The 59,585-nt window shown below is 41.1% G+C and overlaps 2 protein-coding genes across 3 annotated transcripts; one reads left to right on the top strand and one right to left on the bottom strand.

The window, feature by feature from the left end:
• Nucleotides 1-3,694: 3,694 nt before the first annotated feature.
• On the bottom strand, nucleotides 3,695-4,567 carry LOC116882161 (coiled-coil domain-containing protein 169-like). Its single transcript, XM_032882382.1, has one exon. The coding sequence runs from the start codon at nucleotides 4,459-4,461 to the stop codon at nucleotides 3,817-3,819; it is 645 nt and encodes a 214-aa protein (XP_032738273.1). The 5' UTR covers nucleotides 4,462-4,567; the 3' UTR covers nucleotides 3,695-3,816.
• Nucleotides 4,568-25,367: 20,800 nt separating this feature from the next.
• ZDHHC9 (zinc finger DHHC-type palmitoyltransferase 9) lies at nucleotides 25,368-57,920 on the top strand. 2 transcript variants are annotated; one of them, XM_032882364.1, is made up of 11 exons: nucleotides 25,368-25,573; nucleotides 25,922-25,990; nucleotides 27,182-27,483; nucleotides 37,776-37,936; nucleotides 42,392-42,550; nucleotides 47,212-47,349; nucleotides 48,283-48,331; nucleotides 49,085-49,187; nucleotides 50,029-50,132; nucleotides 50,746-50,842; nucleotides 54,728-57,920. In XM_032882364.1, the coding sequence occupies exons 3-11, from the start codon at nucleotides 27,317-27,319 to the stop codon at nucleotides 54,842-54,844; spliced, it is 1,095 nt and encodes a 364-aa protein (XP_032738255.1). In that variant the 5' UTR covers nucleotides 25,368-25,573; nucleotides 25,922-25,990; nucleotides 27,182-27,316; the 3' UTR covers nucleotides 54,845-57,920. The 2 variants fall into 2 exon arrangements, with proteins under 2 accessions (XP_032738255.1, XP_032738256.1); XM_032882365.1 differs by lacking the exon at nucleotides 25,922-25,990.
• The last annotated feature ends 1,665 nt before the right edge of the window (nucleotides 57,921-59,585 follow it).

The raw sequence follows: 59,585 nt of genomic DNA, 5'->3' as shown, positions 1-59,585 counted from the left end.
CCCCCCCGGGAATGTCTTTTTCTGTGGGGCCTTCAATTTTTAAGGATTATTTCGGTGGGTATAAGATTATTTTTTACTAGCAGTGTTATTGAGATATAAATCATATAACATATGATTAACTCACTTAAAGTGATCAATGGTTTTTAGTATATTCACAGAGTTGTACAACCATCACCACCATTAATTTTAGAACATTTTCATCACCCCAAAAGAAACCCTGTACCATTTGCAGTCACTCTCCATCACCTACCCTCCAGGCTCTCGCCCCATCAGCCCCTGGTAACTACTAATCTACTTTCTGTCTCTATGGATTTGCCTGTTCTGGGCATTTCATGTAAATGGAATTATGTCATATGTATTTTATGTATTTATATATGTATTTTATGTATTTATATATGTATTTTATGACTGCCTTCTTTCACTTATTTTTAAGATTCATCCATGTTGTAGCATATATCAGTACTTCATTTCTTTTTATTGCTGCATAATATTCCATTGTTTGGATACACTATGCTTTGTTTATCCATTTATTAGTTGATGGACATTTGGGTTGCTTCCACTTTTTGGCTATTATGAATAATGTTGCTATAATCATTCATGTACAGGATTTTATGTGGACATAGGATTCATTTTTAAAGATTTTATTTATTGGGGGGGAGCACAGAGGGAGAGTGAGAGGGAGAAGCAGACTCCCGGCTGACAGAGAGCCCAACATGGGGCTTGATCCCAGGACCCCGAGATCATGACCTGAGCCAAGGGTGGACGCCCAACTGACGGAACTACCCAGGCTCCCCTGGACATAGGCTTTAAATTCTCTTGGGTATATACATAAGAGTGGAATTTCTGAGTCATATGATAACTCTATGTTTAACCTTATGAGGAACTGCCAAACTGTTTTCCAAAGTGGTTGCATCATTGTACTTCCCCACCAGCAGTGTGTAAGGATTCCTATTTCTCCACATCCCAGCCAATACTTGTTATTATCTGTCTTTTAGATTGTAACAACATCTGTGTTTATAAATAGTATTTCTTGATATTTTGTAATACATTTAGACACTTAAAAATTTGAAATATACTAAATATTGTTTTACTGATTCTCTGCTTTATGAATTCTGAACTTTTTAAAAAAAATTTAGTTATTTACTTATTTGAGAGAGAGTGAGAGAGAGTGAGAAAGCATGAGAGGGGGGAGGGTCAGAGGGAGAAGCAGAGCAGAAACTGAGCTCCCTGTTGAGTATGGCTCAACCAGCTGAGCCACCCAGGTACCCATGAATTCCGAACTTAAAAAATACTGGTATTTATTATTCATATTTCAGTATTAAACAAAGAAGGATCCCAAACTCTCATTTTTGTTTTGATTATTGCAATAAATAATTGCACTTTCTTTTTAAAAAAATTTTATTTATTTATGACAGAGAGAGATAGCGAGAGAGGGAACACAAGCAGGGGGAATGAGAGAGGGAGAAGCCGGCTCCCTGCTGAGCGGGGAGCCCAATATGGGGCTTGATCACAGGACACTGGGACCATGATCCAAGCTGAAGGCAGACGCTTAATGACTGAGCCACCCAGGTGCCCCAATAATTGTACTTTCTTATAAAATCTCGCATGGCAAATTATCTTCAGAACTTAGAACTAGGGAATGAGGGAAAACTTTTTCACTACTTGTGTATTCCATCTACAAAACTAATGAGAGCTATGTAGCTCATTCCTTCTTTGTGCTGGCTGTTAGAAAGCTTAAAGCCAGAGTTTTGCTTAGTCACAAATTCTTGCAAAACTGTTTAACTTTTATTTTCATCTTCTATGTTGTGGATGTTGCTTTTATACCTCTAAATTTAGTGGCAACCTTTCAGAGGGAAATAAGGTATAAAGAAGTAAATAAATAAATGTTCAGTAAGTACCCTTGATCCACACAGCAATCCCAAGGTGGTAGGGTAAATATTCCCAGCTCTATACATAATGAAATGAGGCAATGAAAAGTGATTTGCTTATAGTCAGAAGCTTAGAAGTGGCAAAACTGATATCAGAATACGGATCTTGACAGTCTCTCATTTCAGTCCTTTACACTACCTCATCAACATTCCATCATCGTGTTTAAGAGACACTTTCTGATATCTGGAAAGTATTCAAAAGAAGCACCTACAGAACTAACACTTAAATGTGATAGATCCCCATGCTAAGCTGTTCAATAGACCATCACAATGATTGAGATAATTTTAAATGTTCTTTAACTCAGTCCCTACAATGCCTACCTCTGTATGATAGGAAAAAAAACCACCTTTTTTATTCTTCAGTTATGATCTGTGATTCTATTTACTACTAATATTAAGATTATCAATTTATTTCTAATGATAAGAAAGATGGTATAAAACATAAAAATCTAGTACTTGTTTGATAATATGGGCCATGGTATCCGGTATCTGCAGTTAGCTTAATTAAGAATAGGAGACAATATTTCCAAACAACTCCAATCTAGAGTAATTTATAGGAAGTGACTTTATATTTCACTGCATTATATTTTACAGTCATATAAAAGAATTATTTGGCTATATGGAATTTATGCATTCTCCTTAAAGAAAGTGAATAACTATTGAGATATTTATAGAAACTCATTTGGAATTCATTACTAGTATACTGAATAGAATTTTGGTTTTAGTGCCAGATACAACGTGAGAATGCCATTAGCTAAAAGTTATACTGACCATTGGGTGATTTCTGGGAATTTAAATTCACTTATGAAGTTGAGCAAATAAATTATATGTGTATTGAAGATCTATGTAACAATTACAAAAACAGTCTAAACATAAATAGGAGAATTTAATAAATTTTCTAGAAGAACTGTCTCCTATCCTCATTCTATCTCCACTTCTAGACTTGAGTATTGTGGACACTGGCCAAGTTTGGCCCCCAAAATGAGCTCATTACTATGAATTAATAAGCATCACAAACATGACTTAATTCACTATGTGCTAAGTGGCAGGACCCTGTAGCTGAATACCTATTCGTTTTCTAGAATGGTTAGAAGCATTAGAAGTTGCATAGTTTGCCTCAGTCATTTTATAGGTACAAGAAATAAAGATGAGGTGAAGGGGCTTTCCCCAAATCTCATAAGTTCATGGCAGAGTGGGGACTATAACCAAGCTGATTCCCAATTGAAAGCTATTTCCTCAATACCATGATACTTCGAGCCAAAGTTTAAAATGCAGTTGATTTGCAGCCTTGTTTAAGCTTTGGGCTTAAAAAAATGAACATGATACAGCCTAAAATAGCAAAAAGTTTTGGTGAATTCAGATTTTTTAAAAGAATTTTATTTATTTACTTTTTTAAGTGGGTTTAATGCTGGGCTTTAACTCATGACCCTGAGATCAAGACATGAGCTGAGATCAAGAGTCAGACGCCCAACTGACTGAGCCACCCAGGAGCCCTGAGCTCACATTTTTAGATTACGGCCGACTAGAAACCAAATACAATAGCAATGTTACCTATCAAAGCATATCATGGAGAGGTTATTAAAAAGAAAATATAATGATGATAACCTTCAGGTTCTCTAGGACTTTTTAAGAATCACAAACTGTTAATAGATTTATTAGAGTCACTAAAATTATTTTCTAGAGTAATTTTTGAAACTAAACTAGATTACTAAAAAAATTACTTTCATGAAGATAAAGGAACAAACATCTGGAAGAGGAGCTAAAGAAATTTTAATAGCTTTTTTAAAAAATCTATTTCATTCCCTGAAAAATGCACTGAACTCGAACTTCACAAGTTGAATGTTACATATGAATAAAGGGAAGAAATAGAAATCCATCCAGTTCTGGATCATGGATTGAGTTTTGGAAGATGGTTTGGTCTTGTGATCTTTTTTGCTGGTCCCTTCTTGGCATTTACTATCTTCTGATTAGCTGGATTATGTCTTGCTGCTTTCACATGATTCTCTTTAATTCTATGAAATTGATCCAGCTGTTGCCTTCTAGAAACTTGGTGTGAGCCAGAGATGTGAGACATTTCAGCTAGGTATGCGCGGCGTTCATCATTGGTTTTGTGGTGAGCTCTTGACTCTTGTTCCAGTCTAAGGGCACAGTTTTTCACTTGATTTTCAAGACTCCTTTTTTCTTTTTCTAGCTGTTTAAGTAATGTATTTAAGGATTCCACTGGCATTCTCTCATAGACACGAATAGAAGCTAGTCTATCTGAAGGATTTCCACGGATTTTTTCCATTTTCTCTTTGAGAGTAACAATTTGCTTTTCTAGTTGAACGTTCAGTTCAAGTTGTGCTTCATAACGGGTTTTCCATTCACCACTTTCATTGTTAGTATTGAGTTTGGCTTCCAGTTCTACTATCTTGTGTCTTATTTCAAGTATTGAGAGCTGTACCAAGTCTTTCATATGGATTTCTTCCAATAACTCCAGTTTAAGGCGATCAGTGCTCATACCTTCGAAGTTGTCCCCTCTACCGTCCCCCATGGTGTCAGGTCAGAGACCTCCCACACCCTTCTCCTCAGCACAGCTTACAGCAGAAGGCCTGAAGGGACACCCGGAAGCTGGGGAGGAGAAAGTGTTGTCATGAACTGTTGCCACAGTGACCTGACTCCTAGAATTCTTGGTGGAGTTTTCTCCCCAAACACTTTGAATCTGTCATAATACCACCTTCTTTTCTCCATTGTTTCTGATGAGAAGTCAGCTGTTAATCTCATTGTGGCTCACATGTGATTTTCCTCTTGCTATTTTTAGGTTTTCTCTTTGGCTTTCCCTCTCTAGCTATAGATATCTGTGAATTTGTTCTACTCAGAATTCATTAAACTTGGATGTAAATTGGGTGTAGAGCATTAACTTGGATGCTGTGATTAATGCTTTTCATTAGATTCGTGGTTTTCACTCATTATTTCTTCATGTACTTATGCCCCCCTTTCCTCCTCTTCTCTTCTGGAACTCCCATTATGCATATGTGGTGTGTTTGATGGTATCTCTCAGGCCTTTGACGTTCTTTAGTTTTCTTCTTCTTCTTCTTCTTTTTTTTTTTTTTACATGTTGTTTCTTTAGACTGGATAGTCTCTATTGATCTACTTTTTAGTTCACTGATTCTTTCTTCTACCAGCTCAAATCTGCTTTTGAGTCCCTTGAGTGAATTTTTCAATTCAACTGTACCTTTTAATTCTAGAATTTTTATCCATTTCTTTTTTATAATTCATATCTCTTTGTTAATGTTCCCTATGTGATGATAAGCCATTGTCATCACACATTCCTTTTATTCTTTAAATAAGGTTTATTTTAGTTCATATTTTTAATAGCTTATTTGAAGTACATAGGTACTACATCTATCATGGAGGCCCTCCTGCAGATAATTTGTATAAGCTGCTTTTCCCCCTGTGTATGGGCTACACCTTGTTTCTAGGTATGTATGTATGTATGTCTGTATGTATTTATCTATTTATAGAGAACTTTTTATTACTTCTATGTAAAGAAAATTCGACAGCATGCACTCAGCCCAGTTTGGTGGCCAGTTCTTTAGCCTTTGCCTTTTCTAACTTGGCATCGAGAGACATTAACTTTGGAACCAAGACATTGCCTTCCCAAAGACAATAGATCTCATTGTATCTGTCATTGTAATTGGACCTGATGGCTTCCACTGGCTTAACCAGAGCTCCTTTGTCTTCTGAGTTAACCTGTGTGAAGGCAATACTTTTAATGTCTTATGATGTTTTAAAAAACATGATGAATTAAAATTCATGACAATAATAGCACACAACAGCAGCTCAATTTATAAGGGAATAAAATGAGTTAGAGAATTGAAAGGTCCTTACATTAAGCAGTGGTAAAAGTAGTAATTGCAGGTAGGTTCTAGTCAAAATCCATGTAATTTTTAGGTTCACAACTAAAAGAATAATAAAAGAACATATTACCAGTAAACTAAAGATGGAAAATAGAATAATAAAAAACACGACATACTTAATGGCTCACTTCTAAAGAATGCAGTATGGCTGGGCTCCCTGCTCGATGGAGAGCCTGCTTCTCCCTCTGCCTGTTGCTCCCCCTGCTTTTGCTCTCTCACTCTCACTCTATCTCAAATAAACAAATAAAATCTTTAAAAAATAAATAAAATGTATCTCTTACAAGCAGCATATGGTTGATTTTTTTCTACAGTTGGATTGTGTCTTTTTTTTTTTTAAGTAAGCTTTATGCTAAACGTGGGACCTGAACTCACAACCCAGAGGTCAAGAGTTGCATGCTCTACTGACTGAGACAGCCAAGCACCCCTGGACCATTTCTTTAATTGGGACATTAGTCTAATAATATTTAATGTTAATTATTGACATATTTAGATTTATGTCTGGCATCCTTCTCTTTGTTGCCTATTTATTATACCTGTTCTTTTCTTTTTTTCATGTCTTATGTACTTTTATATTTATGAAGTTTGTTTTAGATAAACTTTTTATTTTGGAATACTTTAAAGTTTACAGAAAAGTTGCAAAGATAGTACAGAAAGTTCCTGTAAACCCCTCACCAAGGTTCAATTTCCCCTAATTTCAATTTTCCCGAATGTTCTCATTTGTTGTAATTAGGAAATGAACATTTCTACACCTTTATTAACTAACCTTCAGATTTTATTTGAATTGTAATACTCTGAATAGTCTGCTTCAGGATCCTGTCTATAATACCACATTGCATTTAGTTGTTATATGCCTTTAGTCTCCCCTGATATGTGATAGTTTCTTAGTCTTTGAATTTCATGACTGTAACAGTTTTGAGCAGAATTTGTCAGGCATTTGGTAGAATGTCCTTCAATTTGGGTTTGTCTCATGATTAGATTAGGTTATTGGGTTTTGAGAGAGTGCACCACAGAGATGAAGTGCATTTCTCATCACATCATATCAGAGGGTGCCTGCTAACAAAATGACTTATCACTGGTCATATTAACCGTGATTAAGATGGTATCTGCCAGGTTACTTCACTGTAAAGTTATTATGTTTTCCCCTTCCCATACTGCATTCTTTAGAAGTGAGCCATTAAGTATGTCATGTTTTTTATTATTCTATTTTCCACTTTAGTTTACTGGTAATACATTCTTTTATTATTCTTTTAGTTGTGAACCTAAAAGTTACATGGATTTTGACTAGAACCTACCTGCAATTACTACTTTTACCACTGCTTAAGGTAAGGACCTTTCAATTCTCTAACTCATTTTATTCCCTTATAAATTGAGCTGCTGTTGTGTGCTATTATTGTCATGAATTTTAATTCATCATGTTTTTTAAAACATCATAAGACATTAAAAGTATTTTGAAACAGGGGCGCCTGTGTGGCTCAGTCGTTAAGTGTCTGCCTTTGGCTCGGGTCATGACCCCAGGATCCTGGGATCAAGCCCCGCATCGGGCTCCCTGCTTCTCCCTCTCCCACTTCCCCTGCTTGTGTTCCCTCTCTCACTGTGTCTCTCTCTGTCAAATGAATAAATAAAATCTTAAAAAAATATTTTGAAACAATCTCAAACCTATGGAAAAGTTTTAGGTACAGTACAAAGAAATTTTTGCCTAAAACTTTTTTTTAAAGGAAAGGTTATATTTATTTATTTGTCGGAGAGAGAACACAAGCAGTGGGAGAGGCAAGTAGAGGGGGAAGCAGCCTCCCTGCTGAGCAAGGAGCCCGATGCAGGACTCAATCCCAGGACCTTGGGATCATGACCTGAGCCAAAGGCAGCCACTTAACCAACTGAGCCACCAGGCATCCCAGTTGCCTGAAACTTTTATGAGTAAGTAACTGACATGATGCTCAATCGTTTCAAAATAGTTCCATGTGTATTTCTTAAAAAACAAAGGTCATTCTCTTAAAAAAAAACTGCAACATAACCATCAAGTCAGAAAATTAACACTGATATATCACTATTATCCAATACTCAGATGCCCATTCAAGTTTTGCCAACTTGCCAATAATGTCCTTTATAGCCAAAAAATCTAATTCAGAATGAAGCATTGCATTTGGTTGTCATGTCTGTTTAGTCTGTAATCTACAATAGTTACTCTTTCCTTGATTTCTATTATCTTGACTACCTATTACCTTGACACTTAAAGATTACAGCCCAGTTATTTTGTAAAATGTCCCACAACTTGTATTTATCTAATGTTTCCTTATGATTATATTTGTTTATAAGTTTTTGGCAGGAATACCACAGAAGTGATGCTTTGTTCTTTCATTGCATTAAGTTGGTGTCTTCCATGCTTCTCCACTATAGGGTGCTTCTTCTTAACTTTTCAAATAATAAGTATTTTGTGTACAGGCACTTTGAAACTGTCTATCTATATATCTGTATATGTATATCTATCCCTAGTTCCTCATCAAACTTTTCATTCATTTATTCATTCATTCATATTAGTATGGACTCATGACTTTCTACTTTATTCAATGGGTTTTAAGTCATTACTATCATTATTTACTATGATGCTCAAATTTAGCCAATGGGGGACGCCTGGGTGGCTCAGTTGGTTGAGCAGCTGCCTTCGGCTCAGGTCATGATCCCAGCATCCTGGGATCGAGTCCCACATCGGGCTCCTTGCTCATCAGGGAGCCTGCTTCTCCCTCTGCCTCTCCCTGCCATTCTGTCAGCCTGTGCTCGCGCTCTCTCCCTCTCTCTCTCTCTGACAAATAAATAAATAAAATTAAAAAAAAAAATTTAGCCAATGGGAGCCCTTTTAGGTTGGCTTCTGTGTCCTTTTGATATTTCCCCCATTATTCTTTGAGCACTTCTTTACTTTTAGGGACAAAAAGAAGGTTAAAACTCCTCTTATACATTCTGTGCCCCGATCATGGGATTAACCTTTTCTACAAGGATCCTTGGTTCCTTTTAATGGAAAATGGTATTTAGAAACCAAGATCTGGGCCCTGGGTATGCTCACTGTCATTAGGGTTGTTATGGACTGAATGTTTGTATCCCCACAAAATTCATATGTTGAAGCCCTAATTGCCAATGTGATGGTATTTGGAGATGAGGCCCTTAGGATATAATTGTGTTTAGACAAGGCCATGAAGATGGAAGATCAGTGCCCTTTCAAGAAAAAGGAGAGACCAGAGCTCTCTCCGGCATATGAGGGTACCATGAGAGGGTGGTTATCTTCAAAACAGGAAGAGGCTTCTCACCAGAACGTGACCACGCTGGCGCTCAGATCACAGATTCCCAGGCTTCAGAACTGTGAAAAATAAATTTCTGTTGTTTAAGCCCTCTGGTCTATGCCATTTTGTTATAGTAATCAGAGCTGACTAAGACAAGTGTGCCCCTGCTCCCAGGACCTCTCCATAGATTAAAAGGGGGGAAACATGGCTCCCAATTTTTCTTAATATAATTCTTCTATAGGCAGTTAGTCTTCTATAGCTGTAATTCTCCATTATGTCATTTAATTTCATGAATATATTAGTTACAATTATTTTAAAGTCTATGTCTGAGAACTGCTAATATCTAGATTTTCTGTGGCTCCATATCTATTGTCTATTTTTCTCCTTCTTTTCTTTTTTTTTTCAGTAGAATCCATGGAGCCCAGTGTGGGGCTTGAACTCCCAACCCTGAGATCAAGAACCTGAGCTGAGATCAAGAGTCAGACACTTAACTGACTGAGCCACCCAGGTGGCCTGTCCCTATTTTCTCTTGATTTTCAGTCAGTTTTTATCTTTTTGTATGCTTTATGATTATTGATTGAATGAACCATATATTGAACCATATAAAAAGTTGAAGAGATAATTTGAGGTTCTGGCTGATGCTATTTTCCTCAGAGGGGATTTATTTTTTACTCTGGCAAGCACTCAGGGTAGGGATAAATCACCTTCATCTGATTAGAGATGGGGACTACGCTTCCGTTTTTATGAGGGCTGATCTTTTCCTCATTCTCTCTTACTCTTGGGCTGTGGCCTTTTGGGGGACTCAGCTGAAAGTCTGTGGTATTTACCAGGGCTTCTCCTTCATGGGCACTCAACTCCATTTTCCCTTTCTCAGTTTCATTAGACTTCTGAAAGCTTTTCTCAGCTTCTCAGACTCTTAGGCACTATTTTCTGCAGTGTGTGTGTGTGTGTGTGTGTGTGTGTGTGTGTGTGTGTGTGTTTGCTAAGGTTCTTAGCTTCTCATTCCACAGATTTCAAATGGCCAAATGGCTTAAAGCAAAAATGCAGCCAGATGTCTGACTCACATCTCTCCTCTCTCCACCTCCCTCTCTCTCCTCCAGAATCTTGGTCTGTCTCAATTTCTTGCTGCCTTGATGGTCCTTCAATGTAACTAAAAATGTTTTTATGTGTTCAGCTTTTACATTTGCTCTCAATGGGATGGTTAGTCTGAAACAAGTTAGTCTGTCACTGACAAAATCAGATATTGATTTAAACTCATAAACGATCACTCTGGCTTTTGTGTGAAGAGTTAAGATGGGCTGAGAAAGGAAGTAGGGAGACCAAGTAGGAGGTTTGATAAGATGATGGCATAGATAAATGTGAAAACAGAGATGTACAGAAACAGACATAAACTGGAAGGTAGGGGTGAGACGAGGGAGAGGGAAATGTAGAACAGTAATGTCTTCATCTTACAAAGTGGGCAGTTAGGAGAAACTACCTATAGTTTATCAAACAGGAAATGTAAGTTTATGCATATTATTTAAAGTGAAAAAGGTGCCTGGGTGGCTCTGTCAGTTGAGCAGCCAACTCTTGATTTCAGCTCAGGTTATGATTTCAGGGTCGTGGGATGGAACCTTGCATTGGGCTTCACGCTCAGCACAGTCTGCTTAAAATTTTCTCTCCCTCTCCCTCTGCCCCTCCACCTGCTCCCTCTCCCCCCACCAAATGAAAACATAAATAAAATCTTCTTAAAAAGGCAAAAAAGACAGCCATTTGAGGAAATAAAAATAATGTTAAAACTATATTGGAATGGATAGATGGGAGGTGTGAGTGGTGGGAGTGAGCTTAATCCTTATCTCTCATAGCATTATTTAGTAGATGATGTCAAGAAATATAGAGGAGGGGAGAAATCTGAAGAGGAGGTAAAATTTATAAGGCTTGGTGATTGATTCAATTTAATGAATAAGGGGGAGGGAGGGCACAAAGCTGATTTGCAGATTTTCTAGCTTGAGTGATTGGGTGAATGTGGTATTACAACTGAGGAAGGAATATAGAGGAACATCTAGTTCAAGAGAGAAGATGATACATTCAGTTTTAGTTGTATGCCAGACATTGTGGTCAAGATGTATAGTAAGTACCCACACATGGGCAAATGTTCTTACCACAATAAAATTAAAAATGAGAAATTAACAAGAAAACCACCACAACAAAAGAATCTGGTCACTTCAAAATTTAAAATGACTAGCCCAAAAACTCTTGGGTTAAAGTGGAAATGACACAAATAAACTGTTTATGAATAAATGATAATTATAACATAAAGAGGAAAGAACATGTACTGATGTTGTTATGGATTAATGTCTTTCTTAGTAGACCTTTGCTATAGAGTGAATGTTTTTGTCCCCCACAGATCCATAGGTTAAAACTTAACCCCCAAGGTGATGATATTAGTAGGTGGGGCCTTTTAGGAGGTTTTTAGGTCATGAAGACTCTCATGAACAAGATTAGTGCTCTAATGAGAGACCCCAGAGAGCTCCTTTGCCCCTTCCATCATGTGAGGACACACTGAGAAGACATCAACTGTCTAGGAAGCAGTTTCTCACCAGACATTAAATATGCTGTGGCTGTGAGTTTGAACTTCCCAGCCTTCAGAACGGTGAAAAATAAATGTTTGTTGTTTATAAGCACCCCCTCCCCGTTATGGTATTTTGTTATAGCAGTGTGAACAGACTAAGACAATTTCATTGACAGCTGTAGTCAGGATTCTGATACATAGAGTAGGCAGTTAAGATGAGCCTTAGCCATTTTGTGGTGCTAAGTGGGGCTTGTATTTGTGTGGCAGTGCCATATATTTCATTTTGTCTTGCATTCATTTATAACTCTGAGTGGGAACTCTCTCCCCCAATACCACAGTATAAATTAGCTTCATATTCTAATAGAATTTGGAAATGTTGATATGCTCAAACTACAGTATTCCAATGTTTCCATAGTAACTAATGCACACCAAGGGGAAAAGATTGAAAATAAATGAGAATAGCATTTTAACAAAATAAGTGAGGGGCAAAGAGGCTTTAGACATGTGATTACCTCTTATTTAGGAATATGAAGATATTCATCTCTTTAATAATGGGGTTATAAAAGTTGTTTCAATGAAACTTGTCAGTAGCCATTTGCATTCCATTTTTCTCCATAATCATCACCATCAAAAGCATTTAAATGCTCCTTTGCCCAGCAATACTGTATAGTGTGAGTTAAAGGGACATAGTTGCCATTCTCTTGTGAATTTGAAATCAGGATAGGACAGGTTAGGCCGATGTTCATATTCCAGCCTGCCTGGCAGAGCTTTGCCTTCGTGGATATTAGGTGGAGTGGGGATTCAAAGCATCCTGTACAATTCTGTGGAATTTGTTTGCTTTGGTGCAAGACTTTACTAAAAACTTAATATTCTCCTGGTTAGAGACTGCCTATATGGAGTTCTCCTGTTTCTCCTTTCCTATCCCACCAGCTGATTTTTTCCATTCCTCCCTGACACCCTTCTTCCTCTTCCCCCAAATGCATTCTATACACCAATCCCACTAATTCCAAAGCAATCAGTTTGCTTTGCTCCTTGGCCAGTTCTAAATGTTTGTATATACGTGGGTAGATACATCTCCTACATATATGTTTAGTAACCTATAAAATATAAAACAGTCCATTACTGTGAATTCAGTTCTTATGGACTGAACTCCCCCCACTCCATTCATATGTTGAAGCCTTAACCCACAATGTGACTGTATTGGAGATAGAGCTTATAAGGAGATAATACAGGTTAAGTGAGGTCATAAGGGTGGAAGAGAGCCCTCACCAGGAACTGAACTGGTTGGCACCTTGATCTGGGAATTCTAGCCTCCAGAACTGTGAGGAAATCAATTTCTGTGTTTAAGCTACTCAGTCTATGTATTTTGTTATGGCAGTCTTAGCAGACAAATATATCAATGTACACGCACAACCAATAAAGCTGTTATCAGATAGAAACAGACTGCAAGGGTGAAGAGATGACTTTTTTATTTTAGAATACAGAGATCAAATTTCCACAGATAAATATAATAACCAATGGGATGTCTATTCAACCCAGAACAGAAGCACACAGAGAAGAATACTGAAAATCTCCAGGTCGTTAGATTGCCTGGTTTAGCCGATTCAGCTTCGCCTGCCTGATTCCTTCCTCATTTAGTCGTTAAGAAGTACATTTGTAAAACATACTCATGTCACCTTTTGAAAGTCTCCAGCTCACCTGCTGTGCAAATTAATTTAGAACAGAAGCAAAATGTGCTGGGAGTTGTCAGTAAGGTGAGGTTCATCAATGGGAACTAAAGTCAATTTCCTGGAGTGACCAGGGGGAGATATACCAGATTGATGACCCTTTACCTTGGATGGCCAGAGATCTGGTAGACATCCTCGAATTCAGAAGGGCCTTACAGATCAGATAAAAATAAAAAGGAGTATATCTTCATAGGAGAGACTCAGTCTGAACAAGGGACATTTCCACGTTTTTGTTTTGTTTTAAATTTACGACATTTGATATTACAGTCACTGGGGAAATGAGAAAAATTTGAGGAAATGGAGTTCTCAATAAAGCATTTTTTCATCCCGAGGGATTTGGTATTCATCATTATCGCATCCAAACCAAAATAAGGCAGAGAACTATTTATTCCCAGATAAAATGGTCTTCTCTTGTCATCTAGAACACAGAGTGCTTAAAGCTCCTGGTCAATAAATTATATTTTATATTAAAATGTAAATAAAATTTTGTCACTGCATTTTTTCAGCCCTCCAGTTATTTTTTTTCCCTCCAGTTATTTTTAAAAGTGTTGCTTTAGGGAGATAGAGGAACACTATAGTTTAGGTCAATTTTCTTCTGCCTATTTCCATGTAATTTAAAGACAGTCATATCAATAAGGAGCATATCATTGCAGACAATTTCTTTTTAGTCTTTTTCTCAGTGTGGGATTCAGTGTCTAACAGATTGCCAGGATATATATTTAATACCTCAGTTTCAGTTAATACTTGAAAACAAGATATTTTCACATCCATTTGTAGCTGGGTAGAAGTTTGGCTGAGATACAAATACATACTGTACAAATAGTTTTGTACAGTATGTGGACATAAAAATTAATTAATACAAATACTATAGTTTCATATAGTATGCTGACATAAAAATTAATATTTTTGTACCACTTATATATGCACATGGAGCAAAATTCCAAAGTTATAAAAGCGTGTACACCGAAAATTAGATCTCTCTCCTACCTTTATCTCTAAGTTCTCCAGTTTTCATCTCTGAGGGCAATCAGTGTTACTAGTCTCCTGTGTTTCCTTCTGTAGATATTCCGAAGTGCATTGATTCTGGAGTAGGATCTTTCCCCTTCCCTAGCAGGTTCTCAGTACCTGGAAGCATGAAAATATTGCTCATTGAGGTCAAAACTAATGTTCTGAGCAATAGTATGAAACAGCGACTGCCCTTGATTCTTCTTATACCCCTCCTAGGAAACCATATTCCCAAAGCAGATCACCAGACATTTGTCTACACCACCTCTTAACTGGATGTAGCACTACCACAGACACATTTATCATGAATATACAGCAGTCAAAACACCTAGTAGACCCATACACTAGATATTTACTTAGTGGTGTGTGTGAAAAAGTAGGTGCTTTTGGTAGGTTGTTGAGCAAGGAAGGGGTTCTGTTTTTATGCAAGATGGAACCAATGAGAAATTATTCCCTCTTTTCCAGGGAATGGAAATTTCATGAGAGAGGTAAAAGAAGAAAGAAATCTTGGCTGGAAGGTACAGAAAAGGCATTCCAGCATGAGTTGTGGTCTGGGAGAAATCTTGGAATTGGGGTTTGGTATAAAAGAATGAAGGGAGTATTGAGTGTTAATCTGTGGAGAGCAGAAGGGATGAATTAGACTGGTAGGAAGAGACAGTGAGGTGCGAGTGAGGTAATGTGGGATGAATGGCCATTTGCATTTGTGTATATTGAAGGTTTGTGTAAGAATCTGTGGACAGAAGTCATGTTGCTAGCACTGCCATCAGAACTATCATTCAGTCCAGAATTTTTCTCTAACAAAGGCACCAAAGCGTGGATTGTAGCATAACATGGTAGTTTTCCTACATTAAGTTCTTGGAGGTTGATTCTATTAGCTAAACAGCCATAACTTTCCTTAATAACTTGTTATGGCACTACCATCCACACAATTGTGTAAAAGGATTTCTCAATCTCACTACTATTGACATTTTGTGGGGTGCTGCGCTGTTCTCTGTAAGATATTTAGTGGTATTCCTGGCCTTGACCCACCTGGTGCCTGTAGCACTCTCTCCAAATTTGAGAAAAAAAAATGTCTAGACATTGGCAAATATCCCTTGGAGGACAAAATTGCCCTGGATGGAGAACAAGTAATATAAAGCCTCATGAACCTATATTCTTTTGTTCTGTAACACCCCTTTTTAAAAATTAACATTTAAGAGTATTTACTGAAATACTACATTCATGTAGATAAAAAATAAATAGTACCAAAGGACTTATAATAAAAAGCATCAGTCTCCTGCCCCATTCCTCCTCACCTGTATTTCCATCCCTGAGGTCTACCACTTTTAAACTGTTTCTGGTTTGAGTTTTTCTCATGTTCCTGCCGTATCCATCTACCTGTTTATCCATTCATTCAGAGCACATATTCATTGAACACACTGTCTGCTAGAGCTGCCGTAACAAAATAGCACAGGCTGGGAGGCTTAAAGAGCATAAATTTATTCTTTCATAGTTCTGGAAGCTGGAGGTCCAGGATGAAGATTCTGGCATGCTTGTTTTCCTCTGAAGGCCATCTGGGAAGGATCTGTTCCAGGCCTTTCTCCTGGCCTTGCAGAAGGTCACCTTCTTGCTGCCTCTTTATGTGATTGTCCCTCTGTGTATTTGTACCCCTGGTGTCTCTTCCTCTTGTTATAAGGATACCTGTCATACTGGATTAGAGCCCCATCTCAATGGCCTCATTTCAATTCAATCACCTATTTATTTATTTATTTTTAAGGTTTTATTGATTTATTTGACAGAGAGAGACAGCGAGAGCAGGAACACAAGTAGGGAGAGTGGGTGAGGGAGAAGAAATCTTCCTGCTGATCAGGGAGCCTGATGTGGGGCTTGGTCCCAGGACCTCAGGATCACAACCTGACCTGAAGGCAGGCACTTAACGACTGAGCCACCCAGGAGCCCTCAACCACCTCTTTATAGAACTCACCCCCAGGGGCACCTGTGTGGCTCAGTGGGTTAAGCGTCTGCCTTTGTCTCAGTGTGGTGATCTGGGGTCCTGGGACTCTCTGCTCGGCAGGGAGCCTGCTTCCCCTTCTCCCCTATTTGTGCACTCTCTCTCTCTAATAAATGAATAAAATCTTTTAAAAAATAACTTATTGCCAAATACAATTACATTCTGAGATACTGGGCATTGGGACTTTAATATATGAATTTGGGGGGGACAAAATTTAGCTCTTTTTAAAAAAATTTGTTTATTTGCAAGAGAGAGTGTACGAGTGGAAGGAGGGGCAGAGGGAGAGGGAGAAGCAGACTCCCCACTGAATAGGCAACTCGGATGTGGGGCTCAATCCCAGGATTCTGGGATCATGATCTGAGCTGAAGACAGACGCTTAACCAACAGAGCCACCAGGAACTCCTGCAATTTAATCCTTAATAAGCACCTGCTGTGTGCCAATCACTGTTCTCAGCACTGGGGATAAAGTGGTGAACAAAAAATGAAAGTCCCTGCTCTTCTTAAGTTTACATTCTAGCAGTAGAGAGCAATAATACACTATAAATACATAGTTAAAATATATAGTATATTAAAAGACACTAAGTGCTATGGGAGAAACATAAAGCAAAGAAAGGAGATAGGGAGATTTGAGGGGCTGCTGGAATTTCAAATAGTGTGGCTTGGGAGAAACTCTCTGAGAAGGGGACATTTAAGTAAGGACCTGAAGGAAGGGATAGAGTAAGGCATTCATATATCTGGATCATTCTAGGTGGATAGTATAGCCAGTGCAAAGATCCTGTGTAGAACATGTCCAGTTTGTTGAAGTAACAGCAAGGAGGCCACTGAGGCTGGTGCAGAATGAACTAGGGGGAGTAGCAGGAGATGCAGGGGGGTGGGAGATGGTGATGCAGATGATTGTGTAAGGTCTAATAAGCCCTTGTAATGACTTTGGCTTTTACTCTGAGTGAGATGGCATGTTAGAAATGTCTCATTCTTCCTTCTTGTGTGTCTCCTTTCCTCTCACACTGTTGTCACATTTCAACACTTCTGACACCAGATGTGTGGGTTTTTCCCCCTACAACAAGGAATTCTCTGTGATACCATCTAGGTGTCCTAGAATTTAATTCCATTCTGACACTGTCTACCTGGAGATAACATCAGATTCCACTGGTTAAGTGCCCAGTCCCACCAGACTGCAGATACCAATGGCAAGTCCAGGTTGTCACCTGTGCTTCTGACCCACTACTTATAGATCTGAGGGTCCCATGGTCCCCTCCTGGGGTTTGATTAGTTTGCTACAGCAGCTCACAGAACTCAGGGAAACAGTTAGGTTTACCAGGTTATTAAAGGATATGATAAAGGATACCGATGAACAGCCAGAAGGAGATGATATATCTACATACGGCAAGGGCTGGGAGGGTCCCGAGTGTAGGATCTCCTGTCCCTGTGGAGTTGGGGTGCATCACCTTCCTGACATATGGATGTATTCGTCAACCAGCAAGCTCTCTGGATCCTATACTTTTGGGATTTTTATAGAGGCTTCATTGGGTAGGCATGATCAGTCATTAACTCCATTTCCACTCTTCTCCCTTCTTCTCTTGATGGAGGTGGGGCTGAAAATTCCAGGCTTCTAATCATGGCTTGATCTTTCTGGTGACCAGCCTCCACCCAGGAACCACCCAAGAGCCCACCCAGAGTTGCTTCATTAGAACAAAGGATGCTTCTATCACCCAGGAAATTACAAGGGTTTCAGGAGCCGTGTGTCAGGAACCAGGGTCAAAGACCAAACATTAGAACAAAAGACGCTCATAGTGCTCTTACCACTTAGGAATTTACAAGGGTTTTAGCTCTGTGCCATGAACTGAGGATATGTATATATATTTTTTTCTATTATTTCACAGATGGGAAGCCATTGGACAAGCTGTGGGTGGCAAGATCTGAGTGAACGTTTAAAAGAATCTCTCCAGGGGCCCCTAGATGGCTCAGTCAGTTAAACATCTGACTCTTGGGTTCTGGTCAGGTTGTGATCTCCAGGTCATGGGATCCAGCTCCACATTGGGCTCCATGCTCAGCACAGAGTCTGCTAGAGACTCTCTCTCTCACTCTCCCTCTGCCCGCTGCCCCCTGCAGCCTCCTCCCACCATGCTCTCTCTCTTTTAAAAATCAATAAATAAGTCTTTTTTAAAGAAGAACTACACCAGAATCTTTCTAGCTGCTGTGTTAATAATAGACCAAAAGGGAGCAAGGGTGAACTCAGGGAGACCAGTAAGGGGAGTATTGCAATTATCCCTTTTCTCTAAATGATATGTGTATACTGCCAGTCATTGGTTTACCAGCTCTAATGATGTCATCTAGTGACTTGCTGCACTAATAGGTGGGAGTTAGCTCACTAACACAGCTGTACCACCACTCTCTTCCTCCAAATACATCACTCTTTTTTTTTAAAGATTTTATTTATTTATTTGACAGACAGAGATCACAAGTAGGCAGAGAGGCAGACAGAGAGAGAGAGAGGAGGAAGCAGGCTCCCTGCTAAGCAGAGAGCACCATGTGGGGCTCAATCCTAGGACCCTGGGATCATGACCTGAGCTGAAGGCAGAGGCTTTAACCCACTGAGCCACCCAGGCACTCCTCTTTGTTCCTTTATATAAGACACATAAATCTCTGTTTTTTTGGTTCCATCATCTACAGATAGTATCTCTTGATTCTGTACTTTCTACAATTGGCATATTAGTGCCTCTACACAATTTTCAACCTCCTAATTTTTTGTACTTTCCAATTTCTGTATGCTATGCTTTTACATTAAGTTTGTAAACATTTACTTTATACTTTGTAATCACAATTAAGTTTTCTGTGATTTGTCTCTAGGTTGGATTTCAAAAGTTGAAAACCAATAAGGATAGTGTTTACATTATTATGACTATGTAAATATATATCTGTGTAAAGCCAAAGGATGGGCCTTGATTATATTTTCTTCTTTGTAGTTCCAATGTTACAACCTCTGTTGGGTGTTGTATATCATTTCATGTCCTGGTTGCCTTAATTATTGGAAAATGACATTTTAAAAAAAATTTTATTTTTTAATTATTTTTTAAAAGATGTTATTTATTTATTTATTTGACAGAGAGAGATCAGAAGTAGGCAGAGAGGCAGGCAGAGAGAGAGAGAGAGAGAGAGAGAGAGGGAAGCAGGCTCCCTGCTGAGCAGAAAGCCAGAAAGCAGATGCGGGACTTGATCCCAGGGCCCCGAGATCATGACCCGAGCCGAAGGCAGCGGCTTAACCCATCTGGAGCCAGATGTGGGGCTTGATCCCAGGACACTGGAATCACGACCTGAGCCGAAGGCAGATGGTTAACCGATTGAACCACCCAGTCACCACCCCCTACGGCGGATATCTTTATTGCACCTTAATTTTCATAGCTCATTTTTTTTAAATTTTTATTATTTTAAGTAATCTCTATGCCCAACATGGGGCTTGAACGCAAGACCCTGAGATGAAGAGTTGCATGCTCTACTGACTGGAGCCAGCCAGGTGCCCCAGTTTTCCTAGCTCTTAACCACACCATCTCTTTTGCTGATTTCCCTTTTTCCTGGAGTCCTCCTATGTTCTGTGTGGCACTTTTCTGGGCTGGTTGGCTCCACAAATTGGCCTTAGTTCTGTGTATTCTGTCAACACACTTCCCTCCATTTTTAAAAAAAAGATTTTATTTATTTATTTGAGAGAGAGAAAGTAAGAGAGAGCATGAGAGGGGAGAAGGTCAGAGGGAAAAGCAGACTCCCCGAGGAGCTGGGAACCTGATGAGGACTCTATCCAGAAACTCTGGGATCATGACCTGAGCCGAAGGCAGTTGCTTAACCAACCGAGCAACCCAGGCGCCCCCTTCCCTCAATTTTTTATCTTCCAGATGACATGTATTGTCATCTGATGTCCCTTTTCTTTGTTGTGGGTTTATACCTTTTAAATCCCTCTATTATAATTCTAATGGTGTCTTAGGAGGGAGAGCAGATTAATGCACATGGTTATTCTTCTGTACTGAACAAATATAGAGCCTTACTTTTTCAAATTTTTATTTTTTAAGTTCTAAAATTAATAATGTTTCTTGTAATTAATTCAGACATTAAGGAAGTGAATAAAATAAAACTTTAAAATTTGTTGACTACCCTTGTACCCCAGAGGTGACACTGTTTGGTAAATCCTTCCAGACTTCTAAAATATGCATATGCAAAATCATATACATATACACATAGAAAAAATAAGTTTTTTTTTGTTTGATAGAAGTTAGATTTTATAAACATTTAGATACTGGGTTTTTAAACTTAACATATTGGGCATACTTGCATATCAGCACATAGATAGACAATAGATTTTTGGGGGATGGGGAGGAACAGAGAGAGATAATCTCAAGAAGACTCCATGCTCAGCATGGGGTCCTACACGGGGATTGATCCCACAATGCTGAGATCATGACCAGAGCTGAAATCAAGAGTGAGGCTTAACTGACTGAGCCACCCAGGTGCCCTAAAACTTAAATTTTAATGTAAAGTTTTTATTGAAATATATACACATATAGAAAGGCAATGGCATGTTCTTTCTGCATATATGCTATATCTCATTATTTTTAATAGCTGCATAGTACTCCTACCCAATTATTTATATATATATATATATATATATATATATATATATATATATATTTTGGTTTGCTAACTTTTTCAATTACAAGCAATGCTATACTGAACATCTTGGAACATAGATCTTTGAACTTTTGTGTTAGTATTTCTTTTTTTTAAGATTTTTTATTTATTTGATAGACAGAGATCACAAGTAGGCAGAGAGGCAGGCAGAGAGAGAGAGGAGGAAGCAGGCTCCCTGCCGAGCAGAGAGCCCGATGCAGGGCTCCATCCCAGGACCCTGGATCATGACCTGAGCCGAAGGCAGAGGCTTTAACCCACTGAGTCACCCAGGCACCCCAGTGTGTTAGTATTTCTTAATAAAAGTAGATCCGTTGGGTCAATGGCTATGAAATGTAAAAACATTAAGAGATACTACTGAATAGCCCTGCTGAAAAAAAATTGCCAATTTACTTTTCTACTAAAGATATTTGAGAGGGTACAAACCTTTGAGGCAAACTCTCCTTAAAAAGTTGGAGATCTGCTGTGCATAGTTGAGAACTAGACTCTGTACTGTTTTTTATTTATATTTAATGACTTCACATGAGCTGGTCTTTTCTGTCTTTGAATATTTGAATATTTCAAGTTCCTTAGAGGCTGGGATCATGTCATATACTTCCTTGGTATTTCCTATAGTGCTTAGTACAGGCTGGGCAAACTGTGGGTGCTCAGTACATACTTAGTGATTGACTGATAAGCCAGTTTATATTTTGGGCCACACAATCCCTTGAGGTCAGCTCCTGGAATGAGAAGGCTGGACAGAGTCAGAGACTAGGGCTGTGCTGGGTCAGTATCAGATGCTGTCACTTGGATATCAAATTTAGACCATAATGTAAGAACTTCATTTACATAAAACACCTAACTTAATCCCTGGCTCAGAGGAGGTTCCTAATAAGTGGTCTTTATTGATGAGAGAGTTGTCTTAGGGCTAGTGTTGAGGGTTCAAGCACAGCACCTAAAACCATTCAGCCTGGAATCAGAAATCCAGTCTAGAGATGAAACAAAATTGAGAACCAGCAGGAGCAGACAGGTATCAGAGGCAGAGACAGAGGCTTGGTTTGAGTTCAGTTGCATTGTAATATCACCTTCCCTGCCACCCCAGGCATTTTTTATTGGGCTTTCTGTATGTTTGGCTTTTGCACAGTGGCAAAGGTGTTTTCAGTCTCTAACAGGAGCCAATAATCCCAGCACAGTGCTGTGAATACTGGAGGTGTGTAATGAAAGAGATTCCATCGATCTCTCGCCTGTTAAAGTGAATAACGCAGCAGCAGCGTTGGGGATTCATCTGAGACAACAGTGCTAGAGAACAGCCATTTGGCTAGAACAAGATTACTGCCCAAGCTTTTCCTAATCAGGAGTGGGGTGCCCCCGGAATTGGGAAACCAAGAGGTCAGTCAGATAAGGATTAACTTCAGTGACAAATTTAGAGGCTCAGAAAACATGGATGACACAGATTCAACAAAGTGAAGAATGGGTTTCCTTCTTCTTACCTTTCTACCCCTAGTCAGCAGCATAGATAAAGGAGGGAGGCGGGCCAGGTTTGTTACATATAGACGTTCATCATAACATATAGCATTGTGTTTCTCCTCTATGCCAAACATTTCCTGCACATTATCTCTAATCTCCCTTATAACACTATGAAGTAGGTATTAGCTCTATTTTACAGAAGCTTATACAAGCTACTGAGAGCCAGGATTTGAATCCAGGTCTATCTGGCCATAAAGCTTTTGTGCCTTCTGTTCTGCCTCTTCTGTGCCAGTCATAGCAGCTGGGGCCCCAGGGAAGTAGTTGCTGCTTAAGAACTAGTTGCTTATGTGTGGGCAGGGTGTCCCATGGTTCTTCCCTTTGCTCATCAATTCATTATACAAATATGTATTTATTTATAGCCACAGAGTTGGGAGAGGAGTGCAGGTCAGGTAGGCGGGGTGGGAAGGGACACACATGTTGGGGGGGGAGGGCAAGGGAACATAGGAGGGTTGAAACTTGAGAAAACAGAGCAAAAGAAAAGGGTCGTCATGAGCTGGAATGCAGGATGGGGCCTGATTTCGGGGGGTCTGTTCTTGGATGCAGTACTAAATGGGTCTTTGGGTGTTTCCAGAAGAAATACGTGGAGCAACACTAGTAGGCAAGCTGCAGTCCACTGGCAGCCCTCAGGCCTGCGCTTTATACCAACACATCCACAACACACACTAGCATGGGAGCCATAAATGTGGAGACAGATATCTTTAAACAGGCACACCAAAATGTATATCACACAATGGCAGCTGATTGCAGTGGTGCTTCCAGTGCTCATTACGTTACTGTTAACTCCCCTTCAAGGGAACCAGTGCTCATTTGGATACGTAAAGTCTGGGAGCTTTGTTGAGAGGAGAAGGAAGGAGAAGAGAAAAAAAGAAACAATCTCATTTTATAGTCAAAATTTAGTTGTGTGCATTAAGACTTTAAGGATTATATGAAATAATGTAACTGCAGAGAAGGAAGTGCTATGGAATATTTGTCCATATAAATCTTACTTATATTTCTTTTAGTGGTAAACACAAGTCATAACAGATAGTAATAAAACAAGCCTGACCTACACAGCCACTTAATCCCAGAGGGATGTGACCCAGAGCAGGGAGGGGCAGAGCCCAGGAATGCTGTGACACATTGATTCCAGGACTCCTTGGGCTTCACCTGTGCCTGAGATATGGACAAAGTATGTTTGGAAGCTGCAGAGATTTATTTGTGACTGCTCCATAGTCAGGGGGATGGCAGTTAGGTTAAACATGCTATGCCTAAGGGCATCTAGTGTACACAGGTTTGAGAATCCAGGGGTCTGATGGGGCTGAGGGAAGTTCCTCTCCCTTCCATACCAAGTGTGTGCAATACCAGCACCCTCCAGGATTCAAAGGGGGGGGGGATTGAAGACAATGATACTGATCATACAGTTTATAGGGAATAAAGCAATGATTATAATCAGCATGAGTGCTAAGGAACAATAGAAGCTTTATAAAGACATACTTTACCCTACAAATTAATTATAACACATCTCTCTCTTAAGAGAATTACCTAGCGATTTTTTAATCCTTTTAAATTTTTGATCGAAGGGTGGTGCCATGAAAGTGTCAAATGTAATTATCATTAAATAGCTTTTTTCTTCATATCACGTGGGACCCGAATACTGTAAAGGAGAAATTGTTCCTGACCATGTATGTGGTCCTTCAACTAACACACACAAAAACTGCCTTGGGAAGAGCTTTGGCAATCTCCTCTCTATTAATTGCAAATACTCTCACCTTAGAGTAACTTTATTCAAGCTCAGAAATTGGCTAGCAACCTAGGCACCGTCCCCAACAGTGTGACAGGTAAGGAGAGGCCACCTTCAGCCCTTTCTCATATTTCCCCTTGTATTTGGAAGCCAAGAGCCATACTAGTGGAAACAGACCTGATGTCTTTTAAAGTCCTCTGTATAATATTAATGCCCTTGTTCTCAACTGTTTTTCTCACTCCAATCTCGAACTTCTAAAGAATGCGGCTCACTCGGATCAGGAGCAGTGGGTCATTGTGGCAGTAGCTGCAGAGGGACAGAATCAATGTGGTTGGTGGGTGGGGATTGTGCCTTGTATCCCCGCCCCCCTCCAATCATCATAAGCTCTCCAAAGCGAACAGTAATTTACAACCTTCTTGGAAACCTTACTTCATTACCTACCTGGAAGAATTTAAGCACTGGCAGTCGAGTTTCTCTAACTTAATCACAATTACTTGTTTTCGGTACCACAAAATGATTCTGCGTTCCTGGGGACAGCTCTCCCTTTCAAGTTCCTTTTTATGTTTGTTGTGTTCAGGAAGCCTTAGAGATGCAGGCCAGGGTGACTGGGACAGAGGTGAGATCCCTAACTACTGAATGGGACTTGGGAGGGAGAGGACTTGTTTTTATGCTGATAAAGAGTAAAATCCGGAGTCGCGATCGATTTCAGGCACGTAGGGCGGAAGAGGCCCAGGGCAGACCTAGTATGGGGTGAGCACAGGGATCTGTGAGCCAGTGTTGCTTCAGCGTCTCACCCTGTGTGCGAGGGGAGGCTGGTAGTCCGTCCCTCCTTGTCCCTTCAGCACTACCCTTCACCTCCGTGTCTGCATAACTATATCAGTAGAAAGCGACGCTTCTCACATTGGCGCCGGGACCCCAAAGGGAGGCTCGCTGTGGCTTGGCAGGTGGGCACGAAGCCGGGAGATGGGTGGGGGAGTGGGGCGGAGGCAGCGTCGAGTGGCGTTTGGAGTAGCCAATGGTAGTTCGGGGCAGGGGTGGCAGGGGCGGAGGCACCAAGGCCGAGCAGCCAATGGCAGGCGAGCAACTACTGGAACGACCTGGTGACGTGAGGAGCGTTCCATTTGGCCAGCGGTGGGCGGTTGCCACAGCTGGTTTAGGGCCCCGACTATTGGGGCCCCTTGTCAGGAGGAGGCAGCCTCCGGGCTGGGGAGGAGAAGTCGCTGCCACCTCTGGCAGCTGACGCGGTCCCCTGGGAAGGTGCACTTCCTGCCCTCAGTTCCCGGCCGAGTTCGGTCTCCCGGGTTCAGGTAACGAGGGGTGGGGGTTGGGGTCTCCTGGGCTCGGCCGCATGGTGGGCTGCCAACCCCTCCGCTGAGCCCCGCCGCGCGGACATAGGCAATTGCCCTTTTCAGCCGGGCTGCTGCCGCCGAGCCCCTGGCCGCGGGTGACTACACGTGGCGGGCGTGTGTGAGTGTGTACGAGCGTGTGGAGGTGGCGCGCGTCCCAACCTGCCTGGGGCGGTGGTCCGCTGCGTGGCGGAGGCAGGGCTGGCCTCCCGAGGCCGCGCCTGCCGCCCGCCCCGGACTCGGGCCTCCGGTCCCCGGCTGGTGGGCCGGTCGCTGCCTCTAGATGGATTTTGATCTTTGTTCTCCCAGGGCCCGGCTCCCCTTCCTGGTCTCTCTTCTCCCGCTGGGCCGGTTTATCTGGAGGAGATTGTTTTCCAGGTTAGTTTTACACAAAGGAAGTGTTCTCTGCACCTCTGGTGCTCCCTCCCTTTGGCCAAGCCTTCTTGCTTTCTCATTTCCCTGCTCATCTCCTGGTCTCTGGACCCTTGCCCTCTCCAGCCCAGAATGATTTCGGGTTGGTTGTTTCTCTCAGGCGGGCTGCAGGCTTCCACCTCATTCTTGCCAGTGTCGGGCATGTGGTGTCAGTAAATAGAGGCCACAGCACCACACCTGAGAAGAGAAGGGTTACAGTGGTTGAGAGAGGCTGGGCCCCCCGGGGTTCAGGATGCCAAGTAGAAATGGCACTTATGAAATGTCCCAGAAAGCAAGCACCTTTATGACGTTTCTTAGCTCATGACTCTGCCATGCCACCCACCCCCACCCCCAACCATTCCAAAACCTCTCCTGCTTAAGTCAGCCTTTCACCTATAGGTCTGTGATGTGGTTCCATTAAGATTCCCGCAAATGTTAGGCTAGACTGGCAAGATTGGTTCATTTCCCGAACTCAGGAGGTTGCAGAGGGTTTGATTAGGGGAAATCTGTTTTGAGTAAATACAACCTGGGTATGTGTACAGAATGTCCAGAACCTCCTAGCCCTGCCAGAGGGCGACTTGTTCCCGGGTGTGATTCATATTTGAGTGGCTAATTGAAGAAAGAAGGTGAAGTGGAGGGGAGGGAATGGCTCCTTAAGGACAGAAACTCTACTATTGTTTTTAGAGTCCTCTTACTGATGATTATAGAACAGTGTGGAATATGGAAAGTGCCCTACACTGGAAGTCAGCTTACGTGTTTTCTTGGCTTAGCTTTGCAGCTGTGTGACGCTGGACAAGTTACTTCCTCTCTATGGTCTTAACTTTACTCATTTCCTAAAACAAAGTAATTGGGGTTATCACCCATAAAATCCCTTCTAGTTCCAAGGTTTTATGATGATCAGATCATCAGTATTATACTGGAAGCATAGGGATTTACTTAAGAAGATATGCTAGCCCCCTTCTTTTTTTTTTTTTTTTTTGAGAACCTTTAACCTTTTTTCCTTTTAGAGGACAAACACGGATTGGAAATAAACTTTTCCCACTTCCCTACCCCTACCCCTTCAGGCAGTGCTCGTCTTTCCACCTGTGGGAAAGGAGGATTGAACTGCATTTTCTTGTTCCTGCCTCACTTTTTTTTTCCTTTTGTGCTTTTTCTTAGGGCTAGAAATTGGACTTTTGATGATGTTTGACCCCGCGGCAGCAATAGCAGGCATCGTGATATCAAAGCTGGGCTCAGCTTCTGTTTCTTCCCTCTTGTAATCACAAAGCCCATTTTGGACCAGGAATTCCAATCATGTCTGTGATGGTGGTGAGAAAGAAGGTGACACGGAAGTGGGAGAAACTCCCAGGCAGGAACACCTTCTGCTGTGATGGGCGAGTCATGATGGCCCGGCAAAAGGGCATCTTCTATTTGACCCTCTTCCTCATCCTGGGGACATGTACACTCTTCTTCGCCTTCGAGTGAGTTTCCACTGAGTAGAGTTACCTGATTATGGTTTCTTTGGGTCTAGAGGAAGAACCTTCTTTCTGGGAAGTTTGTGGATGGTCTTTGGATGGTACTATCCTCTTGAGCTATGTCCTTAGATCATGCCAACTGAATTCATTTCTTTGTGCTTATAGCAGAGTACCTGCTTCCTAAAAAGGCCAAGACCTTTGACTCCAATTTTATAGCACTGATTTGGGATTACCCCTGGCACACTTGGGTAATAAAGGAATTTGTCTTTGTTATTCACCTCTCCTTTTCAGTGGTCTCCTTAGGTTCTTAGTGACAGACTCCCTCTTCCCCACCCCTTTTGGGGCTGGGGCAGCCCTCATGGTCATAACTCAATACCACAAAACTGACCTATTCTGTTATTCTGGGTCCTATTTCCTTAGGGCTCAGCTCTCTGCTAGCTATTAAATTGAAAAGCCATCTGAATCGGGGACCTGCAGATCAGTTCCAGCCTCAAACTAGTTTGTAACACAAACTAGCCACCTGTGTAGTACATATGTGCTTATTAAATGTAAGTTTCACTCAGGATCACTCAACATAAACAACTCTGTATTCTGTGTGAGCCTGATACCAGCCTTGGAGTTATTTTTTCTGCGATGTAAAGCTAATACTAGAGCCACTATTTGAATCCTGTATCAGTCACTGCTTTAGGGAGGTGGCCAGTTGGATTTTAGGGTACAATGGCATGACTACTGGGTGTGCTGAGATACTCTAGGGATGGGAGCAATGCTAATTGGTTTAGGATTATTATGGGGAGAGCTCTGAGGAGCCAAAAGGAGTGTGTGTAGACTGTGAGCCACACCTGATACGAGCCTGCTATAGTTTATACACTAGAGTGACCTGGAAGTGGAGCTCCCATGCTGGGGCATGGCCGTAGGAGGGAAGAGGGGGCTCCTTGGCCAGGCTTTGTGGTAATTAAAATGAGCTCTGGTCTCTTGGAGCTCAATTTTGCCCTTCTTCTGTAAGGGCTCCAGGCTTTCCCAGTGCATCAAGAGTGATTTTTCAGGCTGCTTTGCCAGACTTTCTGCTCATTGCAGCTGGCTTGAATAACAGCAAGGGGGGGCAGTTTATAACAGGGCTAGGAAAGGAAGGTCAGAGAGGCTCTTTGTCAAAGGCACTTTTGCTGCTGCTGTTGCTGCTGACTTCGTGAAGTATTTGGCAAAGTCCGGTTGGTGATGGCTTCTTAGCTGCTTTCCAGTCTGAGGTTTATGGTGAGCGTGTGTATGGGTGTACTTGTGTGTGGCACAAATGAGCATGTGTGGTCAGGCAGGAGTATGTGAAACATTAAAAAAAAAATGTTTCCCCTCTCACCCTTCTCCCCAAGTTTTTGTTTTGTTTGTTTTTGTTTTTGCTTTTTTTCCTGCCTTGCTTCTTTTTGAAAGTGCAAAGCCGAACTCGCTATCATTCTCCCTCTCTTTCAGTCTTCCCCCTGCTGAATCACTACCTCTTTCTGCCACCACACCCTTCCATCTTAGAGTTAAATTTTTGTGGTTGGAACCATTTGAAACAGGGATGAGATTTGTTTCCAGGCCCTGAGTGAGTTAGTAATTCTGGGCCCAGGAAACCTCTGGTTTGGCCGTCCAGGGGAACTTGAAATTTGGGGCTATTGGCGTTTGGCCCTTTCTGTATCTGGGAGCCAGACAGAATCCGATTTGAATCTGTCCCACTTAGGCCCCAGAGGCCTCTGAACAAAACTGCCTGTGGGATGAAGCTTATAATTAGCCAAGTTACTGTTTGATGGAGGCAGGTTGAGTTTTCTACCAAGATCACTTTTCCCCCAAGTTATTTCTTGTGCTTTGCCCTCAGATATGAAGGATAACATTGTTTGTGAACTGCCTTGAGTTCCAGCAATCTGTGTGATAGAGTAAATATTTTAAAAAGATTTTTATTTATTTATTTGAGAGAGAGAGAGAGAGAGAGAGAACAAGCCAGGGGAGGAGCAGAGGGAAAGGGACATGCAGACTCTGTGCTGAGCACGGAGCCTAGTGTAGGCCTCCATCCCACAACCCTGAGATCATGACCTGCGCTAAAATCAGGAATCCAACGCTTAACCAACTAAGCCACCCAGACAGAGTAAATATGTTTGAGGGTAGGGCTAGGGGAGGGAGAAGAGAGAAAGAAGTTAATGTGTGAGCAAAGGAGTGGAATGGGAAAGCATAAAGCTGACCAAAGGGGAGAGGACACTGGTGATGAATCCTTTTTACTGAGAGTGGTGGAATCTGTTTGTGCACATGTGCGTGTGTTTCTGTGTGTGTGTGTGTGTGTGTGTGTCTCACGCAGAGACACACAAATACTCTGAGTGCTGGCTGCCTTATGCCTAGTTAATGACAGGCTGTACAAAGGACACCAGCATGCCTCTGAGGCATGAAATCTCTTTCTGGTCAACCTTTCCTTTGGAATATATAATTCACTACCAACCACACAGTGGGGGATAGCATTTGGGAGGCAGAATATGGGCCCCTTTGTTAGCATTAGAATTTAAGGAGACCTCAGGAAATCAGCTGATCTAGTCCCCTGCCTTCAGGCAGGTGAGGGCATCTGAACCACCAGTGACAGAGGGCTATTTTCATCCTCAAATTGCCTAGGAGTGTAGATTCCACATCCTCTGGCTGCTGCATTTTTGCCTTAGGGAAGTATAGATCTTGCTGCACATCTGGACCTGTATTTTCATCATAGGGTTTTGCCTGTAGCAGGTGCTTAGGAACAAGTGGAAGCTGATTTATAGCTGCCCATGGCACAGCTCTGGGTTAGCCAGATGGCTGGAGAAATCTGGTCAGGCATGTGGGCACTCCTTGATGAAAAACATGCAGTATTAGTAGTACCAGTATATATATATTTTTTTATTTTTTGATTTTGCCTTTACACATTTAGACTTCTCAAAGGAGGGACCTATAATTTTCAGTGGACAGACAGTAGGTCGAATACATAAGATGAAAGAAGGTTTTCCATCTAGGAGCTAGTTAGCTCTGTATTGTTAGAAGTGTTTCCAAAGATACTGGGTGGCCATCTCTCAGGGCTGCTGTCTCAAAGTGGATTCCTGCCCAGGATTGGAAATTGGGCTAGGATATCACTAAGCCTCTTGCAACTCTGAGAGTCTGAGGTTCTGTATAACTGTTGTGTTTGTCTAGAAGATTCAGATACACACACTGTAAAGGAAAGGTTGGATTTCCAGTAGGTAGCTGTATTTAAATATATTTCATATTTAAACATAATTATATCTATGGTAAATGTATTGACTTTAAAAGCAGAGTGAAAATTTTGCAGTGCTTAAAAAAAGGATTTCCTAATTTATTTTTAGGGTGAGGTATTTAGGAAATGTGAGTGAATATGCCAGTTTTAGCTTTGACCACATGAACCATTCTCAGTCTTTTCTGCCCAAACCCTGTCCAGCTTGTGTGAACACACAAGCTTGGCCACCAGCTTGGCCAGTTATGTCAGGACATTCTAGTGGAATGACACAGACAACTGTGAGGTGTCCAGCTACTCAAAGACTATTGTGGTGTTAGTCAAATTCAACTTCTTGATAAAGCTTAGAGGAAAGACCAAGTGCAGTGTCTTCTGGAATTGGCTTCCTATCTGTCTCTTTTAATTTTATGACCAGACTATAGGTGGGGTCAAGGTACCCAGACTTCTCTTGTGGCAAGAATGACTAAGTGACTCTTGACCCCTGAAGTATAAGCAGTTTGCTTCTATGCTCAGCGCTTATGCCTCATTGTGCTCTCTGTAGAGGGAATTGTATCAAGGTGCTATCAAACCCTGTTGGACTGACCCTTGCGGGTGATTTTGATGTGTAGAGGAGTCATTGAATTAGATGAACTGAAAAAACCTTTGTAGTGGTGCTTCGTAATTGACCCACTTCTAGCCTATCCAAATTCTACCTCTCTTTCACGTCCCTTCTTGAGTCTTCCTTCCTGAAACCTTTCCATTAATTTCTGCACATACTGCTCATTTAACATATCATCATATGACATTTCTTAGATTTCTAAATTCTATGATTATTACACTTTGAGCTCGTTCAATGCCAGGGACTATCTCCTATGTCTGTGTAGCCCTCCATGGTGCCTTCCACCAGACCTTACGTAGAGTAGGTGGTCAATAAATGTTACTGAATTAATACATTCTGGATACACTTAAAATATAACAGTCTTGACTCACAGAATCATAGAATGGTAGAACTGGAAGGGGCCTTGGAAATTATCTCCATCCTTTTGCAGGCGAGGAAACCAGGTGCACAGAATAGAGGTCCCGTTGTTAAGATCAGTCAGCCAGCCAGTGCCTCTTTATGACACTACCTTTCATTTCATTGTTACCTTGAATATGGAATCCTAAAGACATTCAGATTTACTAAAGTGTGCATAGTGCCAAATGCTAAACTAGCGTATTCTGGGTTCTTGCTAACTAGGGATTGTGTTACCTAGTGGCATCTAGGTTATTTGGGCCTCCCCCACTCAAGCTCCTGGGAAGTGAAGGTGTCTTTGTAGAAAACTAGTAGCACTCTGGCCTAGCATTCTGGTAGCCTTGCAGGAACAGAGAAGCCCATGTTTAAGTGAACATAGAAAGGAAGCTTTGTGTTAGGGGTCATCACCTCTGTGACTACTACTCCATCCCTGCTGCCCAAATGAGAATGGTTTGGAGAAAATTTAAGCAATGTGTGCTCCCTACCTCATTACTATGTGGGTGATCCGTGATGAGAGGGGCATTGTGTCCCCGTGGAGAGATGGGAAAGACAATATGACGACACAAAGTTACCAGGTTGAGGAAATACAGAGCTATGTAGACCAAAGCCAAACTGACATGGCAGAATATTGCACTTATAGTTCCTATGTCCAGGTTCCTGAAGTTATTAGATGAGATTGGGAAAATGAAAAAGTGACTTGTCATGATCTCTAACCAAGAGAACGTTTTCTGGAAAATTTTTCCGTGGAGGTTCTGTCTTGTGCTTTACCTAGCCCAAGATTCTAAGACTTGGCCAACCAAATAGCAGTTTTAGAAAGTCATAGTTGCCTCTCCGATATCAATCTGTTAAAGTACGTAGCTAAGTTCAACTTGCTGATAAAGCACGTTCCCTGGAGAAGGGTTGGATTATGTCTTCTAAATGGTATGCTTTCCTTTCTTTACAGTTCTGTCATTCAGAATTTATCTGTATATTTTCAGCCTCTACTACCTTTTTTGGTGATAAGTTTCACACTGTCGATCTCTACTGAATGCATCTCCCATCTTTTTTTTTTTTAAGATTTATTTCTTTATTTGAGAGAGAGAGAGAATGATCAGGAGGGGCAGAGGGAGAGGGAGAGAGGATCTCAAGCAGACTCCATGCTGAGTGCAGGGCCTGATGCAGGGCTCGATCCCAGGACCCTGAGATCATGGTCTGAGCTGAAACCGAGAGTTGGATGCTTAACCGACTGTGACACTAGGCACCCCTCCCATCTTTTGAGAATGAGTCTTAATTAAGTATAGTGATCTTCTATTTTGGGAAAAGCAAGCACAAAGAACAGGGATTTCCCCCAGCATGCTGATATCACTTGAGATGTTTATTGAGGTAAAGAAGAGATCTCCTAAATCTTCTTCCTCAGAGACACCTGAGCTGGTATCATGTTTTAGAACAGAGGAGGCACCTTATGCCTTTGCAATAGCAAGAAGCCAGTGAATTCAGGGTAATTAGGGGAATATTTCTGGAATGGAGCAATGAGAATGCAAGAACCTTATGATGGTTATTAGATGAGGCCAGTTAATGGAGGGCCTCAGAATAACTGGCCTGTGGGGTTTGGGGATTAGTATAAGCAGCAGGGAATTGTTCTATGCTTTGGGCAGGAGTACATTATAATTGAAATTTGTTATTTGTTATATTTGAAATTTGCTATTTTTGTTATAATCGAAACGTGAAATTTGCTATTATCACTGCCGTTTAACGACTGCTTAGCAGGTTTTGTCTGGCTAGAGATTTTGGCCCTCCTTAGTGAGAAGATGGCTCATTGCCTCAGAATTGAAAATGTCCCTGTTTGGTTAATTTTCCCCTTTGCTACTGGAGCAAAACAGACTAATGCCTCTTCCTTTGACCTTCACATAGCAGTCAAACTAGAGACTGATTTTAAATTATGTTTTTAGTGTCCAAGGAAACTTTTCCCTATCAGCAAACTCTTGAGTGTCATCATAAGAGCCTTGAGCCAGTATAGGTGACTCTGCATGTTTACTATGCTTTAGAAGTAGGTAGTGTGTAAGAGAACAGACAACTGTCCATATCAGTGGGGACTAACAGCAAAGGCTTATTACTATTATGTGGGACAAGGGCCATAGTGAGACTCTAATCTTGAACCCTTTCTTCTGTTCCAAGCACAGCTCTTCCTTAAAGCCACCCTTAACAGCTGCTATGGGAGCAGTTTTAAGCAGCCACCAGCTTCCCAAGAGCTCTTCTCTGACCACTTATAGTCCTTAGAGTCTGAATCACCATCCTAACCCTTGATTATTGGTCTTATCTTATTCTTCAGCTATTTCATATTTGTTACGTTTTTCCCAACAAAATTAACTCCTATTTTCTCTTGTTCTTCATTTGTTAGACCCATAAACACTTGTTGGCTGATTGATTGCACTGAGCTATTAGGAAGACTTGGAGGTAGAGTATTGTATAGAATACCAATCCATGCTCCCAGTCTGTGAGGCAGAGCCCTGCTATGGAATCTGTCTGGTTTCTTACCAACTCCACTCATGAATCTCTTTTGAATTTTTTGATATCAGTTAAAGTCTGTGTCATTATCATTGTCCCTCCAATGAACTAGCATGCAAGGGATGGGGGATGGGACATGACACACCAGCCCAGCCTGGCACTGCTAGTTACTGCTAGACAGTACCACCATGCGGCCCATGGGACATGTGGAAGTCCAGTCATGTAGTCCAGCTATGAAAGCCTGAGGCCAATCAAGAGGTTGATAGAAGGTGGCTTAAAATAATGATATTTCTTCAGGTGGCATAAAGGAAGACTTAGTGGAGACATGGTTGTGTTTATAAAATTCACAAGGGAGAAAAGCAACTTCTGAACCCTTTGGAAGGGGGAAAGCCTCTTGGTACTCTGAAGATAAAAGAGAGTTCTGTTTCAAAAAGTATATGGATATCATTATTCCAAGAAGTGATATAAATGGAAAATACTGGGGGATTTTAAAAAACCAGTTAGCTTATATTTATGGATGACAGATCTAGTCTTCCAGTAAGACAAATTAGTGATTTAGGAGACTCCTGACTTTTCAGGTTGATATTGGGAATTGCCACCAAATTTTCACATACCCTGGTCCTGTCAGAGACAGATCTCTAGCTTAGTGCAATTATGGGATTAATCCAAGGGGGTATTTAAAAAATATTATATTATTTGAGATAGAGAGGTAGTAAAAGAGAGCAGGAGAAGTGGGGAAAGGGAGAAGCAGGCTTCTCACCGCTGAGCAGGGAGCTGGACGTGGGGCTCAATCCCAGAACCCTAGAATCATGACCTGAGACAAAGGCAGAAGCTTAACCAACTGAGCCACTCAGGCACCCCCTAAGGGGGTGTTTTTGATCATAACTATTAAAGACAGACATACATGATAAGTTGTAGTTAACAGCAGTTTTAGCTACTGGCTCTCCAAGTTTCCTCTTACTTGGAGTGGAAAGGCCTGCTGGTCCCACATCTGCCTTCCCAGCCACACCCACTCACTAGTGACAACTGACTGCCAATAGCCTCATCTCTGGAGAACAGTACAATGGGCCTGTTGTGTACTTGTTGACATACAGAGTGGATTGTTTTAGCAGGTGCAGAAGATAGTCCGTGTGGAGATTACAGAGACCTTTATCCTTGATGGCGTAGCATAATTCAAATCTAAGTTGTCCTTTGTCTGGTTAACAAGCAGGTGTTGGAATGAGACTTAGTTAATCTTAGGTCCTTCATGCATGGGGGGCAACATTGATTGTGTGTGTGCGCGCGCGCGCATGTATGAGAGAGAGAGAGAGAGAGTTCTGTTTTCTCTGTATCTTTTTCCTGTAATAAAATGATTTAAAATCCCTTTGGTGGCCAGTCAGATAGCTCTGATTTTTTCTGTTTATTGGAGACCATACACCCAGAGCAGTTCAAGTCCTAGAGAAGTTGTTTGTTTTCAAGAGTGATCTTAGAAATAGGCAATGGCTAGAAAGATGGCTGTTTTCTGTTAGTGTATTTTACTTGGCTTGCTCATGAAACAGAGTCTTAATGTTTCTTCTGTATCCTCTGGGTTCCTGATAGGCAGAGGTGACTTTTGTTTCCAAATTCACTTTTTGGCTATGCGTTCTACTGAAGGTGGAACAATGGAAAAGAAGGTAATCCACGAGCTAGTGATCTGTAAGGACCTTAATTACCCTGTATGTAGTCAGATCTTTCAGTTCTTCAAATTTTACCTCCTACCCTTAGCTTTTAGGGAAAGGAAGTAAATCATACAAAATCAGGCTATAACCGAGGATTTTTTTAAAAACAAACAGGCGAGCAAACAAAAAGCCACAAAATCATTTTGCAAGTTCACTACATATGTTCATCTTCTACTGACAAATTGCTCAGCCCAATATTTGGTTGGTTCTCACCCGCCCACCCCTGCACTCGTGTGTGTGGCAGGGAGGCAGGGGGAGGATCTCGTGTGGATTTCCAAAACTACAGTGAATGTACAACCGGGGGTTAAATGTTTGCTTTGAGTGGACAGCAACTTGCTTAATCCCCATGCCGATGAGGTAAGCCTTTTTCCTTAGCTTACTTTCTCCACTCTCCCTCTGGCCCTTGCTCATCCACTTATAGTCTGCCTCCAAGAGAAGATCTCTGTATTGAAGGAAAAAATGTGCCTCAGGAGGAAAAGAATAAAAATAGGTCAGTGATAACTCTCATCACATATTCCTATTTGAAATTCAGCTGGATGCAACAAGTATTTGTGGATAGCTTCTTTGTTCCCATACTTGTATTAAGCTCTGGGAGATAAAGAACCACGATGGTAAGACGGTAACGTTAAGAGCTGACATTTACTTAACGTTTACTATGTGTCAGGTGCAGTTCTAAGCACTTTATTTATATTCATGCATTTGATGACACAATGATCCTATGTAGTACTATTACTATTCTCATTTCACAGCTAAGGAGACTGAAGTTAATTAAGTCACCCAAGTAGGAGCTGGCAGAGCCAGAATGCAAACCCAAACATTCCTACTTCACAAAGACAAGGTTTTTCCTCTTACGAAGTGCAGCTGGGGAAGACGAGGTCAACATAGTGAAAAGCAGCTAGGAAACAATACAAGGCTCTGGCAGCGAGGACTACCGCGGTAGAGAAGGGAGAGATTAGTGCAGCTTAGGCTAGGCCTCTCAGAAGAGGCAAGACTTCTCTAAATCCCAGATTCTCCAGCTATCAAATGGGTATAATAGACTTTATGTCATAGATTTACTGTGAGAATTGAATGAGATAATGCATATAAACGGCATAGTGTGGTGCCTGGCATACGCTGAGTGCTCAGTAAGTTGTGATGGTGGCAATGATGGCATTGATATCTCTGGGACCTGAAAGATGAGTAGATCTGGGATACCCAGAGAGGAAGAGGGGTGGCTTTCTGGCTGAATTATGAGGAAAGAGGGGGAGCAAACATGATGTTGGGGAGAGGTGCTGAGGAGATACAATTTTCTTATTCCTTTGCCTGAGGTCACTAAGTACCTACTAGCAGAGCAAATTGAGGAGAGAAGAGGATGGATGTTACAAAGTCAATCAGCAGCCCTGAAGCTTTTCACTAGTCTTGAAGCGTGCCAGATGTACCCTCTGACACTGGGACCCTGCTTCATGAATGGTCCTCATCTTTTCTTCCTCCTCTTTGAGCTCAGGCCTAATGCCAGTTGAGTGATTACGAAAAGCTCTAGACATTCCCAGAGTGAGAGCAACCTGTGGTATTTACAAGTCCAGGCTTAGTTGCTTCCCTGACCCTAGTAGGTGTGAGCCTTTCCCAAGGCACAGAGGAAATGTGGTCCTCAGCAGGCTGACAGGAGGAATTGGACTTGGTGATAGGGGAGGTCCCTGGAGACTGTCTTCTGAGGTTATAGGTGACATCAAGTAAGCATTGAGCTCCTACTATGTGAAGAACCGTATATTAGGAGTTATGCATAGTTCAAGAGAAGAAAAAAACATGGTCTCTTCCCTCAATGTACTGCTCATTTTATTGTGGAGACCAGATCGACATGCTGGTAAGAGTTTGTGGTCAATATAGGGTGGATATAACTAAATGTTCAATTGCCCACTTCCTTCAGATGTCGCTACCTGGCTGTCCAGCTCTCTCCTGCCATCCCTGTGTTTGCTGCCATGCTCTTCCTTTTCTCCATGGCTACACTGTTGAGGACCAGCTTCAGTGACCCTGGAGTGATCCCTCGGGCCCTACCAGATGAAGCAGCTTTCATAGAAATGGAGATAGGTGAGTGTTCTAACCAGCTGGCAAGATGCTGTGGTGACTTTAATCACTAAAAGGAATGGAATCATAATAGTAGTTGCAGACTAAGAATAATATCTAGCTTTTTCCCTGTAAGATCCTGAATCTGAGATCATGACTACCCTATGGTTTTGGTAAGGCAGGTTTAGCAAGATTTGAAAGCCATATGCTTCATTCTTCCTTGTGGTTGGGTTGTGTCTCAGGAAGGGTTTGTCTTACTGCACTTGTCTGAAGAGGATGGGATTTTTTTTTTTACCTTTGAGGGGTCATAAACTCATTTGATTTTTTTTTTGATGAAAGCTATAAGCCTTCTTTTCATAAAAATATTCTTATATGTTTGATTATACATATAATTTGGGATGTAATTTCAGAGATTCACAGATCTTTTGAAGCACGATCATGGGCCCTGCCAAGAACTCCTGCTTTAAGGCAATACACAAGGTGGGAGGAGACAGCTATGATGCCAGGAACTACTGAGAATTCTAGGAAGGTAAAGGAGGGTAAAGGGAGCAGTTACAGGCTCATTATGGTGCAGTTTTCAGCTCAGGGTAGGTCTCTTTGGGACAGAGATCAAGTGCTACACTAGCCAGGATCCAGGGTGACTCCACAAATTGAACCAGAAGATCCCAGGGCTAGAGGAGGGAATATCCTAGGAGCTCGCACCGGGAAAGAGGGCCAGGATATCAGTACTCGTGGGGACTGGGAGCCTCCCAGACTCCATAGCAGTGCTTGCCTAAATTGTTTGCAAGTCCAGTAGCCAAGTAGCTTGAGTTAGTGTCCAACCTAGATAGATTAGAAGAAAGGAGCCCAGGACTTATAAGACTAAAAGCAATGCCCACGGACCATCAATCTATGGTTAGCCTTTAGATTGTTAGGGTGTTTGTTTGTTTTTTGATTTTTATATTACTTTAATTAAAAACACACAAACATTGAAGTTATAATAGGTATTATATTACATTTATATTTTTGAGAGAATTTACATTTGTATAATATTATCTGCCTATCCAAGAAAATACTATGTCTCTATTTTAAGATTGAATTTTATGCCCTTGAATAAAATTTTTATAGTTTTAAATTCTAGTTTCTATATTTCTTTTTTTTTTAAAGATTTTATTTATTTATTTGACAGAGAGAGGTAGGCAGAGAGGCAGGCAGAGAGAGAGGAAGGGAAGCAGGCTCCCTGCCGAGCAGAGAGCCCGACGCGGGACTCGATCCCAGGACCCTGAGATCATGACCTGAGCCGAAGGCAGCGGCTCAACCCACTGAGCCACCCAGGCGCCCTAGTTTCTATATTTCTTATATTGAGTTTATTCTCAATGTTTATATGCATGCTATCATCAATGAAATATTTTCTTCCATTTCGATTTGATGTCTTTTCCTCCAGTTTTATCAAGATGTAATTGACACAACATTGTGTAAGTTTAAAGTATACAATCTGTTGATTTGATACTGCTTTACAGTGGTTTGAAAGCGTCCAAGGTTTTGTATTTCTTTTGTTTATTTTAGCTGCATTTCCCCCTAGCTTCTCAGCGAATTTCTTTTTGAAGAATTCTAGCCTGTTTTAGTTGAGCTAAGGGGGCATGGTTTGTGCACATCTGAGCTTGAACTACTTAGGGATGGGGTAAGAGTGGGAATAGTGGGGAAAAAGCAGAGGCCAGGTGTGTTGGTGCAGCTGGAGTTCAGGGGAGACCTAAAGCTGGGGTAGTTAGGAATAAGATAGGAGGGAGAGTTGTGTGTGCCATATTTTCGCCATCTGGATTATTCTTTTATCATCATCTTTCCATTCACATATGGAGAAACTGAAGGTCAAGGCAGTGCCTTGACTTGTCTCTTGCATCCCCCAGCAGGTGTTAGCAAGGTTAGTTCTGTTTTGCCACATCACTGGGCCTGCAGCCCACGCTTGAGCTGTCACATTGTGACCTCTCCTTTTAGCATGTTTCTCTCCGTGGAAGAATACATTCTTGCGTTCATTTGTATGTTTATGTTAGCAAGTTTTTGTCAATTTGCACTCATCCCTGTGCTGGGTATGCTCTATGCATGGAGGTTGGGGCAGAAGACAACATTGCGATTCCCTTGCAGCATAGCGCCTCATGGGGAGGATGAACCATGAACTCTATCTCACAAGTGCCTTCATGTAAAGGCCATGCAAGGGACTATTAAGGTGGCATGCTGGTCCTTAAATCATTCTCTAGTGAAGAGCTATCCCCATCCTTTTAAGACTTGTGGCACACTGTTATTGTTTGATTTCACAGCATCTACCCCACTCTGCAAAAAAAGGAAAAAAGTTCCATATGGCAGATATTTTTAAAATCAAAGTGAATTGAAAAATTATTCTGTTTTTAGAATTACCCTGCACATCTAGGGTGCAACGAGACAGGCATTCTCATATGCTGCAGATGGATGGGCGTGCAAATTGATACGATCTGTCTGGGAAGCATTTTAGCAATAAGCAATATGGGCTTTAAGGATTCATACCCTTTGACCCAGTAATTGCACTTCACTTAGAGTTTAGTTAAAGGAAATAATCAGATTCATACAAATTACTGTAGAAGGATTTTCAGCATGTCATTTTTTTCTTTTTCCTTTCTTTTTCTTTTTAATATGGGCCTAGCTGTTTTAATGCTGGCAACTTCATATATTACTGCTCAGACTTCAACATGCTTTTCTTTTTTTTCTTTCTGTTTTAGAAATTAATTGTAATGCATATTAGATAATATATATTCTCTTTTTTAAAAAAGATTTTATTTATTTGAGAGAGGTGGGGGGAAGGGGCAGAGGGAGAGGGAGAGAACCTCAAGCTGACTCCAAGGTGAGACTGGAGCCCAACTATTGGGGTTCAGTCTCACTACCCTGAGATCATGACCTGAATTGACACCAAGAGTTGGATGCTCAACTGACTGAGCCACCCAGGTGCCCCAACATATGTATATATTGTTGAGAAGGGGAGGTGGAAATTGGGATTGGGGTGGTGATCAGAGGGGATTTAAACTTTATCTGTAACATTTTAAGTTTTTTCATGCAACATCATTTAAATAGTCAAAACCCAGAGGCCATTTAAATGCCCTACAATATGGAATGGTTAAATAGATTATGGTATGTACATATGATGGAATATTATATTGCCAGTATTAATATTTTTTGGAAGAGAAATTAACAACCATGGAAAAGTGTTCACCATTCAGTGTTAAGTGAAAAACAGAGGGTACAAAATTATATTTATAATGTGATCTCAAATTTTTAAAAATCATGAATGTTTATTTACCTGTTAAGGAAATACACCAAAACACATGGATATTCCTGAGTTGAGAGACTGTCAATGATTTTTTTCTTACATATATCTTCTGTTTTTTCTAAACCTTTACAATAAGCATGCATTACTCTTATTTTTAAATGATTATTTTTCTGATTCTAAGTATTACCAGCCTTTTTTATGCATATATTTTATTTTTGCAAGATAATATCCTTTTATGCATGTTACATGCTTTCTAGTGTACATTTTCATTTTGCAATATATTGTGAATATTGTCCTGTGTTTTCATTCACTTGTCTACATCATTTTAAATGGTTGCACAATATTCCATCCTATGCATGCATTTACTTAACCAATCCCCTGTGACACTGAGGTTATTTTCAGGTTTTCACTATTAAAAGGGACTCTGTGACAAATATCCTTCCATCAACATCTTTTGTGTATCTCTTTGTAATTTTGTTAAATTCCTAGAAACAGAATTGCTGGGTCAAAAAATATATGCCTTTAAAGTTTTGGGAGCCACTGCTTTATCACTTACTGATTATGTATAAAAATACCTTCCCTATCCTTGCCAATACTGGGTATTTTTATTATTTTTTTGTTAAGGATTTTATTTATTTGTCAGAGAGAGAGAGAGAACACAAGCAGGGGGGAGCAGCAGACAGAGGGAGAAGCAAGTGGAGGGAGAAGCAGGCTCCCCATTGAGCAAGGAGCTCAATGCTGAACTCAACCCCAGGACCCTGGGATCATGACCTGAGCTGAAGGCAGACACTTAACTGACTGAGCCACCCAGGCGTCCCATTTTTATTCTTTTTAATATTTGTTAATATAGTAGGAGGTAACAGCATCTCTGTATGCATCTTTTTATGCCTTTGATTCTTAGTGAATTTGAATGATTTAATTTCATATGCTTTTTAGCCATTTTTATTTCTTTTATAAATGTTTTTCTTTGTAATCTGCCGAAAAACATGAAGAAACCTCTTTTCACATGTGCAGAAAAGAATTGCATGGTATTCAGTGGAATTTGATGGGATACTTGTTGATGTTGACAGTGCCCTCAGGCAGTGCTAGTCTGGAAAAGACAGTGGGCCTAAGGAACTGGTGATTGCTCCCACTGCTTTTGGAGAAGTGAGACTTTGGGGCTCAAATAATGACTGGCAGTGATATTAACTGTCTTTACTGACCTATAGAAGCTACCAATGGTGCAGTGCCCCAGGGCCAGCGACCACCTCCTCGTATCAAGAATTTCCAGATCAACAACCAGATTGTAAAGCTGAAATACTGTTATACATGCAAGATCTTCCGGCCTCCCCGGGCCTCCCATTGCAGCATCTGTGACAACTGTGTGGGTGAGTAAAACCAAAGGGACTTTGCTGGGGGAAAGGCTGAACTGAAGGAGAGGGTCAAGGTTATTTTTCTAGGGAAGAATCAGTAGTGGTGGGAAGATCAATTTATATAGGAAATAAGCTAGATTTAGTTAGGAAACTTTAGGAAGCAAGGTACTGAACAGCTGTAGATCAATTGTACTTCTATAGATCATATCATCATTTAAATATCCTCTAGTCTGAAATGTATTTAAAAAACCTTTTTGATAAATGGGGAAGTAAACCTGACCTGTTTTTCAAATCGGGATTTGTTTCAAGTGGAGCCCGCCTTACTTGGGGGGAGGAGAGCTCTAGTCCACTGGAGGGCAGCATCGGGGAAGGAAGGGATATGTAAGAAGTAGTGTTCCCAAGAAGAAAGTTGCTAGCATTTATTGAGTTCCTACTATATCCCAGGCACTGTGCTAAGTGCTTTCCCTTTCTCTTATTTAAGACTCATCAGAACCCCATTTGGTGGGTATTAGCCCCTTTTTACAGATGAGGAAATAGGTGATGCATCTTTGTGCAGGCTCATGTAATTAATATGATATGAAACTGGAGTAGGTCTGATTCCAAAACTGTCATTTCATCTTTCTCTGCCGATGTTGCAAGGGTGGTAGGTGTGCATAGTACATGGGTCTCTGCTTCTATCTGCATATATGTGGCTTAGTTGTAATCACTGCCTACTGTGTGTTGAACTCTGGGAAAGATCAGAAACAGGCAGTAAATATGTCTGTTGATAATGTGCAACTCCTTACCTTACCAATAATCATACTTTTAAAAAAAGATTTTATTTTTTTATTTGAGAGAGAGAGAGAGAGCACAAGTGCACATGCGTGCAGGGTAGGGATTGGGGGAAGGAGCAGAGGGGGAGGGAAAAGGATAAACAGACTCTGTCCTGAGAACAGAGCCCAACACAGGGCTCAGGGTTTGATCCCAGGACCCTGAGATCATGATCTGAGCCAAAACCAAGAGTCAGATGCTTAACTGCTGAGCCACCAGGCTCCCCAAGCATACTTCTAGCACTCTTTGTATATGCCATGAAACATGCCTCACTGAGTACATTGCCTTCTTCTTATTAGCCAATTCTTTGGGCAAATGTTGGGAAGATAAAGCTTACTTTATATGGTAAAAATCTGTATGTAGATAGGACTTTTATAAATTAAAACTTGTTTTAAATTAGATAGGAAGCTTTATATTTCAAGAAGTTCTGATATGAAGGTTTTTTTTAAAGATTTTATTTATTTATTTGACAGACAGAGATCACAAGTAGGCAGAGAGGCAGGCAGAGAGACGGGGGAGCAGGCTCTCTGCTGAGCAGAGAGCCTGATGTGGGGCTCGATCCCAGGACCCTGAGATCATGACCTGAGCCAGAGGCAGAGGCTTAACTCACTGAGCCACTCAGGCGCCCCAATATCTGTAATTCTTGATCTAGATATTACCCTAATCAGTTGGATGTGTCTTTTCCACATATTCTTTTCCTTTGCTGAAAAGATATATTGTAGCCATTTAGCCAGGAGATGTACCATTCTGACAATCTTAATTTTGACCAGTACATAGCTCATTTTTTAAATGCTGTATTTTATTCATTAAAATAACACATGTTCATTGTAGAAAATATGGGAAGTACAGCAAGTACAAATAAAACTTAATCCCAAATTTACTCTCCATTTTTCTGTATCTCCTTCCACTGTCGCTTGTTTGGAAGTTAGATCACACATGATAGAGTTTTTTTCTTAAAGATTTTATTTGTTTATTTGACAGACAGAGATCACAAGTAGGCAGAGAGAGAGGAAGGGAAGCAAGCTCCCTGCTGAGCAGAAAGCCCAATGCGGGGCTCGATCCCAGGACCCTGGGATCATGACCTGAGCCGAAGGCAGAGGCTTTAACCCACTGAGCCACCCAGGCACCCCACACATGATAGAGTTTTTAATCCTGCCTTTGTCATTTAACATTATATCCTGAGCATTTTTCTACATCTTTAATAAATATTTTTTGAATATATTATTTTAATGACTGCATAATCCATCATATGGCTATATTCTAGTTTATTTAGGCAGTTTCCTCTAATTAAATATTATTTACTATTCCATTTTACTCATTATTATTACACTGCAATCAAAATGATTAAATTTAAGGATGTGGAGAAATTGGAACCTTCATATACTGCTGGTGGGAATATAAAATGGTGCAGCCACTATGGAAAAAAGTTTGGCAGTTCCTCAAAAAGTTAAACATGGAATTATCATATGATCCAGCAGTTCCACTCCTGGATGTGTGTGTGTGTGTGTGTGTGTGTGTGTGTGTGTGTGTGTATCTAAATTAGTCTGTTCAGACTACCATAACAAAATACCACAGACTGGGGAGCTTAAAAGAAATTTATTTTTTCACAGTTCTGGAGGTTAGAAGTCCAAGATCAGGGTGCCGACAGGATTGATCTGGTGAGGTCTCTGTCTCTGGCTTGCAGGGGCCACCTTCTTGCTCTGTTCATATGGCTAGTTTTCTGTGCTCATGCACTCCTGGTGTCTCATCTTCTTCCTATAAGGATACCAATCTGACAGGATTAAGGCCTTACTCTTATGACCTCATTTAACCTTAGCTACCTCCTTAGAAGCCCTGTCTCCAAATACAGTCACATTGGAGGTTAGAGCTTCAACATATAAATTTGGGGGGGGGACACAATTCTGTCCATAAAAACACCAAAAAAGAATTGAAAATAGATCAAACATTTCTGTATATCAGTGTGCATGGCCCGTATTTCCAAAAGATGGAAACAACGTCCATCAACAGATGAATGAATAAACAAATGTGGTATATCCATACAATGGAATATTACTGAGCTATAAGGAGGAATGAAGTGCTGATATATGCTGAATGTGGATGAATCTTGAAAACATTATGCTAAGTGAAAGAAGCCAGACAGAAAAAGTCAAATATCGTATGATTGCACTTATGTGAAATATCTAGAATGGGTATAGAGACAGAAAGATTAGAGGTTACCAGGGTCTGGGGGAAGGGGAAAACAGAGAGTTACTCTTTAATGGGTACAGAGCTTCTCTTTGGGGCTGGTGAAAATTTTTGGAAATAGGTAGTGGTGATGGTTGCACAACACTGAATGTAATCAATGCCACTGAATTGTACACTTAAAACGAATAAATTGGCAAATTATGTATTATATATTTTGCCACAATAAAAAATCTAATAAAAAATTACTGAACTTAAATTTCTGTACACATCTCTATTTCCTTATGAAAAGTTACTGAAAATGGATTTATTTTGCCAAAGGGGTGTGAGCTTTATTACGGCCATTGATACACACTGCCAAATTGCTTTTCAGAAAGGCTCTCTGAATTTATACTCCCACAAAGAGTATATTAGTATCTATTTTATGCTATTCTTACCAGCACTGGATATTATTTTTTTATATTCTTATTTTGATAGATAAAAATTCTTATTTTATACTAGTATTGCACTGAATTATTAGTGAATCTGAAAACATTTAAATATATGGTTATGTGGTATTTAACTGTTTTTGCCCTTTGGCTATTTTCTTGAAGGAGTATTTTGTATTTTGTTACTGATTTGTAAGGCTTTCTCAGATACTAAGGTACAAAATTGACATATATTTCCATTTCTTTTTCCTGTTTAATATTCTTTTATAGTATTTTTAACATGTATAAAATATTTTTAAGATTTATGGAGTCAAGTACATTTTTCTTTAACATCTGTGTTTTCCTCTATTAATTTTATGCTTACTTAGAAAATCCTTATCTGTACAGTGGATAAATGTTCATCTGTTCTTTTTTAAAAAGACTTACTTATTTATTTTCGAGAGAGAGAACAAGAGCAGGAGCAGGAGGAGCAGAGAGAGAGAATCTCAAGCAGACTCCGTGTGGAGTGCAGAACCTGACTTGAGGCTCGATCTCACAATCCTGAGATCATGACCTGAGTCAAAACCAAGAGTTGGCCGCTCAACAGGCTGTGCCACCCAGGCGCCCCTCATCTATTCTTTATGGTTATTTTTTGGTTATATTTTGTTTTTATATTTATTTTTTAAACTTTTTTTAGAGAGGTGGAGGGGACAGAGGGAGAGGGAGAAAGAGAATCTTAGGCAGGCTTCACATCCAGCTCAGAGCCCAGTGTGGGACTGGATCTCACAACCTTGAGATCATGATCTGAGTGGAAATCAAAAGTCAGACACTTAACTAACTGAGCCACCCAGGTGCCGCTGTAGTTTTATCATTTTTTTTAAGCTAGAGGTTAAGAAAAACCACACTACTCATTTTTCAAAATTTCTTTGGCTATTTTCACCTACTTATTCTTCCTGAACTTAGTAAGTCCACCTAAGATTTTTCTTTGGAAAAGCCAAATCTCTTGTCACCTGGCAGTGAGGCAGCTTGCTTGACCCCTCAGTGCCTTAGTTTCTTCAACTGCAATGTGAGGAAAAGAATATCTTCTTTTGCTTGACTTCCAGAGTGATTGTGGGGATCAAATGAAATGACTGAAAACATTGTGAAAAATAGAAACCAGTGTTTTTTATAATCAAAATCGGCAGTGATCTTGGGGGTCTCTAAATCAGGTACTATGTGGATGGCATGCTATGCTTTGTTTTGGAGGCTTTGGCACTGGACTCTCTCTTTCTCCCACAGAGCGCTTCGACCATCACTGCCCCTGGGTGGGGAATTGTGTTGGAAAGAGGAACTACCGCTACTTCTACCTCTTTATCCTATCTCTCTCCCTCCTCACGATTTATGTCTTCGCCTTCAACATCGTCTATGTGGCTCTCAGTGAGTATGCAGGGCAGTGTCTGTTGGTGACGGGTGGGAAAACACTTTGGGAGCTAAGGGGAGTGGTTGGGTTTCTTGGTGGGACTTTACCATTGCAGAGGCACCCTAGGACCAATTAGAAATGAATACTACCCTCTGCTCTCAAGCTTAGCACCAAACCTCAACTCATATCAATCCATATTCCTGAGAATGATGACCTTGTCATTGGCCTTCTGCTGAAGACCGAGGCTCTGATTACTGTACCCAGTAATCAGGGTACCCAGAGTAGTGGGCATTTCTGAGGTGATCCCAAAGGTTGAGGAAGTATTTTGGCTCTGCATCCTTTCTTCTGCCTTGTAAGACCTGATCTGTGCCAGGTGGTAGAAGGGGTTATACAAGAGAAATGTCTTTCAGTAGCTCGTGGTCTACTTTGGGAGACAGAAAATACACACCCACATGTATGCATGTGCATGCACGCACACGTGCACGCACACGCACACACACCAAATCACCCTAAAGCCAGATGGGGTGTGGAGTTAAAGGAGGCTTCTTCATCAGGAGATGAGTTCTCAGCTGGATTTTGAACAAGGGAGGTATATGGATTGGTGAGGAGAAAGGATTTTTCTTGAATATTTCTGATTTCTTTCATCTATGAATGAATATTCCCCATCCACGCCCATAGTTGGGGGCTCAGGAAAAGGGAGGGGAGCGGGAAGCTTGACTTCCGCCAGACTCTGTAGTCCAGTGCCAGGTCCCGCAGTGAAAATGTAAACTCTTTAGTGAGGATACTGCCAGCTTGTAGGTGAGAGTCCCTTGTTTGAGTGAGGGCTTAATCTCTTAGCAGCTTGTAACATGGGATAAGGAGGGAAGGAAATGAGTGGGTACTAGGATAAATGTGCATTTTTTTACTAAAGTCATTGATTTTTCTTTCTACTTGTCCTCCCAATTTAACAGAATCCTTGAAAATTGGCTTCCTGGAGACGTTGAAAGAAACTCCTGGAACATATCCTCCCCTGGCAGTATGTCCCTGTGACGCCCTCTTAAACTAGTTTCGAGTAGGCTTTCTCTCTGCATTTCTCCCACCATCTCATTTTTTTATCTGTTAGAGAGTGCCAAGATCTAAAATTAAAAAAAAAAAATGTAGTCTTAATGGTAGCAACCAGAATGGAAGATGGCCAGGGCTTAAAGGGAGGTCTTTCCCTCACTCCTTTCTCCACTGCCTCCCTCCCTCCCTCCACAGCCCTGCCTCCTCTAGTGGGCTGTGTTTGTTTCAGTACACCTCTTACCTCACTTGACCAAAGCCCCCCCCCCCTTTCTGTTATAGCTCAGGCTTATTTTGTACAACAGTTGCATTTCTGAGAAAGAGATTCCAATGGGATTTCTGTAAGTCACGTTCTGTTTTTCCCACCAGTTTTTCATTTATAAAGTTTATTTTTCGATGGATTTTCCACTGGTAGTGAAGGCCAACATTATTTAGCTTTGGCCTTCTTCTAAACTTTCTCTTCAAAGAGCTAATGATGAATAAACAAACACTTAAAAACACCAGAAACATTAGAGAGCCACTTGTAGTGAATAAATAGGAGTCCTTTACCTTTCACATATCCAGTGAGTTTAGAATTCATCTGTTGTTATATATGAATACTTGGCCATTTCTGATATATGTTCTGAGAGGTAAAGACGGTATGATTGTTGCCATGAGGCTGAGGCATTGAGTCCCCTGGTGTAGCTTCTTCAACATTCCTTAGCATTACCTCACTGTCCTAGAAGTGCTCATTTGCTTCTTCACACTGTGGTCCGTCGTGGGACTGACTGGATTTCACACTTTCCTCGTGGCTCTCAACCAGACAACAAATGAAGACGTGAGTCAACTTTCCCTCTTCCTCATCACATATTCTTCCTTCTCCAAAGCCTGTGCTCTCATTACCTGCCCGAGAACAGAGTCCCCAGGGCTTGGTAGGTCAAGGCGGACAGAAAGCTGGTTTGGGAGATTGTTAAATCCAGTGTGTGGAAGAGGAAGCACACTGCTTTGTTTGGGAAGAAGAGGTTCAGTGGTTGAGTGGGTACAAGGTCTTTAGCTGTTCATAAGTCCTTACAGGCTAGTTAGGGCCTCTGGATTTGGAATGGAGAGGGACAGTTGCACTGAATAAATCCTTGCTTTTTAAAACTTACCAATTAAGGGGCACCTGGGTGGCTCAGTCATTAAAACTTACCAATTAATCCATGTTCATTGTAGAAAATCAGAAAATGCAGATGAGTAAATCACAGCAAGTAAGTCCCCATAACTTTACCTCCTGGATTTCACCATGGTTCTGTTTTTTTTAAGTTTTTCTCTAAATTCACCATTGTTAATGGTATGATTTGTAGTCCTCCAGACTTGTTCCTGTGTTTGTTTAGATGAATATATATTTTGTATTTTTAATTGAAAATAATACATGCTGTTCAGCCTCTGAGTTTTCACTCGATTGTCAATATTTTTCTATGGCTATGCAGGTATTTCTTTTTTTCCTGTTGTGGTAAAATATACATATTATAAAATGCACTGTCTTAGCCATGTTGAAATGTAGGATTCAGTGGCAGGAAGTACATTCATGTTGTTGTGCTACCATCACCACCATCCATCTCCACAGCTTTTCATCTTTCCATGCTGCAGGTGTTTCTGCAACATAATTTTTACTATAGGCCTTGGCTTTTATCTTGCAGATCAAAGGCTCATGGACGGGGAAGAATCGCGTTCAGAATCCCTATAGCCATGGCAACATTGTGAAGAACTGCTGTGAAGTTCTGTGTGGCCCCTTGCCCCCCAGGTACTCAGCGGACTAGAAGATTCTGGGATTCTTGGGACAAGCAGTTCAACCTGATCCTATTACCTGTCCTGATGCATTCTTTTTTTTTTAATTAGAGAGAGAGAGAGAGCAAAAGTGGGGTGGGAGGGGACAGAGGGAGAGGTAGAGAGAATCCTGAAGCAGATTCCCCACTGAGTAGGGAGCCTAACACGGGGGCTCGATCTCAGGGCCCTGAGATCATGACCTGAGCCGAAATCAAGGGTTGGACACTTAACCGACTGAGCCCCCCAGGTGCTCCTGATGCATTCTTCTCAATGTGGCCTTTTGGGGTCAAATGGGTTTTCCTGGGAATTATCCCTTGGTGCCATATCTACATGGACCGCAGACCACAGGGATGACCTTTTTCTTTTGAAGGGATGACCTTTCATTCTTATTTATTTGTTCCCTGCCTAATGTGGTGTTCCATGGTCTGTTGAAGAAAAAACAGTGGAAGACAGGAGGCATGTGCTAGGAAACACTAGGCTGCTAAAGGGCAGGTTTATGTTTTCTAGCACACACAGAGAGGTTCTGGTTGGGGCAGATGGGTGGAGGGGTGAATACAAAGTGCTTTTATTAACGGTCCTCTCTCCTTCAGTGTGCTGGACCGAAGGGGTATTTTGCCACTGGAGGAAAGTGGAAGTCGACCTCCCAGTACTCAAGAGACCAGTAGCAGCCTTTTGCCACAGAGCCCAGTAAGTATTCCTGACCTAACAGCTGAGTCAGTGATAGAAGGTGTAGGCTAATTTATACCTTTGAAATATAATTAGGCAATTTCATGTCCAGTCATTCCAGCTTCTCTGTCTCTGCTTCTGCCCTGACATTGTCCTCAGATCTTTGTGCCCTTGAGGTGGATTAAGAGCTAATCATTTCTTAGACATTCTGTGCCAGTCACTGTGCTAGGTGCTAGGGATATGCCAGTGAACATGACAAACAATGTCCCTGATCTCAAGGAGCTCATTGTCTAGTGGGGATGTGAGACAAGAAAATATGCCATTGCTCAATGTTATGAAAAGTGACTCGAGGAGGAAAGCATTAAAATGCTGTCAGACCTAAGATAGGGGTGAGGGCAGTAGGTTCGAGTTAATGGAGGGGTTATCCTGGTGGAAGGGGGCTTCCTCCCTGGCATATGCAGATGTTGTAGAAGATCTCCCAGTTCTCTTGCTCAGGATATGCTTTACAAAGTATGTTCCTAAAAAGTTAGTATTTGACATTTCTTTTTAAAAAATTTTTATTTATTTATTTATTTATTTATTTGAGAGAGGGAGAGCACAAGCCGGGGGGAGGAGCAGAGGGAGAAGCAGACTTCCCGCCCAGCGGGGAGCCGGATGTGGGGCTGACCCTGGGATCATGACCCTGAGATCATGACCTGAGCCGAAGGCAGATGCTTAACCATCTGAGCCACCCAGGCGGCCCTTGACATTTCTATTTTTTCATAATAGCTTTATTGAGCTATAATTCACATATTATAAAATCCCTGTTTAAAGCCCCTTTATGGCTCACTGGTTTGTAGTATATTCAGAGTTGTGCAATCATCACAACAATCAATTTTAAAACATTTTCATGGTCCCTCACCAAACCACTGCATCCATCAGCAGTCACTCTCTCTTTTCTTCCTAGTTCCCCCAACCCCATCCTTAGGCAACTATTAATTTACTTTCTTTTGCTATAGATTTTCCTCTTCTGTACATTCCATATAAATGGAATTACATCATGTGTGGTCATTTATGTCTGGCTTCTTTTATTTGACATAATATTTTCTCAAGGTTCCTCCATGTTGTTTCATTCCTTTATATGGCTGAATAATATTCCCTTATATGGATAATACCACATTTTATGTATACATTCCTCCTTTGGGTTCTTTGCATTTTTTGGTTATTACGAATAATGCAGTGATGAACTTTCCTGTGCAAGTTTTTGTGTAGACACATAATAATCATTTGTCTTGGGTGTATACACAGGAGTGAAATCACTGGGTCCTATAATAACTCTATGTTTAACCTTTTGAGTACCTGGTGAACTATTTTCCGAAGTGGCTGCACCTTTTTGCATCCCCTACCAGGAGTGTATGAGGGTGTTTCTCCACATTCTTGGCAACACTTGTCAGTATTTGCCATTTTGGTTCCAGCCATCATAGTGGGTGTGTGGTGGTATCTCATTATGGTTACGATTTGCATTTCCCTAATGATGTTGAGCATCTTGTCATGAGCTTATTAGTCATTTGTGTATCTTCTTTGGAGAAGTGTCTGTTCAGATCCTTTATCCATTTTTAAATTGGGCGACTTTTTTTTTAAATTATTATTGAATATGAAGTGTTCTTTATATATTCTCTGTGTTAGTCCCTTATCAGGTATATGATCTGCAAATATTTTCTCCCATTCTGCGGGTTGTCTTTTCACTTTCTTGATGGTGTCCTTTAAAGCACAAAAGTTTAAATTTTGATGTAGTCCAATGTATCTATTTTTTTCTTTTGTTTCTTGGGCTTTTGTTGTCAGATCTAATAAACCGTTGTTTAATCCAAGGTTACAAAGACTTAGGTCTTTGTGTTTTCCAAGAGTTTTATAGTTTTAGCTCTTATGTTTAGATCTTTGATCCATTTTGAGCTATTTTCTATATATGGTGTGAGGTAGGAGGTTCAAATTCTTTCTTTTGCATGTGGATATCCGGTTGCCTCAGTATCCTTTGTTGATAAGACTATTTCTTCCCCATTGAATTGTCTTGGCACCTTTGTCAAAAGTCAGTTGACTGTAAATTCAAGAGTTTGTTTCTGGAGTCTTAGTCCTATTTCACTGATCAATATATCAGTTCTTGTGTCAGTATCACACCATCTTGGTTATTGTAGTGTTGTAGTAAGTTTTGAAATTAGGAAGTGTGGGTAGTACAAATTTATTCTTTATTTATTCGATTGTTTTGGCTGTTCTGGGTCCCTTGAATGTTCATATGCATCTTAGGATCAGCTTGTCAATTTGCAAAGAAGCCAACTGGAATTTTGATGGGGATTGTGTTGAATCTGTACATTAATTTTTGGAGTATTGGCTCTCTAATAAGATTAAATCTTCTAAACCATTATTAACATGGCTGTCTGCACTTTTTTAGGTCTTCTTTAATTTCTAAAACATGTTGTATTTTTCAGAGTATAAGTTTTTAAATTTTATTTATTTATTTAGAGCGTGCACATGAGAGCGGGGAGAGGGGCAGAGGAAGAGGGAGAGAAAATTTCAAGCAGACTCTGTGCTGAGCACAGAGCCAAATGTGGGGCTTCATCTCATGACCCTGAGACCATGACTTGAGCTGAAATTAACAGTCAGATGCTTAACCAACTGAACCACCTAGGAGCCCCTAGTATAAGATTTTTTTTTAGTTTTATTTATTTACTTATTTTTTAAGATTTTATTTATTTATTTGACAGACAGAGGTCACAAGTAGGTAGAGAGGCAGGCAGAGAGGGAGAGAGAGAGAGGCGGAAGCAGCCTCCCTGCTAAGCAGAGAGCCCGATGTGGGCCTTGATCCCAGGACCCTGGGATCATGACCTGAGCTGAAGGCAAAGGTTTTAACTCACTGAGCCACCCAGGTGCCCCAAGTTTTATTTATTTAAGTAATCTCTACACCCATCGTGGGGCTCGGACTCTTCTCCAACTGAGCCAATCAGGCGCCCCCAGAGTGTAAGTTTTATACTTCTTTTGTTACATTTATTCATAAGTATTTTATCCTTTTTGGTGTTACTGCAAATGAAATTATTTTCCTAATTACATTTTTGAATTGTACATAGGGAGTATATTCAGCTGATTTTTGTATATTGATCTTATATCTTGAAAACTTCCTGAACTTGTTTATTCTAATAGATTTTTAGTAGATTTGAACTTTCTTTTCAAATAGAATCCTACTTTTATTTATTTTTTAGAATCCTACTTTTAAAAAAGTGACTGATTTCTGTAAAGTAAATAATTGTTCTCTACTTTGTCTTTCCTAAATTTTGAATTTTCTTTTTTTTTGAAGTAAAGCAAACTCTTGTTTATATATTACTATCATTGTTTTGAATATCATTTTTCTGATGAATCTGATCTTAAATCATAACAATCTAAGTTAGTGATGCTAAGTTGAATGTAGGGCAGGATGGTATTTTAGAATCACTCAGGGGGCATTTCCAACCACATATACCATCTGAAGATTTTGCCAGCCTACCTTGTTTGGTTTAGAATCATTGTTCTAGTGAGCTGTGTGTTAGAGGGGAAAAAAAGATTGAGAACCACTGGGTCAGGCCTTGTTAGACAAGTATGTTACAACATTCTGTTGTGAAGGTGCAGGGGTCTGTGTACTTATTTGTGCCCCCTTTTATTATTATCATGAATAATAATGGAAACATCTATCCACAACAAGGAAGAAGAGAACTCACACTTCGGTTGCATTCTGTTGAGAAGACTATAGTTCAGTCTTGGTTCTGAGTTCGCTGCTGGAGGCTGCATATCTGGAGCATCAGTGTGGTTGATGGGTTCAGAGGAAGAGTTCAGTATCTATGTATTATCTCTATTTGGATTTTAAGGGAGAGCTTTGTATTGAATTTGATATGTTCTCCTTCTCAGGCCCCAACAGAACATCTGAGCCCAAATGAGATGCCGGAGGACACCAGCACTCCTGAAGAGATGCCACCCCCAGAGCCCCCGGAGCCACCACAGGAGGTGACTGAAGCTGAGAAGTAGCCTATCTATGGAAGAGACTTTTGTTTGTGTTTAATTAGGACTGTGAGAGATTTAAGGGGAGAAGATAAACCTGAGACAGAGAGCAAGTGAGCTGTCCCTTTTACTGTTTTCCTTTGGTCTTTATTCACCCAACTGCACACTGGCATTTTCTTGCTGCAAGCTTTTTTTAATTTCTGGACTCAAGGCAGTCACAGAAGATGTCAGTCACCTCTGGTAACTGGACAAATGGGTCCCTTGGGCCCCGGCACTGGCTTTCCATGGCCTCAGCCACGGAGTCTCCTTGGACTCCCTTGTCTTTCCTCCAGATCCCAGCTCTCCTGCTTGGGATCATTGGTCCAATTCTGGGGTTAAAGGTTCTTGAGACTGGCTCAAATCCTTTCAAGCTGCTGCATGTCATGAGTCCAGAGACAGTCACAGAGAACCCTGACCAGGGAATCCTAATTAGATTCTTGGGGCCTTCAGAATTGAAGAGGCTAGAGAGTGGGCGTGGAGGATTCTCCTGGCTACAAAGTGCCAACATTGCCAGCAAATCCTTTCAGGAACGGGGCAGGTAACTTCCACTTGTATTTATTCATGTAGCTTCTCCTTTGTCTCCTGCCCACTCTCTAACACCCAGGCCCCACTCTTCCAGTTAGATATATGTAAGTAGTTACTGTAGAGATAACAATTCACATTTCTTGTAGACTGTCCGGAAACTTTTTAATACCTGTGCCATTCTTAGTAAGAATTTATGAGATGCCAATGGCATGGCCCCTCGCACTCTTTGTCTCATCTCTCCTCCTTTCTCGTTAGCCCCTTTTATTTTCCTTTTGACTCCTGCTCCCACTAGGAGCAGGAACGGCAGTAATAAAAGTCTGCACTTTGGTGGTTCCTTTTCCTCAAAGGAAGCCTGAGTGCTCACTTAAACACTACCCCCTCAGACTCCCTGTGTGAGGCCTGTAGAGGCCCTGAATGCACAAATGGGGAAACCAAGGCACAGAGAGGCTCTCCTCTCCTCTCCTCTCCCCCTATGTCCCCTCAAAAAAGAAAAAAAAAAGAATAACCAGTACTTCCATTAGGCCTCGGCTGAGTGAGGAGGGAAAGCCCAGCACTGCTGCCCTCCAGGGTAAACCCACTCCAAGGCCTTGGCCCACCTCGGGCTTGGTAACCACACGGGGGCTTCCTCCAAGCCCCACTCTTCCAGCACTTCCACCGGCAGAGTCCCAGAGCCGCTTCATCCTGGGGGTGGGCCATGGCCCCCAGTCAGCTCTGCTCAGGACCTGCTCTATTTCAGGGAAGAAGATTTATGTATTATATGTGGCTATATTTCCTAAAGCACCTGTGTTTTTCTCTTTCTAAGCCAGGGTCCTGTCTGGATGACTTACGGGGAGGGGGGGGGAGTGTAAACCAGAACTTTTAATCTATTTGAAGGTGATTAAACTGTGTCTAATGCAAACTGCCTGCCTCCTCCTTCCCCCTTCCATTTCAAGAACCACCATGAGGTTGTGAATGTCTGTGTGGGGGTGGGGGTGGGGGTTGAAGGGGTTGCTTGTTACTACCCATACTTCCATTTTCTAGGGGGCCCTTGTGTTGGAGAGATAGCTCCCAAACTCTCCATTGATCTATACCACATTCAGGCTGAAGTTTACCTTATTCCGGGCTATGAGAAAAGGGCTTTCAAGGCAATATACAGTGTTAACAAGATTGGGAGGGTCAGAGGGGATTATATTCACTGAAAAATACCTGTTCTTTATTAGGATATTGTTTTTATGCAGAGGGATGCTGTTAATTGCAAATGAGTCTTGGTTATTGAAGCAGGTTCATCAGGGCCTCCTCTTGGAAATACTTTGTTAGTGATCTTTTATAAGTGATGGTATATATTTCTTTTTAAATGGTCTAAAGTCAAGACCCCTTACCAATGCCTATCTCACCCTTCCTAGCTAATTAAAATTAATGAAATTTGGCTGCTTCCAGATTTTTCTGTATGTCTTCCTATTTTCCTTGTCGCAGGGGTTGAGTGTAATAGTCCTTAGGGAGAGTCTGGCTCTGACTGACTCAGATTCCTCTCCTATCTCCCTCCACTTTCCCATTGTTTTTGTGAATCTTTCAGGTTTATCCTTGTAGTTAGATTTTAGTTAGTTCAAAATAAGGCCAAGCCTCAAGAGTTTGGAAGTTGTTAGGTTTTTCCAGTTAACCTGACACTCAGATGATCCCCTTTTTAGTCAGTTCTCAGCCTACCCTGTCTCAGCCCATCTTTTCTTTTGGATTAGGACAGATTCTCTCCTCGCTCAACTTAACCTCAACCACTCTTCTGCTGACCCTGAGGTCTGTCAGAGAAGCTTTCTCTCTGAGATGAAGGGTAAACCTGGAGATCCCTTATCTCTAGTGTGAAATCAGTTTTTTAAAAGTTTCTGCTTTTTTCATACTCCCTGCCCTCTTTATTTCCCTTTATAAATCCTCTGTATTTAAGGCCTTGGCCTAAAGATCTGTCCCATTCATACCACGCACCAGCTGGGACCTAGTCTGAGTGATGGATCACAGAGGGGATTGAAGAATTGGTTCTTCCCGGGGGAATAGGCCTTAAATTGTTCACTCTTTTCAATACCTGACATTCTTTCCACCTCTCCCCTTCCTCTCCATCCCTTAAGTTTCCTATGTACCCCACTTCCCCAGGCCAGGGTGGCTGGCACAGATCCAAAACCCCTAAGGAGTGGTGGGATTTGGCTGTTTGGGACCATTTCTTCATGTCCATTTGGCTCCGGGGGCCTTCTTTGCCCTAGCAGAGAGTGTCATCTCCCCCTTTGCATTTTTTCCCAGTGGCAGATGTGGGTTCTAATTCTGTAGCAGCTAAATTCCATTCTTCCTGCCCTGCCCTTCCTGCCTTTGCCCCTAAGGTCCCTTTTCCTACTGACCAAATCTCTTTACCTTGTTGCGGAAAAAAAAGTATTTTGTTTTTAAATCTATTTTCTAACTTAAATGCAATTTAATATGTAAAACTCTGCACTTTTGTGTGAATCTACAAATGTGTATGTGTGGTAGGTTTTTCACTCTCTGGTATTTCTTAATAAAGAAATCTTTCTTTTTGGGGTGAAGCCAATTAATGAAGGAGACTTGAATGGTTTTAGAAATACAGGGATGTCTGTTTCTTTGTGCTTCTGCCTCACTTCTTTACCTGTGCCTAGTGTGAGTGACCAGCCCTTCTCCCACCTTTTGACCCCCTTCCTTTGAGAGAGCCCTCAGCCTGGTGGGACAGGGAGAGGGACCTGTCCTGTGTCTGGCACTCCTCTGGGACTGCTTAGATTGGCGCAAGTGGTAACCTCACAACCTAGCGTCCTCTATCTCCCCGTGGCCTAGCCCTATTAGTCCTTTCCTTCCAGCTCTGTTCATTTAATACTTCTGAGGATGGGGCCAGGCTAGGGAAAATCACCAAGGGATCACAGTAAATGGTTTCAAAAAACCGATAATTTGCCCTTATGCTTGGTGGTACTAAAGAAGAGCAATGCTTTCAATAAATCTAGAAGCATCTGTATCAGTTTTAAGAATACATTCTAGGGGTGCCTGGGTGGCTCAGTCGGTTGAGCATCTGACTCTTGGTTTTGGCTCAGGTCATGCTCTCAAGTCACGGACTATGCACCCAGCACGAGGTCTGCTTGAGATTCTCTTTCTCCCTCTATCCCCCCTGCCACATGAGCACTCTCTCTCTCTCTCTCAAAGAAATAAATAATTCTTTTTTTAAAAAAAGATTACATTCTAGGAACCACTTGCTATTTTTAGGCAGTAGGTTTTAGAAATAGTATCAAAAGCTTAAACTGTGAATATCATTACTTTTAAAGGATGCAAGCCCAACTCACAAAAAAGAGAGTCATTGTGAATTTCATATTTTGGATAAATATGAAGTGGGAATGGGAACTAGAAATCTGTATCTGTAAATTTTCAAATGTCCTATAGGACATCAATGTAAGTGGGCAAACCTAGCGTAATTAGTTTGGCCTGATTACTTTACAAATCAACACAAAACATGTTTTTACAATTTTATTTATTTTTTAAAGATTTATTTATTTATTTGAGAGAGAGACTGAGTAAGCAGGGGGAGGGGCAGAGGGAGAAGGAGAGAATCTCAAGCAGACTCCCCACGGAGTGAGGGGCTCAATCTCACTGTCCTGAGATCATGACCTGAGCCCAAATCAAGAGTTGGGTGCTTAACAAACTGAGCCACCCAGGTGCCCCTGTTTGTACAATTTCAGTATATACACTGAATTTCCAGGAATGCAACAACTGTATAAATTGAGAGAAGATGGTATTTTACTTGATTCAGAACTTTAGCAAGAGTTGTGACTTTCGAAAATCATGTCACCAACACAGTGCCATTCAGGGATTTTTAAGTTGCCACTGTATTTGTCTTTCTTTGTAGCAATTGCATTCATAGTGGATCTACGTGTGTAAGTGGAAGCCTCTGACTGCTTTATTATATCTTTGAGTATAGTCTTGCCCAGGCATTTGCATATTGAAATATATATTATCTTAAACAAACTTCCTTTTTTTCTCCTTTATATTATAATTAGTGTATTACATTACTATTCTGGAAATTATGTGTATAAGCAGGTTATATTACCTATGAAAGTCGTTTCAGGGTGGCAAAGGGTGCATCACAAAATATTGTATCTACCATGGAGGATTGGGGCTGATAGGGTTGAGAACCACTATAATATATCAAAGGTTCCTTTCTACCTCTAAATATTTGGAAAACTCAAAAACCAAACAA

The sequence above is a fragment of the Lontra canadensis genome, unplaced genomic scaffold, assembly GCF_010015895.1.
Source record: "Lontra canadensis isolate GAN:19392208 unplaced genomic scaffold, GSC_riverotter_1.0 scaffold81, whole genome shotgun sequence".
Taxonomy (NCBI): Eukaryota; Metazoa; Chordata; class Mammalia; order Carnivora; family Mustelidae; genus Lontra; species Lontra canadensis.
The sequence above is the reverse complement of the archived record's forward strand: the minus strand, read 5'-3'. Positions and strand labels throughout refer to the sequence as shown.

What these genes read in the sequence shown, in the direction of transcription:
- LOC116882161 (XM_032882382.1), bottom strand. Translation starts at nt 4,461, where the DNA reads ATGGGGGACGGTAGAGGGGACAACTTCGAAGGTATGAGCACTGATCGC.
- ZDHHC9 (XM_032882365.1), top strand. Translation starts at nt 27,317, where the DNA reads ATGTCTGTGATGGTGGTGAGAAAGAAGGTGACACGGAAGTGGGAGAAA. An exon ending in ACACTCTTCTTCGCCTTCGA is followed by an intron (nt 27,484 to 37,775) that starts GTGAGTTTCCAC and finishes CACTTCCTTCAG; the next exon opens with ATGTCGCTACCTGGCTGTCC. An exon ending in GCCTTTTGCCACAGAGCCCA is followed by an intron (nt 50,843 to 54,727) that starts GTAAGTATTCCT and finishes TCTCCTTCTCAG; the next exon opens with GCCCCAACAGAACATCTGAG.